At 41.9% G+C, this 67,374-nt stretch overlaps 2 protein-coding genes and 1 pseudogene across 2 annotated transcripts; 2 read left to right on the top strand and 1 right to left on the bottom strand.

The window, feature by feature from the left end:
- Positions 1 to 7,868: 7,868 nt before the first annotated feature.
- LOC147004148 (PRAME family member 20-like) lies at positions 7,869 to 12,529 on the top strand. Its single transcript, XM_085838361.1, is given in 3 exon segments — positions 7,869 to 8,161; positions 8,545 to 9,114; positions 11,959 to 12,529. Coding segments are annotated over 3 exon segments (1,434 nt in total).
- Positions 12,530 to 20,891: 8,362 nt separating this feature from the next.
- LOC147004147 (preferentially expressed antigen in melanoma-like protein 7) lies at positions 20,892 to 46,666 on the bottom strand. The gene is made up of 3 exons (XM_085838498.1): positions 46,617 to 46,666; positions 21,740 to 22,330; positions 20,892 to 21,459 (listed from the first exon to the last, which is right to left on the bottom strand). Exons 1-3 carry the CDS (start codon positions 46,664 to 46,666, stop codon positions 20,892 to 20,894), a joined length of 1,209 nt encoding a protein of 402 aa, XP_085694624.1.
- A 1,098-nt stretch (positions 46,667 to 47,764) lies between these two features.
- LOC110288384 (PRAME family member 12-like) lies at positions 47,765 to 50,586 on the top strand (annotated as a pseudogene).
- The last annotated feature ends 16,788 nt before the right edge of the window (positions 50,587 to 67,374 follow it).

Raw genomic sequence — 67,374 nt, 5'->3', positions numbered from 1 at the left:
TCTGAGTTCGAGGCCAGCCTGGTCTACAGAGTGAGTTCCAGGACAGCCAGGGCTACACAGAGAAACCCTGTCTCGAAAAACCAAAAAAAAAAAAAAAAAAAAAAAAAAAAGATGGGAAGGGACCAGGGCTGGAGAGATGGCGGGATCAGTGGTTAAGAGAGGTTGCTGGTCTCTGAAGAGCCAGAGTTTGGATCTTGCCACTCACATTAGGTGATGACTCTGGTAACAGTAGTTCCAGATAATCCAATGTCTTCTTATGGCCTCTATAGGTAGTACCCTGCAGACTTGTGCAACACACACACACAAACACACATACACGCATGCTCGCGCATGCACATACATAAAAGCAAAATAACCCCTTTTATTTGGGGACCAGAATATGAAGGTCTCTGAAAGGAGGAACATTGTCTACTGAGACAGAGTGCTTCCTTGAGCTTTGAGCACTCCTCCTGCCCCTTCCAGACTCCCTCTTGCTGGGTATAGGAACAAACAGAGATAGTCTTTTATTTTATTTAATATGTAACTTCCTGTCTTAGCTTTTAAACTCTTCTAATTATCCCTCTCTTAAATGGAAAGGTTTTTGTTCCATCATTGTCCTGGATATACTTGTTTTTTTTTGTTTTTTTTTTTTTTTGGTTTTTTGAGACAGGGTTTCTCTGTGTAGCTCTGGCTGTCCTGGCACTCTCTTTGTAGACCAGGCTGGCCTTGAACTCAGAAATCTGCCTGCCTCTGCCTCCCAAGTGCTGGGATGAAAAGCGTGTGCCACCACGCCCGGCTGGTCTACTTGTTTTTATTAAGTGATTTAAACCTTTTGGCATTTTTGACCAACTTTCCCAAGATTAGTTTTCATCTAATCCTTTTGACCTTGAACCAAGAGTCTCAGAACTTTTCAAGAGAATTATAAGAGTAACATTAAGCTAAATAGCCTTATTACATATGATGGAAATAATGTTAAAAGCTAGCTGTAGTGGCACACATCTACAGTCCTAACACTTCTGAGGTATAGGCAAGAGGATAAGAAGTTTATATTCACCCCAGTTACTCAGAGAGTCCTAGGACAGTCTGGGCTACCTGAGACAATGACACTCATTCCCTGGTCACAGAGTATGTGCCCAGCATGCCTGACACCTGGTTTTATCCTCAAAACTAAACAGCAGCCCTTACCATCTAATCCCAGCATTTAGGGCACTGTTTCTTAACCTGTGGAGGGTGACTCTTTGTGAAACCATGTCAGATATACTGCACATCAGTTATTTACATTACAGTTCATAACAGTAGCAAAAATACAGTTATAAAGTAACAACAAAATAGTTTTATATTTGAAGGTCTCCACTATATGTGGAACTGTCTAAAAAGGCTGCAGCATTAGGATTGAGGAGGTGAAAGTGGACGTGGGGGAATAGATAGATCAGGAATTCAAGATCATCTTGGTCAGCTAGCAAGTTTGAAGGTGGATTGGACTACAGGATATGATGATGCCTTTGTGTGGGTGGGTGAGTGGGGTCATGAAAAGAAAATCATGAATGGGTAGGTGCATCTTGACAATTTCTGCTCTTGGACCAGGTGAGATAACATTTCATTTGTGTTTGTTGATATGATTAAGTATAGAAACAGATTTCTTTTGTTTGTGGTTTTGTTTTGTTTTGCTCTGTTTTTCAAGGAGTCTCTTTCTGTAGCCCTGGCTGTCCTAGAACAGGCTCTTGTAGATTAGGCTGGCCTGGAACTCACAGAGGTCCAATTGCCCTGCCTCTGGAATGCTGGGATTAAAGGCCTACCCCTGACAACTAGAGTGAAATCTCAGGAACCCATGTAACCTTGGAAGGTTCAAGATGCGGTTTGATGTCTATTCTCATGCAGTGACAAGCTTAACATTCCTACCTGACAATCAGACATCACACACAACACAGGGAATGTATAGTTTAGATGGTTGTGTTTTGAGACAGTCCTGTACCATATAGGCAGGCTTGGAACTTTCTAGGTAAACAAGGCTGGCTTTGAACTTACAGAGCAACCTGCCTCTGGGTTGCTGGAATTGGGATGCCTATGCCACTACACCGCTCTGGACAATTAAAAAAAAAAAAGAAAGTTAGAAACTGCAATAGCTAAATCAGATGTTAAAGATAACTACTCTATTTGCACTTTCAGGCTTAGAAACTATAGTCCTACCCTTTGGGATAAAAGAAAAATAGCAATAGCTGTTCTGTTCAAGGTGCCAGCCAAAATGTCAGCAAAGCTGAATGGTGAGGCTGGAAGAAAAGCAAGCACTTTACAGACCCACCAATAGACATTCTCCACCCAGTAGCAGCTGCTGATATCCAACAGCAAATTCAAGTCTGCATATAACAAAGTCCTGTCTGAAACAAATCAAAATGCCACAGGGTGACACGGGCTACAAGGTGGGTTTCAGTGGAGGGAAGATATAAAGACATGATTATATTCATAGACCTGTTTCTCTGGAATATTTTTAACCTTTTGATGTCAAAAATAGTAGTGAAAGGTTTAGGGTATTGTTATTTAGATTGTGTGTGTGTGTGTGTGTGTGTGTGTGTGTGTATGTGTGTGAGTGTTTTGCCTGTGTGCATGTGTGTGTGTGCACTGTGTGTGTGTGTGTCTGCAGAAGAGTCAGTTCCCTTGGAACCAGAGTTATGGAAGGTTGTAAGCAGCCATGTGAGTGGTAGGAACTGAACCTGGGTCCTCTAGGAAGAGCAGTAAGTGCTATTGACCACTCAGGCTTTTCTCAGCCTCTATTTCTATTTAAGGGAATTTTGTTTATTTGTTTTTGGTGTTTTTTTTTCTTTTACCATGTGAGTCCAACTACTGTTAATCAGGCTTGACATAAAGTGTCTTTACCTGCTGAGCCATCTTCTTGGCTCTTGTGTTAGAGACAGGGTCTCATGTAACCCATGCTGGCTTTTCACTATGTAGCTCAGACTGTCCTCAAACTTCTACTCCTCTAGCTTTTACATCCCAAGTGTTGGGACTACAGGCTAGTACATTCAAGTCTGGTGTTGTCTGGTATTGGTTTGGTTTGGTTTGGTTTCATTTTCAGTCTAGATAAAGACTAAATCCTTTGCTATGTCTGTTCCCTAAGGCCTAAGGTGGTGCTCACTAACTGGGAAGTCTCAGTGTTTGTGACATGAATTTCCAAAACTTTTGAAATCACTTGATTTTTACAATTGAATTTCACTGTTTCCCTTTTAATTACTTTATACAAGGAAAACAGGATCGCTGGGTAGAGATTCCAATGTCTAACCAGCTAGTAGCAGGTTGCATTCAGGAGTTGCAGCTGTGAGGGGAGGCCTGAGTAGTAAAGTAGTTAAAGCCTCAGCAGTGCCAGTGAAGACACTGTCTAGGAACTTGGAGTCACTTGCGGGCTGGCTTGGATAGAAAGCTCTCTGTCCCATCTGGTAAGTCGCTTACCTCCATTGAGACCCTTCTGCTCCCTTCTCCCCAGATGAGGCTCTTGGTGGTGCCACCCAGAGTCCTGCTCCACTGAGGTTGAAGGGTTAGGTCACTTCTTGAGCCCAGGAATTCTAGGCTAGTCTGAGCACTATCACTAGGCTGGAAGTGGTGCTGGAGGATCTCAGCACCGTCTACAGCCAATTTCTGGTAGCCAAGTGTGTATGCACTTGATATGTTATAATGTTGATTCAGACTCTTAGGTGAACCGAATGTTTTCCTGATTTTGTGGCAAACTTGTTATATATCCCAGGCTGGCCTGAAACTCACAATGGGTGATTTCCTGCACTCTGTATCACATGAATGCCTGCAGCCTCTGAAGCCAGAAGAGTCTTAGAAGTGGAGCTGTGAGCCATCAAGTGCCTGCTGAGAATGCAATCCCAGCTCTCTGAGCAGCCAGCTTACTTAGACACTGAGTTATTCCTCCCATCCCCCAACCCCTGTTATTTTGAGACATGGTCTCATTATGTAACCCTAGGCTGGCCTTAAATTCAAAGGTATCAGCCTGCCTCTGCCTTTCAAGCACTGCTGTGGTTAGATCATTTGCAAACATGCTCAGCTTTGCCTAATCATTTTAATTTCTGCTTTTTGCTTATTTTACTAATTACATTTTTGCTTGCTTTTTTTTTTTTTTTTTTTTTTTTTGGTTTTTCAAGACAGGGTTTCTCTATATAGCCCTGGCTGTCCTGGAAATCACTCTGTAGACCAGGCTGGCCTCAAACTCAGAAATTCGCATGCCTCTGCCTCCCAAGTACTGGGATTAAAGGCATGCGCCATCATGCCCTGCTGCTTGTTTGTTAAGAGCTTGTTTGTCTCTGCCTAGTCCTTGTTGTCCTAGAACTCAATAGGAAGACCAGGCTAGCATCAATGAGTTTATCATGCTATTGCCTCTGGAATGCTGAGATTAAAGACATGCACCCCCATACCTGGCTATTTTATATTACATTTAAAGCAAGACTTTGGTGGCACAGACTTGTAAACTTGGAAAACCAAGGCAGGAAGAATATGCGTTAGAGGCCAGGATAAAGTACACAGGGAGACCCTATTTGAAAGAAAAAAAAAAAGTGGGAATATGCTGTGGAGTGCTCTCCTGGGATATGTGTGGAATGCTCCCCCCCAAGAGCCATTGACCTCTTCATCAGAGTAGATGTGGTTACTTGATCATACGTATTGACCTTCCATTATGGGAGGAACATTCGACCTTCACCTGAGGTGTTGTCCCATGCCAGCTGTATGCAATTCTGTCTTAACTGCTCCAGGTCTCAGTAGGCTGAGCATATTGGAGGGGAAGGTTAGCTGAAGAATGGATTCCATCTTTGCAGCTATGGGAATGTCATGTTGGAGTGTTGGGTGGGACTGTGTGGTGACTATTTGGGGGTCACTTAGGCTCCTGTATGTAACCTTACCCATGAACCTGTATAAAAATCTGATAACATCATTGGCTGGTCAAGTTGAACTTGGGTGAGAAGCTCCCATGTTACTATTGGTGGTTTAGCTGTGGTGACAACTTATTAGTTCACATCTACCCAGGGATTGTTCATAGAACTGGGTTGACTTTTGCCTTGTTCACATTACAAAATTGTTCCATCACTGAGCCACATTCTCAGCCTACTTTGCTTATTTATTTCAAAATATTCATGCACTGCTCACAGATGCCAGAAGAGGGCCCTGCATCCATTGGACCTAGGGTTACAAATGACTGAGCTATCTATGAAAGTGTTGGGCATCAACTTCGGGTCCTCTGTAGCAGCAAACATGCTTCATCCTAGTGTGACAAAGTGGGGCAGTGTTTGGTTCTTGTTTGGTAAATACCTGGTGATGAAATGACATCTCCTAATTAATTATACTTATTTTGAAGAAAGAAACACTAGAAAGGAAGTGGGTAATGACTTTGCAAGTTTGTAGAACAAAGCTGTTTAGGGTTGGGGAGCTATAGTTATAGAGTTGAAAGTTCAACGAGGACAGAAACCAGGTCACTGAGAGACTTATAACCTGGAACTCTGTTTTCTGAGATTGGGGTGGGGTGGGGGTGTCTCACTCTGTAGCCCCACATGGGAATCACTATGGAGCCTGGGTTAGTCTCAAACTCAGGAACATCCTCCTGCCTCGGCCTCATGATGATACATGTAAGCAGCAGACGTGAAAAGGTACACTTTTCATTAAAACCTACAGAAAGCTTCCAGATGTGATATTGAACCCTTGATACCAGCCCTTAGGTGGCAGAAGTGGGAGCATCTCTGAGTCTGAGGCCAGCCTAGTCTACATAAAGAATTCCAGGCCAGAGCTGCATTAAGAGAGACTGTCTAAAAAATAAATAAAATAAAAATTTACAAAAAATCTGAGGCAAACAATGTTTTTTAAAACAAATATTTATTTTATATATGTGAGTGTACTGTTGCTGTCCTCAGACACACGAGAAGAGGGTATCAGAATCCATTACAGATGGTTGTGAGTCGCAATGAGGTTACTGGGAATTGAACTCAGGACCTCTGGAAGAACAGTCAGTGCTTTTGTTGTTGTTGTTGTTGTTGTATCACCACAAGTAGATTATTCAAAGCTTGGGAGTGAAGTCTAGCTGCTTCTAGAGACCATTAGCTTTATGGGTTTCAGAAAGGCCTCAACCTGAAAAAGAGACCTATCCATCCTTGTCTCCAGAGAAAGATTTCACTGCCACAGCTCCACTTCCAGTAGTTTGATGACTAGAGAGCAGGTCACAGCCAGCCTCCTGCTGGGAAGGCCACAGTCAGCCAGACAGTGCTCTTAACTGCTGAGCTATCTCTCCAGCCCATGAGACAAACATTATTAAAGTTCTCTCTATTTGGAGCTGAGAATGCAGTACTGCACAAATTATATGATCCTAAATTTTAAACTTCATATTTTACAGAATTGGATTGTTGTTGTTATTACTGAGATGGGGGTCTCTCTATTAAGTTCAAGGCCAGCCTGGACTACAAAGAGAAACCCTGTGTGTTGGGGGGGGGGCAGTGAGAATGGGGGCTTTCTGGCTGGAAACCAGGCATGTTGCTCCAAACCTTTAATCTTTGCACTGGTTAGGCTAGCAGATCTGAGTTCAAGGCTAGCCTGGTCTATCTACATGTCTACAAAGTGAGTTTTCATTCTGACTACGTAGTAATAAGACTCAGCCTAATAAAGTACATGCATACATACATAAGGCTGGGAAACATATATAACTATCTATAGATATGCACACAGGTAAAATGCCCATACACATAAAAATAAGTGTTTAAAACACCTTAATTTTTATGGGTGTGGGAACAAATGCATTTAATCCCAGCACTCAGAGAAAGAGACAGGTGGATCTTTGACTTTGAGTCCAGCCTTCAGAGTGAGTTCCAGGACAGCCAGGATTACACAATGAAACAAAAACAAGACAAAACAAGCCCACCTTAATTAAAACAAATAAACCTCTTGGTACTTGTGTCTTATAGTTTTGTGTTCTGGGTTTGAGAATACTGCTTTGTTGGCATCTGCTTCTACATCATTGCCAACTAACCACTAGATACCTGTGCAAGGCACCAAAAGTCTTCATGCTCAGTATGCCTGAAACTGGGTGTGGATTTAAATATTTTGCTACTACTTAGCACAAATGAGGAAGCCTTTTGTTTCTGCAAGAAGTATTAGAGCCTCCATATCAGATAAATTCGAAAAAATATTTAATTTGTATACACTGTTTGGAGAGACATCAAGTTAGGGCAAAGTTAGGATATCTTATTGAAGTTTCATGTAGCCCAGGCTGATGTCCACTTTGCAAAGTAGTTGAAGCTGGGCTTGATCCCTTGATTCTCCTATCTTTCTTTTGAGACAGGGTTTCTCTGTAGTTCTAGCGGTCAGGGAATTGAGAGACAGTTAGTTTACCTTCATATATCCATGTGCACCATGTGTGTGTCTGAGAAGGTGCATCTGATTTCCTGGAACTGGAGATACAGTTGTTACCTAATATGTGAAGGCTGAGACTCAAATCCAAGTCTTCTACAAGCACAACAAGCACTCTTAATTGCTGAACCATCACACTAGCTCTAGACCTCTTGTCTTTCAAGTGGTGGGAGTACAGGTCTGTGCCACTACTTCCAACAATACAGCATTTTGAGTAGTGAGAAAAACTACCCCAGGGGGTTTAAGTCAGCTTCCAAGATCATCTGGAGTCCCTTCCCACTGGGAATGGGTGATAATGAAGTAGGAAGTGGCCAGTGCTGCTTGGGAGAAGATAGCTACTGCAACCAACAGTGAGCACTGTGACTTTGTGCTCAGTGGAACCTGGCATGGAATGAGCAGGGACTGTGGCCCTGTGAATGGTGAGAAGGCTTGTCTAAGCATTAACATATAAATAGATGTTCCTTTTTTTTTTTTCAAAGCTTCTCCAGGATCTTTATCCCTCAAGAATCATCAAGATGAGTAGCAAGCCCTTACTCACACTCCAAAAGCTGGCAGCACAGAACCTTCTGAGGAATGAGGCTCTGGCTATCAGTGCTTTGCAGTACTTACCTGAACTATCCTTACCACAACTGTTGAAGCAAGCCTACGATGGTAATCATCTTAAGGTCCTGAGGGCAATAGTATCTTCCTGGCCTTTCCCTCGCCTCCCTCTTGGAGCTCTGAAGAAGAGAACACCCTACTTGGAGACTCAATTACAAGTTGTCTTAGAGGAGGTTGATAAGCTGCTTATCCAGGAGGTTCACACCAGGCAAGGAAGACTTAGGTAGACTCAGAGGGTAGCCCAGAGAATCTAGAGCAGAGATGAAGGGGAGTCAGGTGTGGAAGGGTACAAGGATGTGGTGGAGGATTCTTATGCCAGCAGCTTGGAGAACCACAAAGGTTTTGGCCATTGCTGTGCCATCTTGGAAAGGGCTGTGGAGTATGCAGGACTTATTTTGGATACAGCAGTAGCTGAAGGACTGCCCCTGCTTTCCATGGGTATTAGAAGTGGAACAGAGACATAGAGAAGAAGACCATGGAAAAGAGTGAGACACAGAATGGAAGGCCAGCTTCAGTCCTATAATAAAGACACACTTTAGATATTGTCCCCTTGCCTAGCTACTGAGACTTGTTTTTCTGTTTTACCCACAGGGAGTACAAACTAGAAGTGCTGGATTTTCGGTCTGTGGGACAAAACTATTTGAATGTGTGGCCTGGGACCATGGATGACTGGTTACCCAAAACCACTCAAACAGATCCTTGCTGTTCTAAGACAGTAATGACACAGCCCTTGAAAGTAGTAGTGGACTTGCATCTCAACAATAGGGGCCAGAGTAGGCTGTTCTCCTACCTCCTTCAGTGGAGTGATAGGAGGAAAGGATTGTTACAGCTGTACTGTAATGAGCTTCAGATCTGGTCACCATCCCAACAAAACTACAGGAAGCTCTCACAAAAGGTGAACCTGGACTATGTAGAAACACTGGGCCTGCATTCCTCCTGCAGTCCATCCTTCTTGCTTAACTTTGCTCCTTACTTGCACCAAATGAGGAACTTGCGTAAACTTGCTCTCTCCAACATCCGTGAAGAACGCATTATCTCTCCGGAGAAGAGGAGGTGTATCATCACCAGGTTCACCTTGCAGATCCTTAAGCTGGAGAGCCTCCAGAAGCTGCATCTAGATGCTGTCTGATTCCTTGAGGGACACCTGGACCAGATGCTTGGGTAAACACATGCTCTGCAGAGCAAAGCAAAGCAAAGCCTTATTCCTTTACATTAGTGGGTCCTTGGGTCCTTGCTGCCACTGTAGGTTGGCAGTGCTGAGTCATTAGCATATCAGGGTGTCATTTTCATCTCTGCTCTGGCCTGGAGAGAAGTCTCACATAATCACTAATGGAAAGATGCAGCCCTAGCCTGGGGTTGGTGGTCTTCAAAGAGGTGCATGCTAAGAAGCCCTTAGAATTCAATGAGAAGCCGGGCATGGTGGCGCACGACTTTAATAGTCCCAGCACTGGGGAGGCAGAGGCAGGTGGATTTCTGAGTTCGAGGCCAGCCTGGTCTACAGAGTGAGTTCCAGGACAGCCAGGGCTATACAGAGAAACCCTGTCTCAAAAAACAAAACAAAAAAAAAGAACTCAATGAGATCTAGTGAGTGGCTTCTGCTGTCTTCCTTAGCTAGCGTGTTTCAACTAAGAGGGAAAGAGACAAGTGAAAAGGACATTGTTACAACTAACTGTGTTAGGTCCCTAGCTGTGCTCTATTCAGCAGGCATGTGAATGGACACATCAGCTTGCCTACAATTTCTCATATAGAAAATACTGGAATTTTTCTTTAAATGTAATGGTGGTTTTTTTTTTTTTAATGTTATCCTATAGAAATAAGTGAAAAATTCCAAAAGTTTTAACAGGCACTTCCCTTGGAGCCAAGCTGAAGTATGAATCATTTTGCCTCTCTTGATTCTGACTGGTCTACATATTTTCATTTTCTCATAACTAGATTTATATGATGAAATTATTCAATCAAAACCTGTATCTGAATAGTGCAGGCTTATTCATGATGGTCGAATTTAAAGTCTTTGAGCACAAATTAAAGTTTGCCCTTTTTGAAGGAATAGGAAAAATTTGCTATACAGATGTTTTGATATTTTATGTGTATGTGTGTGAGTCTGAGTATAGGTTTGTATATCACTTGCCTATGGAGATCAGAAGAAGGCATCATCGATTTGATCCCCAGGTACAGTTTCAGGTGAGCCACCATGTGGGTAGTGGGAATTGAATCCACATTCTTTCCAAGAATGGCAAATGTTCTTACCTACTAGCACCTAACTTTGTTTTATATTGGTTTTGTTTGTTTGTTTGTTGTTTGAAATAGGGTTTCTCAAGCCCTAGTTGTCCTATAGACCAGGCTGCTGTCAATTTCACAGAGATGCACTTACCTTTGTCCCCACTCCCTGTGCTGGGATTAAAAGCAGGTGCGACCTTCATCACTATATTCTAAGCCATTTATTTTGTGTGTTTCAGGGGAGTGGGGAGGGAAGCCTATAGGTCTTGTGGAGGCCAAAGGACAACTTGCAAGAGTCAGTTCTCTTCCTACTACCATGTAGATCCCAGGGATGAATCATAGACTGTCAGCCCCTTTGGGGAGAGGTACCTTTATCTGCTAAGCAGTCTCACCTTAGAATGGGCTGGGTTTGTTGTTGTTTGTTTGTTTTTTGTTCTGTTTAATTTATTATTATTATTATTATTTTGGGTGTGTGTGTGTGTGTGTGTGTGTGTGTGTGTGTATGTAACAAGGTTTCTTCACGTAGCCCTGAATGTCCTGGAAGTCATTCTGTGGACCTCTGTAGATGTTCTGGCCTCTAATTAGGAGTTCTGCTTGCCTCTGCCTCCTGAGTATTGTGATCAAATGTGTGCAGCTATGCCAGTGCCTGGCAAATACAGAAGATGCTCACAGTCATCTATTGCATGGAACACAGGGCCCCCGATGGAGGATCTAGAGAAAGTTCCCAAGGAGCTGAAGGGGTCTGCAACCCTATAGGTGGAACAACAATATGAACTAATCAATACCCCCAGAGGTCGTGTCTCTAGCTGCATATGTAGCAGAAGATGGCCTAATAGGCCATCATTGGGAAGAGAAGCCTCTTGGTCTTGCAAACTGTATATGCCCCAGTTCAGGGGAATGCCAGGGCCAAGAAGTGGGAGTGGGTAGGTAGGGGAGCAGGGCAGGGGGAGGGTATAGGGAACTTTCGGGATAGCATTTAAAATGTAAATAACAAAAATATCTAATAAAAATTAAAAATTAAAAAAAAACAAAACAAAAACAAAAAGGTGTGCATCACCACCACCAAGCAGGAATGGGCTCTTTTAAAAATGACTTCTTACTATGTGGCCCTGAATGGCCTTGACAACCTTACCATCTTATTTCTTTTGTCTCGGCTTCCTGGTGTCAACATTACAGTTGTGAGTTGCAATACTCAGCTTTTTTTTTTTTTTTTTTTTTCCTTTTCAAGATAGGGTCTCACTTTGTTGCTCTGGCTATCTTAAAACTTACTGTGTAGACTAGGCTGGCCTCAAACTCACCGATATCCACTTGTCTCTATATTCCAAGTGCTGGGATCAATGATGTGCACTGCTATAACCAGTTACCTTACCCAGTTTTGATGACTTTTAGCCTGGCTAGGGGATGTGTAGTTGGGAATGTGAAGTGGTGAGGTTAGGGAGTTGCAAAGGCATAAAACACAGGACAAAGACAGGTTGTTCTGAGGGTGTGGTTGTCCAGTGGGTAATGCAAGGCTTGTGCCAGATCTTTGTTGGGTTAGTCCTTTCTGTGTGTGCCCTGCTCCTCTTACCATCACTTGGTTCTTGCTTGACAGTGAGGGAAGTATGTGCAGTTAAGGATGGTGGCAGACGTTAGTACAGATTTTAGCATGTAGACTCTCATGTAGCATCATGGTTACTGATCTGTCACACAGTTATAATTTTGGCCCACATGGTCCTCCTGTATCATTCCTGGTCTTCCTCCTGTACTAGCCATCAACTCCAAGAACTGTCTGCTTTTTTTCCTCATTAGGTCCATGAAGACCTCCTTGAATGAACTGGCAGTGACTCACTGTAATCTACCAGTATCAGAATGGAGCCATCTTTCTGAGTTCCCATGTGTCAGTCAGTTGCAACAACTGAATTTGGAAAATGTCAGATTGACTGGTTTAAGTCCTGAACCTCTCCAAGTTCTGTTAATAAAAGCTGGACCCACCCTGGTGGGCTTGGACTTGGAGGATTGTCACCTTGAAGATGGCCAGCTCTATGCCATCCTACCTGCCCTGAGCAAGTGCTTCAAGCTCACCAAGTTCAGCTTCTACGGGAACCAAATCTCTATGCTTGCCATGAAGGACCTACTACACCACACTGCCAGCTTGATAAATCTAAGGCTGGAGCTATACCCTGTTCCTCAGGACAGTTATGACTACCATGGTACTCCCCTCATGCAAAGGATGCAACAACATTGTGATGAGCTTATGAATCTACTGAAAACCATTAGGAATCCAGGCAGAGTCTTCTTCGGTACTGACCGCTGTGATCAGTGCTGCAATAGATATGTCTCTAACAAAACCATTATGTGTAATTGTCAGAGATCTTACTAGCTGTATGCAAATATCAAAAACCTTGGTGGACACTGGAAGATGAAAGGCAAGGTACAGGTGTCTAGTAAGGAGACACACAACGTTCAGTTTTAGATTGCTTGCTGACATGTTGACAAGAATATTGGTTTATATTTATAAAGTTAAGAATGTTCTGTGAACAGCCACTTGAAATAAAATAAGCTGAAGTTTCTCTCATATTCTCACCCTCTTTTTTGGGGGGGTTGGGTGGGGGACTCTGTTACATCTCAACTGTGTGGCTGGTTGTGGCAGATACATGAACCTAAAGATTGCAGTAAACTCTGGTCTGATGGGAGTGTATTGAAGATGGAATCCAAGATACTCAGGACATGAAGGACAATTGGCACATTGAAGGAATTAAGAGGAAAAGGTACTGGGGCTTTTAAAACAATTTTAAAATTTTTCTAAAGATTTATTTTGGAGTGTCAGTGTCTTGCCTGCTTGTTTGTATGTAATGCCATGCATATCCCTTGTCCTTGTGAGGCTGGAAGAGGGGATCAGATTCCATGGAATTGGAGTTACATGGAGTTATGTGCTCTCATGTGGGTGCTGGGTACCCTATCTAACTCCTCTGCCAAAGCAGCAAGTGCTCTTAACCACTGAGTAATTTCTCTAGTCCCATTAAAAAAAAAAAAAAAAAAGATTCATTTTGTATGTGGGGCATGTTTGTGAGAGCTTGCAGGTAGAGCTCTGATTTCTAGGCAAGCAGGGGCTACAGATTGAGATTCATATATAAAATCTGTGTATGTGACATGAATGCAGGTGCTAAAAGAGGCCAGAAAGCATGTGTGGGGTGGTGGTGGTTGGGAGAATGGTCGGTAGGATGGGGCATGCCTATGCATATGAGTATCAATGCCCTTGAAGCCCAGAAGATGATAATGTACTTTGAAAGTAGTGCTGGACTTAACAAGCAGTTTTGAGACACCCATAGGAACTCTGGGAGCCAAATGCTGGTCCTCTACAAGAGCAACAAGTGTGTGAACTGCTGAACTACCTATGCTGTCACTCCCCTTTTACCTTTAGTTTCTATTCTCCAGGAAGGAGCCTTTATTCACTTTTTTATGTGTGTGGGTGTTTGGTGCCCAACATGAGTGTGGAGATCAGGGAAAACCTTGCATGAGGAGGTTCTTTTCCTACCTTGTGTGTCACGGGGATTGAAACAAGTCATTAGTCTAGACAGCAAGTACGTTTTCCTGCTGTGCCATCTCCTGACCCACAAATTCTTTAAAAATAATGCTTGTATTTTTAAAATTTGTCCTTTGTGATTTCCATGCATGGAAGGTAACATTCTTTGACCATCATCACTACCACCCACTTCCTCCCAACATTTTCGACCCCTTCCCCAACACATTTCCCATCTTCCCAACTTCACTCCCTTAAAAAAAAAAATACACAGCCCTGGGAAGATAGAGAGTTCAGAGGTTAAGAACACTTGCTGTACTTGTGAAGTACTCAGGTTCTGTTACCAATGTGAACCTGATGATTCATAATGTCTAGTTCCATGGGACTCAGCATCCTTTTCCAGATTCCATGGGTTCTAGGCACACATATGAATCTCATGTTTTGTGCAGACATAAAACACTAATGCACAGTGAATCCAATTATTGTTACCTGTAATAAAATTTGTATGGGGCCATCCACTGGATCTTGGCCAAGCAGATGTTCAAAGAAAAGTGAGTCTCCTTTACTCTGTAACCGTCATGCCAATAGTTCTACCACTAAGGGTAGGACTTACAGACACCTCTCTTATCTGTATGGAATTTCACTAGCTTTATCTCCTGTAACTGCTCATAAGTACAGCACCCATGGGACTGCATTTCACAGCACTCTATCCTACCTCCTATGTCTGATGATTATCTGCTGTGATGTTCCTTAAAGGCAGGAGTATGCTAAAGTTATGCCACTTAGGAATAAGTGATTGGATCAGTTGAGTCTCATATTAACTGAAGCCCACTGCAAAGAGAAACTTCTGATCAATGTTCAGAGCAGCAATATTCATGGCAACCAACAGATTGGGGAACAATCTTTACCAATACTACATCAAATAGAAGGCTAATATCCAATATATACAAAGAACTCAAGAAGTTAAGACTCCAGAGAATCAAATAACCCTATTAAAAATGTAGTACATAGCTAAACAAAGAATTCTCAACTGAGGAATATCGAATGGCTGAGAAGCACCTAAAGAAATGTTCAACATCCGTAGTCATCAGGGAAATGAAAATAAAATAACCTTGAGATTCCACCACACACCAATAAGAATGGTTAAAATAAAAAAACCCAGGTGAAAGGAGATGCTGGCAAGGATGTGGAGAAAGAGGAACACTCCTCCAATGCTGGTGGGATTGAAAGCTGGTACAACCACTCTGGAAATCAGTTTGGTGGTTCCTCAAAAAATTGGGCATAGTACTACCAGAGGATCCAGTAATACCACTCCAAAAGATGTTCCAATTTGTAATAAGGACACATGCTCCACTATATTCATAGCAGCCATATTTATAATAGCCAGAAGCTGGAACGAACCCAGATGTCCCTCAACAGAGGAATGGATACAGAAAATGTGGTACATTTACACAATGGAGTACTACTCAGCTATTAAAGACAATGAATTCATGAAGTTATTAGGCAAATAGATGGAACTAGAAAATATCATCCTTAGTGAGGTAACCCAATCACAAAAGAACACACATTATATGCACTCACTGATAAGTGGATATTAGCTCAACTGCTCCAAATACTCAAGATACAATTCACTGACCACATGAAGCTCAAGAAGAAGGAAGACTAAAATGTGGGTCCTTCTGTCCTTCTTAGAAGGAGAACAAAATATTTACAGGAGCAAATATCGAAATAAAGTATAGAATAGATACTGAAGGAAAGGCCTTCAAGAGACTTTCCCACCTGGGGATTCATCCCATATACAGACACCAAACCCATACACTATTGTGGATGCCAAGAAGTGCATGCTGAAAGAAGCCTGATATGGCTGTCTCCTGAAATGTCTTGCCAGAGCCTTACAAATACAGAGGCAAATGCTTGAAGCCAACCATTGGACTGAGTGTGGGCTCCCCAATAGAGAAATTAGAGAAAGGACTGAAGGAGTTGAAGGGTTTTGCAACCCCAAAGGGAGAACAACAATATCAACCAACCAGATGCCCCCAGAGCTCCCAGGGAGTAAGCCATCAACCAAGGAGTACACATGGATTCAGCTGCATATGTAGCAGAGGATGGCCTTGTCATGCATCAATGGGAGGAGAGGTCCTTGGTCCTATGAAGGCTCCATAGATGCCCCTGTATAGGTGAATCGAGGGCAGGCATGTGGGAGTGGGTGGGTGGGTGGAGGAACACCCTCATAGAAACAGGGGGAGAATGGCATAGGGGGTTTCTTGGGGGAGGGACCAGGAAAGGGGATAACATTTTAAATGTAAATAAAGAAAATATCCAGTAAAAAAAATCAGGCTGGAGAGATGGTTCAGAGGTTAAGAGCACTGACTGTTCTTCCAAAGGTCCTGAGTTAAATTTCCAGCAACCACATGGTGGCTCACAACCATCCATAATGAGATCTGACACCCTCTTCTGGTGCATCTGAAGACAGATACAGTGTTCTTAGATATAATAATAAATAAATATTTTTTTTAACAAATTTAAGCTGGGCGTGGTGGCACATGCCTTTAATCCTAGCCCTTGGGATGCAGAGGCAGGAGGATTTCTGAGTTTGAGGCCAGCCTGGTCTACAAAGTGAGTTCCAGGACAGCCAGGGCTATACAGAGAAACCGTGTCTAAAAAAAAACAAAAAACAAACAAACAAAAATTTTAAAAAAGAGCATACATTCAAGTGATATCGCTGAACATACATAGCAACATGTGATAAGACCAGGAACAAATCATCAAGGCGGATCAAGGCAACCTAATAGGAGGAAAAGGCAGAAGATTCAGAAACACCCAAGTCTCAGTATTAGGTGTCCCACAAAAGTTGCAAGCTAAATAACCACATCATGTATGTAGAGGACATAGCTCAGATCCATGTAGGCTCCATGAATGCCACTTCAGTCTCTGTGAGCCCCTATGTGCTCTTCTTAGTTGATTCTGTAGACCATGTTCTCCTCTGTGTCTCCTACAATCCTTCCTACCCATCTTCCATGGGGTACGCAGAGCTCTTTCTAGTGTTTGAATGTGTTTTACATTTGCTCCCATCAGCTGCCAGAGGAAATATCTGTGATGGTAATTGGTCTAGGCACAAATCCTAGTCTCTGAGCCACTTAGATTCTGGTTCCTGGTCATTCATGTACTGTTGGTCATGGGCTCCCTCTCATGGTTTGGGCACCAAGTTACACCAGTCATTGATTGGCCACTTCCACATGCTCTGGACCACCATTGTCCCAGCACATCTTGCAGGTACAAAAAGGTATGGGTCAAAGGTTTTGTGGATGTTCCTCTGTTCCATTCATACCACTGGGAGCCTTAGCAGGTTATTGAAGATTGCTCATTTAGTCTCCATATCATCCATTACTAGAAGTCCTGCTAGGGTCACCAGCAGGATCCAGGAAGTTTCCACTGCTCTAGGTTTCCACACTATTAAATACCCCCTATTCTAGTCCCATCACTACTCTCTCCCTCATCACCTGATCCCCCATGTTCCCATGTCCACTTGCCCCCAACCCACCCAAAAAGGCTATTCTATTTTCCCTTTCCAGGGCGATCTGTGCCTCTTGGCAGAGCCCTCCTTATTACTTAGCTCCTGTGAAAATGTGCATTGTAGTGTGTGTATCCTTAACAGCTAATATACACTTATAAGCAAGTACATACCCGTTTTATCTTTCTGAGTCTGGGTTGCCTCATTCTGGAGGATTGTTTTCTAGTTCTATCCATTTGTCTGCAAAATTCATGATGTCATATTTTCTCTTTCTTTCTTACTTCCATTCATTCTTTTCTTCTATTTCTATTCCATTCATTCATTTATTTAAGACAGAGGGTTTTTGGTTTTTTTTGTTTTGTTTTGTTTTTTTGTCTGTATTTAGATAGCATTGGCTGCTCTGGAACTCATTCTGGAGACCAGGCTGGCCTAGAAATTGCTTTCAAAGTGCTGGAACTCATATCTCTAGCTTCATATGTAGTAGAAGATGGCCTAGTAGGCTATCATTGTGAGGAGAGGCCTTTGGTCTTGCAAAGATCATATTCCCCAGTACAGGGGAATGCCAGGACCAAGAAGCAGGAGTGGGTGGGTTGGGGAGCAGGGTCGGAGGAGGGTATAGGGGCCTTTCAGGATAGCTTTTGAAATGTAAATAAAGAAAATACCTAATAATAAAAAAAAGGGTTTCTCTGTGTAGCCCTGGCTGTCCTGGCACTCACTTTGTAGACCAGGCTGGCCTCGAACTCAGCCAGTGCTACACAGAGAAACCCTGTCTCGAAAAACCAAAAATAAATAAATAAATAAATAAATAAATAAATAAATAAATAAAGGGAAGAACCACCACCACACAACTGATATTTGTTTTTTTTTAAGATTTATATATTTATTATATATAAGTACACTGTAGCTTTCTTTAGACACTTTCTTCTTGCTCCAGTCCTGCTCGCTCTGGCCTAACGATTATTTATTATATACATATAATAGTGCACTGTAGCTGTCTTCAGACACCCCAGAAGAGGGCATTAGATCTCATTAGAAAGAGATTGTGAGCTAACATGTGGTTGCTGTGATTTGAACTCAGGACCTTCAGAAGAGCAGTCAGTGCTCCTAACTGCTGAGACACGTAATTCAGAGATCCATCTGCCTCTGCCTCCCCAGTTAAAGATTAAAGGGATACATCATTGTGCCTGCATAAACTCCTTTTTTTAAAAAAAATCTATTTAATTATCATCCATGATAGTGAAATTCTGAAGGAATTTTTCATAGGCCCCTGTGATCCTGCTGCCTCAGCCTTCATAGTAGCTGAGATTACAGGCTTTTGCCAACAGGACTTGTTCTTCCTTGGTCTAATGCTGGTATCATGTCCTTGACTCAAGTCATTACTTTGATTTTATTTTTACTTTAAGACATGGTCTTAATCTGTAGTCCAGGCTGGTTTTAAATTCTAGATTCTCCTGCCTCTACCTCCGATGTGCTGGGATTGTGGGCATGTGTCACTATGCTTGGCTTGCTACAGCTCAACTTGGATGTTTTTTTTTTGTTTGTTTGTTTGTTTGTTTGTTTGTTTGTTTTTTGGTTTTTGGTTTTTCGAGACAGGGTTTCTCTGTGTAGCCCTGGCTGTCCTGACACTCACTTTGTAGACCAGGCTGGCCTCGAACTCATAAATCCGCCTGCCTCTACCTCCCGAGTGCTGGGATTACAGGCGTGTGCCACCATGCCCGGCTGCCCTTTTCTTTTAAGTAGTTTTATATCATATGGTGTCTTTCAGGCTTGAAGTGGCTCCATTTCATAAGTGCAGGTTACATCATTTGTGTTCAAAAGCTATGATTGAGTAATTGGTCTTATCTGTGAGTAAACTTATCTTCAGTGATACTTGCAATGCTGCCACCCATGAGCTGAGCAAATTGAATCAGGAATATATGCATTGTTGGGCCTTGTGCAGAGATGATTTTAAATATTTATGTGCAAGTTTTTTGTATCATTGTTTTCTTTATTACATTTGTGCATAAAAACTACTCTGAAACTGGAGTAAAGTCTGCAGCATTAAACTGAAGTCTGCCTCATACTTTAAGGCCTTCAAATTGCAGGTCTTGAAGATTGATCGATATAGGTCAACATATATATGGAGACTAGTGGCCATAGTCTACCCAAAGAAGTAAGCTCTAGGTTCAGTGAGAGACCCTGTTTCAAAAAAGCTTAGGTGGAGAAAAAATGTAGACCTCTGAAGTCCACATAGCCATTGAAACATGCACACTGCCCACACTCAAACAATTCCTCAAGCAGAGAAAATTTTATTAAATGATGCTAAGCAGCCAGGCATGGTGGCACACACCTTTAATAATCCCAGCACTCGGGAGGCAGAGCCAGGTGGATTTCTGAGTTCGAAGCCAGCCTGGTCTACAGAGTGAGTTCCAGGACAGCCAGAGCTATCCAAAGAAACCCTGTCTTAAAACACCAAAAAAAAAAAAAAAAAAAGAGATGCTAAGCATTTAAGCATTGTAGTGAATAGCTGCATTCCCATAATGTTGAGGCAGAAAGATCATAAGTTTAAGACTAGCTTGAGGCCAGATAGCCTTCTCAATTCTCCATTTAAAAAATACTAAGGATTTTTATAACACATATTTACTAAACACATAGGGCTACATGCCAAAGGAAGTGCTAGCCTGCTTAGGAAAGAGTCTCCATCATAGCACAGATGCCTTCTCTGAACCAAGGTTCCAGGCATGAGCATCATGTGTTTTATAACTACTGAGACATCTTTCAGGACAACTTTAGTTCACGAGTTTTACTTTTGATCACATTATACTTGGGGAGGGGGTGCTTCTGAGTTTCTCATGTTTTATGGAAATCATCATTCACCTACAGTGCTGGGACTACTACTATATATTTTTAATTTCATTTTGTGGATACCCGCACTTTACATAGCATACCCACTGTTGAAGGCTCATGGAGGTGAAAGGTCAACTTTGAGAGTCAGTGCTCCCTGCTTCCATCAAGTGGGTCTCATGCATGGATCAAAGTCAGACTGGTAAGCTTGGCTACAGTTATGCTTTGCATGCTGAGCAATCTTGGCTGCACGAATTTTAAAATAAACATAACAATGAGAAAAAATAACAAAAGGTGTGGTATTTTTATTATTATTATTATTTATTGCTACATGATTATTCAGACACAAAGAAACACAATGGCTAGGTTCAGGAATCATGAACAAAATAGAGTTCCCCACTGGACATTTATAATGCAATCCTACAGGGGAGGACAGGGACTTGTCTATCTCCTAGAGATCTTAATATGTAGGTGGCTGACAGAGCTTGGGAGCCCTAATGAATAGCGTCCTACAGTGAGGTTGCCTCCAAGCTGAGCATGGTGGCAAATTTCAGTGACTTCAGCAATCATGGAGAAGAAAAAATCATGAGTTCAAGTTCAGCGTGGGCTAATATGACACTGTTAAGTAGAAAGAAAGACTGGAAGAATATCCTTTAGAGAGAGAACACACCGTTCCCATCTATTCCTGGACAAATCCACATTTTGAAATGCACAACTGTATGATTCCATTAGACATTTCTCCTCACACATCCACTCTCTAGATGTCACAGTCAGCCCCTTTGTCTCCAATACATTGATAAATGTCAGAAGACGTGTTCAGGAACCCCTTGATCGTAGACTTGTCCTTAGACTTTCATTTCTCAGTTACCAAAAGCATCCTTCTCCTATTTACTGGCAACAATGGCAAAGTCTGGTCTCCAGACCGTATGTACAGCGCTGTGAACATATAAGGCATAACTGAGAGGCAAAACAGATAGAGTGGGGCTGCCTAACAGTGCAAAGTATGTTCATGAGCTCAGAAGAAAGCTGGACAAATCTCTCTGCTCTAAGAACAAAACTGGTTTCATAGCACTCCAGAGGAGCAGGATAAAGCTCCATGATCAGCTGGTTTAGGGTGGATGTGTGATGCAGAAGGTTCCTTAGGACAGACATGGAGATGTCATTGTCACAGAAGTTGACCTCGATGAGCTGAGAGCACTTATTCAGGGCAGGGATAAAAGCGCTGACCTGAGAGTCTGTCATCCTACAATGTTCTAATTCCAGGGTCTTCAGAGTGTTTGCAACATTTTCTAGGAAAATTCCGAGAGGCACAAGACTCAGATCATGCAAAATGACACCTGCCAAATGCAGATGTTTGAGATGATGGAGACTCTGACACTGGGCAAAGGACTCCATGTCTGACTGTGAGTACTTGCAGAGAGCAATTGACAGGAACTCCAGTGGAGTCTTCAGACACCTAAGGAGAGACTAGAGGGTTAGTTTGGTATAGAGTGACAAGGCTAACCTACAGTAGGAGAGACCACGTGTCCTGAGTCAGTGTCACCACAGGATGGCAGTGAGCATCCAGTGCAACCTGTTGGGGTCAGCCAACTCAAGTCCCACCATTCTAGGCTGTGACCAGTCACCATCATGATAAGACTTGGTCATTACTGTTAAATCTACCCTGACCCCTAGTCTATATGGGAAACAGAAAATGTTTACTGTGGAATCAGAAAGAACTCTTCCTCCTTCCTTACCCGAGCAATTCATTCATGTGGCCAGTGAGAAAGTAGAGGCCAGTCAGGTCGAGATGCTGGACACTGTTGAGTTTGGAGAACTGAGAAATGAACTTGGTGATGCTCTTCTCCTGTATGTCTGTTGATGTACATAGAAAAGTAAAGAGTTTCTTGTGGACTAGTGTTAGATGGAGTTTACGAAGATTTTTCATCTGACCAAGGCAAGGTGCAAAGCATGCCAGTGTGGACAGAGTCCAGCCTGTATTCAATTCCAACTCCTCAATGCAATATGGTTGGAAAATCTGCAAGATCTTCCTGACAGTGTGCATAGGCAATCCCCTAATCTGCATCTTCACACAGCACAGATTCAGGGGACCTCTTCTCTCCTGTGCCCACTGCAAGAAGTAAGTTTGATGTTCCTCTAGATCAAACTGAAGGTGAAGGTCAGTGACCACCTTTAAACGTTGCCTCAGTGCATATCTATGAGGGCGTGTTGCTTTCTGCTTTTGACACACTGTCTCTGCTGAGCCATCTCCATCCTCTGGTCCAGCTGAAACATCCCAGAAGGAATGGTGCACATTTCTTAGGTCCAGCACTTGAAGCTTCCGCTTTCTGTGGGTAAAACAGATAGAAATATAGGAAGATACAAAAGACCAAAAACATTAGCCAGCTTTTTCTAGGCATCTTTCTTGTAAGCTGTTCACTGTTCTGCTCTGTCTCCTACAGATTTAAGTTTACAGTGCTGGGTCTCCACATAGCAACTCAAGCCATCTGGGCAAGGGCTCTCTGCCTTAACTGCATCTGGAGATCTGCCCTGCTTCCTCCATTTATTACTCTGAACTTCCAATGATCCTATTTCTATTACTCGGTAGAGACACAGGGCCATGTAGCTACATGGGCTCTAAGCTGTACTTCATACTTAGTGGACATTTGTTACCAGGATTCAACAACTGTCCAGGACACTGCAGCTCTTCAAGATGATACCAACATAAACCTCTGTTCTACCATTGACTCCCTTTATTATTGCTTTGGGCCCTGTAGCTAAGGCATTTGATTCTCTTAGAAGGTTGCCCTCATAATCTAAGTGGTCCTCAATGCCTGTCTATTCTCCTGGTTCTCTCTATAGTTATAAATATTAATAGCTACTTCTAGTAGTTTGGGAAGGTTCTCTCTCTCACATCCCTCAAACGTTTGTAGCTTCTTCATAATATCTAGAGCTGGTTATTGATTTCCCGTTTTTCTATGCCTCTTGGTCAACTGGAGAATAAGTTTGTTAGGCTTCCACCAGTCTTCATAAGAACACCCAGGGCCACTCATTTGGTTTTTTCATAACCTGATTGGTCTTTGTCATATTTTTAGGGCACCTGACAGCAGCCTGGAAACTTCCCAATAGTGTCTGGTAGAAGGCCTTCAGGGACTCTTTAACTGCATCTTTACTAGTTGGGGCAGGTCAACAGGAAGGCACCCTCAATGATGGCAGGGCTAATACTTGGACTATGGTCCTCACCAATTTCCTGGCTTCCTCTGAGATCTTTTCCCTTTCCCGGTAAGTAAACAAGGTCTGGAAGAATTTTGACACTCATTCAAAGTGCAATGGTAGATATAAAATACAGCTTCGAAGAAAAAGAACAATCCCTGGGATTTTCATGGAATTTTAGGTTTTCCAGTTATATAGGTCACTTGTAATGAAAGGAGATAGATGCAGAAATGCTTATTTTCTCTTTTGGGTGTCACATGTACTTGCCAGAAGGGAGGGATGAAAGGCAAATCTCTAGCAGATGGGGTTGGCAAAATACTGGAGTGAGATTGGGGGATCAGAAAGAAATTCTGAGAAGAAGGTTTGGTGTGCTAACACTGGGTTCCTGAAAGGTAGACTGTGGGGAAGGAGTGGGTAGCATAGGATTGTAAACCCTGGGGCCTGGGCAGCTGATGGCATGATGGCAGAGGTGACCTGGGAGGCACTGCAGACTAAGCCTGGGGAGGTAGAGCATAGGGTGGTACTAACATTTCTTCCTCTGACTGGAGAATGACTCCTGCCTTAGGCATCAGAGCCAAGAGGGACAGAGTAGATTCTTTCATAGGTGCAGAAAGATATGTTTTGAACCAATTAGGAGGCTCTGCCACTAAAAGGGTCCAGGCCATAATGTATGGGACCTGGTCAAGGCATATCAGTTGCCACAAACGATGATTTAAAATATATATATATTAATTAATTAATTAATTAATTATTTTTTTGGTTTTTAGAGACAAGAGTTTCTCTGCATAGCCTTGGCTGTCCTGGAACTCACTCTGTAGACCAAGCTGACCTCCAACTCAGAAATCTGCCTGCCTCTTCCTCCCAAGTGCTGGGATTAAAGGCGTGCGCCACCACTGCCAGGCTACAAATGATGATTTTTAACCTTGGATAACCCATACAAGTTAAAAGAGTGTTTAGAAGGCCATTTAACATTAAAGAAAGGCCATTCAATTTGGTAAAAACGTGCAGAGTTTCCCTGGGAAGACTGCATCTCATGAAATATTGACCTTCTTCCACAAATCCTTGAAATGTTGTAAAATAAGGTCCAGGGGCATACAGAAAAAATTTCCATTATCTCAAATATAAAATGAGTCATAGACCAACACAGAAAAGGGTCACAGTGTGCTTTTCTCTCCACTGTAGCTCACCCTGAGTCAGAGCAGGCTGGGAAAGGTTAAATTCTGCCAATCAGGAGAGACTGGAAGAGGACAGCATAGAGAGTCTTCCCCTCTAGGTCTTCAGAGCCCTTCCTTCTCTGCATCTGTATAGAATTCTTTGGCTTTTTAAGAGCAGCAGGATTCCACTGAGGGCAAGGATCACTAACAGATACCACATACACACCTGATTTCAGGTCACTTGGCACCACAACTGTGTTCTGCCCTTGTTATGACAATGATTCCATTATGGCAGAACTGATACAGTTATGAAAAGAAGAGAAAAGCAAAGGAGTGGGGGATGGAAAGGAAGGAAGAAGACATCCAGATAGAAAAATAAAAAAGGACAGGAAAATAAATAAACAAAGGAAAATGAAAAAGAAAGAAAGAAACAAAGAAAAGAAAACAAGGAAAGCATTACTGTCTGAGCAATGTCTCTAGAAATTGGTCCTTATTTTCCACTTTTTTCTTCTTTGCATAAAGACATAAGTGAACATATTCTACTCCATATCCTCTGCTGAGGCAGGAGGATTACTGAGACTTACACGTGAGTGAAGTCAACATAATGTATTCCAGATAGGACTTTGATACAGTGTTTGATCTTACTTGGAAAAATATCAAAAATAATAATTTAAGTAAGATAATATATTCCAGAGTTCAGTGTTTGTGGAAACATGCCATGGATGTGTCTGGGACTTTGACCATAATGTCAGAGTTTATACTTACCCACATCTGATCCACCCAGTTTATAAATGTGAAAGCACAAATAGACTTGCATGTGTAGCTGATCAGTCATCCAAACAGGTGGCAGCTTTGGTTCGAGAGGTGGGGCTTCACAGGGAAGGTGTGAGTGGAATAGAGAATATAAGGATCAGAATGGCCAGAAAAGACACTCTGAGCTTTGGAGCCTGCAGTGACTATATGTCCTTGCTGGGACTGGAGCACCTGATTGCAGTGTCCAAATCAGATAAGTCATTCTGGTCACTCGCTCCAGCCAATCCAGCTTGCTCTTGTAGGCCCCACTTGCTCAATCCTGATTTGCTCTGGCCCAAAGATGTATTTATTATTATAGATAAGTACAATGTTACTGTCTTCAGACATACCAGAAGAGGGCATTAGATCTCACTATGAGTGGTCATGTGGTTGCTGGGATTTGAACTCAGGACCTTTGGAAGAGCAGTCAGTGCTCTTACTGCTCAGACATCTCTCCATCCCCCATTTATTTTCAAGCAGCAAATCTCACTTAGCCTGGGATAATCAGAACTCCATATGTAGCTAAGTGTCATGAAACATTGAGTGTTCAGCCTCTATACCCTGAGACCTGCGCCTGCAGTGCCTTGCCAGTTTATAGATGGCTGAGGATGCAACTTGATGGAAAGGAGAGATTTTTGAGGAGAGTTTCCCACAAAAGTTCAGGGTTCAGGTTTGTATCTCCATTTACCTGCTTCCTAGGGGCATAGGATTCAGGGAATCAGTGGTTGTGATTGGGCAGAATAACAGGGAAGATAAGTTCAAATGGGTGCTGTGCATCTCCAGGAGGCCCTACAGGGAACTGTAGCCTCGAGAAAGGCACATATTGAGTAATGAGAAATACAAGGTTTCCAACACTGCAGGAGAAATAACTGGGGCCCCTTATAATATTTTTTTTGTAATAATGTGGTAAAGAGGTTGTGTTTTTTTCTGAAAAAAAAATTCTGCCTTTAAATGTTTCCATAGCATCTGACTACCTGAAGATCATAATGTGCTTCAATTCCTCTCCCAACCCATCCTCCCAAGTCTGCAGCTGGTAAGAAGAAGCCTGGTGAAAGATGAAGCCTTAGTCACCTTTGCTCTGGAGGCCCTGCCCATGAAGCTCTTTCCACCACTGTTCAAGGATGCTTTCCCTGGCAAACAACATAACATCCTGAGGGTGATAATGGGAGCATGGCCCTTCCTCCAGTATCCCTGGTAGAGACTCCCTACTTGGAGACCTTGAGGTTGTGCTGGATGGCCAAGGAAGGAAACGATGTGCTTCAGGAGATCTGTCAGAAGCTGGAGTTTGGGCCTTCTCTGTTTATAATCACCTAGTGCTTCTTGAGGTACCTCAGCAAGGCTCCATCCAGGAATTGGAAAGAAACACTGAGACCTCGGAACCCTTGCATTGGTAGGCAGAAGACAAACCTTCAGAAACACCTTCTCTTGGAAGTTAGAGTGGCACTGGGGAGGTAGGAAGGGACCCAGTTATAAACTCGTATGCCTCAGCTGTAATTCCGTTTTGAATACTGGTTTTGGCTTTCTATTTTTCTTTTTGCTGCTGATTTTGTTACACGCACTCATGTCAGGACAAAGATGAAATATGCAAACTTTAAAATATTCATTTTTCTCTAAGATCCAGCTCAGTAAATGATTACCCCAGTTTCCCTGCAATTTTAAACTATAAGATCAAAGCTAATAATTTGTTATAAAAGTTATATATTGAAAAGAAATAATGAAAACACAATTGGGAAATGTTTAAAAAAAACTATGCAGGTCTAGTTCTGCTGTTTCAACCCTGTTCCCTATATTCAATCACATGCTGCCAGCACAGCCCCAGGCAAGGCCTGTGGACCTTAAGCAAACTGCCCAAAACCAGCTCAGCAGCATCAGCCTGGTGGTCTGTTCTTCTGATGCATCTGCAGCTCTTACATTCAGCTCTGTTCTGTCTCAGTTAGACTCTTATTCACCTATCGCTGTTTTTGTTTTTTGTTTGTTTGTTTTTGTTGTTTGGGTTTTTTTAGATTTGTTCTTTAAAAGATAAAACTTCTGTAAAACCTAAAAATGTTTTAAAATTTGCTGAAACTGTAACAAATCCCCAATTATATTTATTTAGAGTAATACCCTCCATTGGTGTTACTTCAGCTCCCGAAAAATGCCGGAGGAGCATTAACAAATGATTGAAACTACTGTGCAGAATTTTACCACAAAAAGTGTTTAAAGGCTGGTGGAAAATGGGAGGAAAATTCTAAACCATTTTGACTTCTTGGGAACAAAAACTTACTGCTTCCATTTCTGGCTCGGGTTCTTCCTTTCTGGGCTCCACACTCTGATTATGTTGTCCTTTCTTTGCTCTTAGCTCTTGAGTGACCTTCAGCGTTTCATTACTGGTCAAGGAGATACTGGATTCTGCCACTTTTCTCACCTTTTGAGACCAAGGTTTTGTGAATGGGTTGGTATCCTCCTCCCTCCATTGGAAGTTCTGCCTGACTACAAGAAGTTGTTTCTTCAAGAACCATAACCCTGGGGCTGAAGAGTTAGCTCAGTAGTGAAGAGCACTGGCTATTCTTCCAGAGATCCTGGGTTCAATTCCTAGCAACTACATGGTAGTTACAACCATCTGTAATGGGATCCAGTGCCCTTTTCTGGTGTGCCGGAAGACAGCTACAGTGTAGTCTCATAAATAAAATAAATAAATATTTTTAAAAAAAGAACCATATCCCCCATTGCTAGAAGTCTCAGTTATGGTCACCATGTAAGACTCCCAGTATTTTTGTTGATGTTGTTGTAGTTGTTGTTTTGTTTTGTTTTGTTTTACAAGACAGGGTTTCTCTGTATAGCCCTGGCTGTGCTGGAACTCACTTTGTAGACCAGGTTGGCCATGAACTCAGAAATCAGCCTGCCTCTGCCTCCTGGGTGCTGGAATTAAAGACCTGTCCCACCATGCCCGGCTAAGACTCCCAGTAGTATGCCCTGTCTCTGAGCTCCCTCCCACTAATTTCTGTTTTCTCCTCATACTTGATCTCCACCCGACTCCTTTCCCCACACCTCCCACCCAGTTCTTTCACTCCCTCTACTTCAGATGTCTATTTTTTCCCTTCTGTTTGAAATTCAAGCATCCTCCCTTGGGGTTGCCTTGTAACTTTGCTTCTTTGGGTCTGTGGATTGTAGTATGGTTATCCTGAATTTTATGGCTAATATCCACTTATAAGTGAGTACACATCCTATGTGTCTTTCTGTGTCTGGGTTATCTAACGCAGGAAGAAGCTCTCTTGTTAGGTTATATAGGCCCTTGTCAGTTCCACCACATGGCACAGTCATCTGGAGAGGTGAAACATGGGGAGTTTGACTGTACTTATCTCATGCTGCTGCTAGGGTAGATGCTGGGCTATGAGGACTTGCTGAGACTGCTCTGGGGTGACAAAGCTCAGTCTTAGGTCTGGGGGTCCCTTGGTCTATGATGCCACTGCTGTGCAGTGGGGTCCTCACCATCTTGGACCTTGAGGCACCACTAGAAGTTGGAGAAGAGCAGAGTTGAAGAAAAGCAGAGAATGGATTCGGGGGAGGGGGTGGTAGTGGGGGAATCGGCAGGGGACTGTTTAGTCTGGGTATTGGGGGAAGGAAAGAGGGACTCCCAGCTTGTCCTATCTAGGAGATGATTGTCCTTAGTTTGAGGGCAACAGGCTTGGTGGCAGTTGTGTGTAGTGCAGAGAGATCTTCTATGGGAGATTAGGCATGGCTCTGTAGGCAAAGGCCTTCTCCATGGCTCCCCATGGTGGATCTCAATGAAAAGAGACAGCCAAAGTTCTAAACAGTTTCTTGTCATGGTGGAAAGTGCTTATGTAAAACCATATCTCTCTTCTCAGTATGGGCCTGAGATTAAATACCTTTTGCAGGGAGGAATATCTTTGAAGGGAAGCTTTTTGGCTACTCCCTCCAGGCCTTATTAGGTACCTCATTAGCATGCAGAACTCTGTCTTGAACCAAGGTGACCATAGGTCTTGTCTCTTTTATGTAAGAAACATTGCACATATTCAGAGTCAGGAGTCTGGCAGGGAGATGGGAATCACCTAAGCCTCAGGTGTCTGCCCACTGAGTCTCCAAGTCTCCCCCTGCTTTACCTTACCAAACTTACTGACGTGATTTTATGTCCCACATTTTCTAGTGAATCTGTATTTTTAATTCAGCATAACTCTCTTTATTTAAGAATGTAGTAGGCTGCCATTTTATATTCTTATCACAAGATAGCACAATAGACTTTAGATTGGATTATTCTGTTTTGGTTTGTTTTTTTTTGAGACAGGGTTTCTCTGTGTAGCTCTGGCTGTCCTGGAACTCACTTTGTAGACCAGGCCTCTTCCTCCCAAGTGCTGGGATTAAAGGCGTACGCCACCACAGCCCGGCTTAGATTGGATTATTCTGAAAATCTTCTATTCTGAAAATTAGATTTTTTTTCAATCCCCCTTTTATTGCTTGCCATGCTAGGGTTAAATTTTTCAGTAATTTCCTTATCCAGGCCTGTTTTTTTTTGTTTGTTTGTTTTTTGTTTTTTCCGGATATCCTTAAAAAGGATATATAAAATTGTAATTGTTACTGGAAAAAAAAAACCAAGTATTTGTATATTAGGTGAAACAAAATCACATGAGGTCCAGATGCATCATGTAAGTGTATTTCTACGTTTTTTTTTTTTTTTTTTTTTTTTGGTTTTCTGAGACAGGGATTCTCTGTGTAGCACTGGCTGTCTTGGAACTCAATCTGTAGACTAGGCTGGCCTCGAACTAAGAAATCCAATTGCCTCTGCTTCCCAAGTGCTGGGATTAAAGGCATATGCCACCAGTGCCCGGCATTATTTCCATTTTATAACACAGAAAATATTTTTCTTTTTTTAATCTCTCTAATTCTCTCCTTCCTTTGGAGACTTCCATTCATTATTTTTAAACTGAATATTTCTTTCTCTTTTACTGTTTTAAACTTATACATTATTACTTCTAAAGTTTGGGGCTGCTCAGATATACTGCAGCTCCAGGAAAATGTTGAATTTGCCCTTCTGTGCATCTGCAGGCTCCTCAGGCCATCATGTGCCTATGGTAGCTGACATCACCCCTTAGGCTCAGTCTAGAAGGATGCTGTTGCCTGGTTTTGGGTTGGAGCCATTATTTACCCTTTGATGAGAGCCCAGCCTCACACCTGGGCATACCTAGTGGGAGCTGAGCCTACCCACCCAGCTCTGGATCACACTGCTGCTGCATTTAGCTTTGGCTTGTGCAGAGTTTCTTCTTCTGCTTGCTACCTGCTGCTCAGATGACTAGGCTTCCTCACAAAGGGATTTAGCCTCCCTTTGGCTAGGCTAGGAAACTGCTTAGGGAGGTGTTTGCTTGTACCTGAATACCTGAATCCTTTGTTTTAAGCTTGGGTTTTTAGCTAAATTTTGATTACATGCTTAATACATTGGGCACCATTTGTAACCCTGGGCTTTTCTATCTGTATCCCAGTTCCAGAGTAATGACTGGAAGGCTTCTCAGGTGAGGAATACTGAATGGCTGAGAAGCACCAGAATAACTGTTCAACATCCTTAATCATCAGGGACATGCAAATTAAAATAACCTTGAGATTCACACCTCACTCCAGTCAGAATGGCTAAGATCAAAAATCAGGTGACAGCAGATGCTGGCAAGGATGTGGAGAAAGAGGAACACTCTTCCATTGCTGGTGGGATTGCAAGCTTGTACAACAACACTGGAAATCAGTCTGGTGGTTACTCAGAAAATTGGACATAGTCCTATTGGAAGATCCAGCAGTACCTCTCCTGGGCATATAATTTTATATATATATATATATATATATATATATATATATATATATATATATACCCAGAAGATGTTCCAACTGGTAATAAGGACACATGCTCCACTATATTCATAGCAGCCTTATTTATAATAGCCAGAAGCTGAAAAGAACCCAGATGTCCCTCAACAGAGGAATGGATACAGAAAATGTGGTACATTTACACAATGGAATTCTACTCAGCTATTAAAAACAATGAATGAATGAAATTCTTGGGCAAATGGATGTATCTGGAGGATATCTTCCTGAGTAAGGTAACCCAATCATAAAAGAAGTCACTTGATATGCACTCACTGATAAGTGGATATTAGCCCAGAAACTTAGAATACCCACGATACAATTTGCAAAACAAAACAAAAAAAAATCAAGAAGAAGGAAGACCAAATTGTGGATACTTCATTTCTCCTTAGAATAGGGAACAAAACACCCCTGGAAGGAGCTACAGAGACAGTTTGGAGCTAAGAGGAAAGGATGGACCATCCAGAGACTAACCCACCTGGGGATCCATCCCATAATCAGCCACCAAACACAGACACTATTGCATATGCCAGCAACATTTTGCTCAGAGGGCCCGAATATAGCTATCTGGTGTGAGGTTACGCCAGTGCCTGGCAAATACAGAAGTGGAATCTCACAGTCATCTATATAGGGGGACACAGGACTCCCAATGGAGGAGCTAGAGAAAGTATCCAATGAGCTGAAGGGGTCTGCAACCCTATAGGTGGGACAACAATATGTACTAACCACTACCCCTAGAGATTGTGTCTCTATCTCCATATATAGCAGAAGATGGCCTAGTCCACCTTATTGGGAATAGAGCCCCCTTTTTCTGGCAAACATTATATGCTCCAGTACAGGGGAATGCCAGGGCCAAGAAGTAGGAGTGGGTGGGTAGGGGAGCAGGGTGATGGAGGGAATAGGGAAATTTTGGGATAGCATTTGAAATGTAAATAAAGAAAATATGTAATAAAAAAGAGAAAAAAAATGTAATTATCAAAACTCACTTGATGTTTCCCCAAACACAGTATTTCACTAGTTTTTTAAATATCTTCTACCACCATGATTCTTTGAAAAATACCTATATTTTATGTATTTATATTTTAATATTTATATTTGAATTAGAAGATAGCCTCATCACTGCCACCTTGTCTCTAGTCCCTACAACCCATGTCATTTCACACCATCCTACCCATACTAATCTCAATTTCATTACCTCTTTATTAGTACATGGATATGTGTTTGGATAGATATATAATAAAAAATTATGCTTATGGCCTTTTGCTAGGCTTGCTTTCTGATTAGCTCCTAACTTACTTAACCTATTTAAACTATTTATTCTGTTTGCCACATGGCTGGTTACCTCTTCTCAGTTTCATAAGTCCTATTTCTTTCAAGTTTTGGTGGTGAATCTCTTGCCTCTGAATATCTCTCAGAGTTCCAATCCCTCTACCGGAACTCCCTCCTTCTATATCCTGCCTTTTGCTAATAGGCCATTTACTCTTTCTTAAAAGGTGATGCTTCATCATAGCACACAAGAAAATATTCCTATATGCTATGCTAGAAGTGTAGCTTTGTGTGTTATTTGTAGTGACGGTGTGTTGTAGTTTCCCCCTTTTCAATACTGGCTTGAACTCCCTCCTTCTATATCCTGCTTTTTGCTAATAGGCCATTTACTCTTTCTTAAAAGGTGATGCTTCATCATAGCACACAAGAAAATATTCCTATACGCTATGCTAGATAGCTAGCTTTGTGTGTTATTTGTAGTGACGGTGTGTTGTAGTTTCCCCCTTTTCAATACTGGCTTGACCCAGTTTGGAGGTCAATCAACGGGGTCTGTAAGAGAGAGAGAGAGAATGGAGACAAGAGAAGCTATCTGTTCAAGGATCAAGTATCTAGTCTTCAGTCTCAAGTCTACTGTATTGAAAGGCAAGTATGGGTATATAAGCACAAGCTGGGGAGTGCAGCTGGAGCCACTTAACCACAGGTCCAGGATGTATAGGAGAAAAACAAGATGTTATCAGAGTGTGTTCAGCAGTGGTGGTCTTCTTGCAAAACATCAGGCTAGGAAAACATGTCTCTTGTCAGGGTGGTTAAGTACCGCCTGTAAGTAAATAGCCCAAGATGGCTGCAGAGATGATAGCTGCTTTCTGCTAAGAGTCAGCTCCCAACACTGACTAATCTGATGGCAAGGAACAGAAAAGAGAAGAGGCCACTGCCCCCCAAGTGCTGGGATTAAAGGCATGTGCCACCACTGCCTGCCTTGACAAATGTATTCATAACAAAATAAGACAGAATCATTCATATTACTTTAAAATCTTCATTTCTAGCCTGGCGTGGTGGCGCACGCCTTTAATCCCAGCACTCGGGAGGCAGAGGCAGGCGGATTTCTGAGTTCGAGGCCAGCCTGGTCTACAAAGTGAGTTTCAGGACAGCCAGGGCTATACAGAGAAACCCTGTCTCGAAAAACCAAAAAAAAAAAAAAAAAAAAAATCTTCATTTCTGCAACTGGTTATGTGGCCTTAGCTGGTATTTATAACTATCTCCCTTTACTCCCCATTCTGTATTTCCTTCACCCTGCACAAGCACCTCAGCAGGTCTTGGCTCTTTTCCTGGAGAATTGACACATACCTTCATTCCTTCTGGGTCTGTGTCCTTTGTCATTCTGCTTGTATTAGGCTGTTGTAGTTTCCAATTAACTTTAATCACAGGATACGATAGTCCTAAGAGATGCCCTAAGGAATCTCCTGCACTCCACACATAATCCTCCATTGGGGAGAGACAATCCAATTTTCCCATGGTAATATGGATCTATCACCACTCCTAACACTGTTATTCCTTTCTCAGCCTGTTGCTTTAAGGCCATTAGAAGCCCAAAATGTCCAGGTGGACATCTGAGCTTCCAGTTCAATGGAATATTTGTTGTGACTCCTAGTAGGAACACCCCTCCCCCCAACTACAACTTCTAGGCCAGTAGAACCTAGAGTTGTGGGGATAAGAAGCATTTTTTTTTCCTAGAGGATCACTGGAAGTGATAGTGTGTGGAACTATTCCATTTTCTTCCCCTTAATTCCTGGACCCATGGAACCTGGCTATAGGAGAAACTGTACCATATATCAGATGCTGATTCAAAGCATATACTGCCTTCTGAAGAACTCTGGCCCAGCCCTCCAGGCTGTTCCCACCAAATTGGTGCTGTAAGTGTGTCTTCAAAAGGCCATTTCATCTTTCTATCAGACCACCTGCTTCAGGATGATGGGAAACATGGTTAAGACCAGTGGATTCCATGTTCATGGGGCCACAGTCCTACTTCTCTGACTGTAAAATGAGTTCCTTGGTCAGACGCAATACTGTGCAAAATACTATGATACATAGATTCTGTGATTGCATGGATGGTAGTTTTGGCAGAAGCGTTACATGCAGGAAAGGCAAATCCATAACCATAATAAGTATCTATTCCAGCAAGAACAAAACTTTGTCCTTCCCATGGAAGAAGTGGTCCAATGTAGTCAACCTGCCACCAGATTTCTAACTGGTCACCTGGAGGAATGGTGCAATATCTGGGGCTCAGTATTGGTTTCTGCTGTTGGCATATCTGTCATTCAGAAACAGCAGTAGCCAGGTCATCTTTGGTGAGTGGAGGTCTGTGTTGTTGAGCCCAAGTACAACCTCCATCTCAGTCATCACTGCCACTTTGTTCATGTGCCCATTGAGCAATGACAGTGATGCCTGGGGAAAGAGGCTGACTATCCACAGAATGGGTCAACCTATCCACTTGATTGAGCAATGACAGTGATGCCTGGGGAAAGAGGCTGACTATCCACAGAATGGGTCAACCTGTTACTTGATTATTGACCTCCTCCTCATCGGAAGTCACCTTTTCGCGATCATTTACATTGGACACAAATATCTTCACACCCTATTCCCATTTGGTGTGATCTATCTGCAAACTTCTTCCCCAAATATCTTTCTCACCAATTTTCCAATCATGACCTTTCCAAATCCCTAACTATACAGCCAATCCTTTGGCTACAGCCCCTGAATCAGTAAAAAATCATACATTTGGCCATTTCTTCTTCCAAACAAACTGTAATACTATGTGTACTGCTGGAAGTTCGGCCCACTGTAAAGATTTTCCTTCACCTGTGTCTTTCAGGGTTGTCCTGGAAAGCAGTTGTAATGCTGCAGTTGTCCACTTCTGGGTGGTGACTGAATAACGTGCAGAGACATTAGAGAATCAAGTCCTAGTCTTGTCTTCTTCAGTCAGCTGATCATAGGGAACAGCCCACGAGGCTATAGGTACACTGTAACAGGAGTAGAAACCATAGGCATTTGAGCAACTACTTCCTGTAATATACTTGTGCCTTCAGGACTTGTTTGGCCCAAACTTCCATTTGATAATAGACTGCTGCCATGCATGTCCTACTCTATAACTTGGAGGGTCTGATAGCACCCAGCTCATGATGACCTTTTTCAGGAATACAAGAATGTAAAATACTCTGAAGAACTTCTAACTGAGAAGTAAATTTAAATTGAGAAGAACCTGAGTGGGTGAGGAAATACTGCCAAGTGCTCTTCTACACAACTTCAGAACCTCATCTCCTCATCTCCTTTATTAATATGGCCAATTTTATCAGCTGAATATATATATATACATATATATGTATATATATAGATATAGTATTAAAGATTTGATTATTTATTTCATATGTAAATACACTGTTGCTGTCTTCAGACGAGGACTTGGGATCCCATTACTGATGGTGGTGAGCTACAATTTGATTGCTAGGAATTGAACTCATGAGTTCTGGAAAAGGATCCAGTGCTATTAACTCCTGAGCCAACTCTCTTGCCACTTGTTGTGTTTATTTTAAGATACTCTATTTCCCATGGCAATTCTTCTGCCTTGGTTTGTGAAGGGCTTGGATTCCCCATTCCATTACAGGCATGCGTCAAATTTGCACTCACTTTTTTTTTTTTTTTTTTTTTTTTGCTTTTTTGGAGACAGGGTTTCTCTTTATAGCCCTGGCTATCCTGGAACTCACTTTGTAGACCAGGCTGGCCTTGAACTCATAAATCCGCCTGCCTCTGCCTCCTGAGTGCTGGGATTAAATGCATGTACCACCTTGCCCTGCTACATTTTTTTTTTAGAGGGGGGATGGACCTTGACTCTGTAGCACTGAGATATATCCCAACTCCACTTCTTTCCTTTTTTTCATTTTTTAGATCAATTTTATTTCAATTTTCAAATTAATGTAAGACAACTATATCAATAAACAATTAAAACAGAGATAATGAACTCTCTATACACATGTTAAATGGATATTGTATTCTAAATATTGGCATAAGGTCTTCACATACATTAACTCTTTTTACCCTCCCTGCTCTCTAAGTTAGATGCTGTTTTTCTTCCTTTTGTATAGCTATGTAATCTTTCCTTCTTTCTTTCTTTCTTTCTTTCTTTCTTTCTTTCTTTCTTTCTTTCTTTCTTTCCTTCTTTCTTTCTTTCTCTCTCTCTCTCTCTCTCTCTCTCTCTCTCTCTCTCTCTCTCTCTCTCTTTCTTTCTTTCTTCCATCCTTTCTCTTTCTCTCTCTCTTTCTCTCTGTTTCTTTCTTTCTTTCTTTTTTCCTTTTTGTAAGACTCAGTTCTTTGGTTTACATTTGGCTTTGAATTCTATAAACTCCTGCCTTTCATGGAGAGGTGAGAACTTACATGTATGCGCTACTAAGCCTGGCTGGCTAACATTCCATAATCCTATGTTAAACCAATCTTTCATACGTGGAGGGTTATTAACTCCCAACCAAATCTTGTTTCTTCATGATCATTTCTATAACTGGTTAGAGAAAGATAGGGATGAACTGTTACAAAGAGCTTAATGGTGACATTGTGCCCTTAGTAGGGCAGTTGGTAAGGATATGGGATTTCATTTATCTGTTCTTCCAACTATATACAAAGCACACATGTGAATATGTGTGCTCTACATGTAACCTTTGCTTGGCAGATGCATTTCACACTAAATACATTGTTTTAAAATCTTCTTTGTGAAGCTTCAAGATAGATTCTTGGGCCTCAGGCTTTCTAGACTTGCATGTTTGCACAAGGACACACTCCATTCCTGTTGCCAAATTATTCTGCAATGTTACCATCACCCAGAAGCATTTTTGGACATAAAACATGGCAGAAACAAATTCCTCAAAACCTGGTGGAAAAGGTTGTAGTACTTTATTTATTCCTAAAAGGCAAAGAGCAATTAAATGTTACCAAGGGCCTGCATTTGTTCGTTCAAACAAACACTTTTGCACTAACTTTTTCAGTCTGGCAGGCATATCCTTAGCTCCCTGCGGAACCCAAGAAAGATGCAACTTGATGTTCCTTGCTTTGAGTCCTCTGGAGCTGCGCTGCACAGTGCAGTGCAGGCTTTGTTGTCTAAGCAGTGCATGTCCTTGTCTGTGTGGGGTCCACACAGATTTGGTTCTTGACTGGAAGTTTCTCTGCTGGGCCCTCGGGAGGTGAGAATTTTGCAGTGCCAGACCAGAGTTTATAAGCTAAATTCAGTCAATTACAACTAAGGTGTTCCACATATTTTTTCATGCACTTCTTTTATAATTTGTATGCACACACCCACTCTCTATGGCCTGGTTTCATAGTTATGCAGGGCTTCAGGAGGGTCCACCACTGACTAGGGCCTTGGGTGTGAAGTTTCCTTTATCACTCACAACCATTAATTCTACCACCTGGTATCTGCAACCAGGTGAAGCAAAGCTGCTGCAGACCCCGAGCTGGTAATTTCCCTAACTTCTGGAAAAATGCCCTAAGAGGCTAAGTGCTCTTTACACCTTCATTTGAAAGGGTCACATCGCCGGGCGTGGTGGCGCACGCCTTTAATCCCAGCACTTGGGAGGCAGAGGCAGGCGTATTTCTGAGTTCGAGGCCAGCCTGGTCTACAAAGTGAGTGCCAGGACAGCCAGGGCTACACAGAGAAACCCTGTCTCGAAAAACCAAAAAAAAAAAAAAAAAAAAAAAAAAAAAAAGAAAGGGTCACATCTTGAAAGAAGATTTGTACTCAGCTTCTGGGCTGGCCCCATCTGAAACACTGTATAGCTCCTAAGGATTCTAAGACTGCATCTCTTTGTCTGCCTGTAGGGACAAAATTGAGAGGTTGAAGCTGTTGTTTGGTGGCAGAAAAACATAGACAACAGTTTTGCCCATGCCCCATTTGGTTGCATTGAGAACACTTCCTGTTTGAATAAATGTAGTTAGCATCCCAGCAACTTTGTATGTGTCCAAGGCATAAGCCCCCTCTACAAACAATGCACCTGCAGCCTCAGAATGTCCATGAAGCCAAGCTTATAACAGGCTATACATACTTCCATCTCTCTCGAAGAGTTTACATCTATCTATCCCCAGTAATTATTAATTATAGGCAATTTCTGTTCAAGTGTCTGAGTAAGCATATCTAGGCATGAATCACTTTAGGACCAATTAAGTCTGAACGGGCATGGGTACTTGAAGTTGAATTATTTTCATTATTTTGGAAATCTATGTGAGCCCATAGGTTCAGTTCATTCAATAAAAGTTCACAAACCTGGACATATCTGTCCCAGGCCTGTATTACCTATAAACCTTGCATAGCCACTCAGCTTTCATTCCTGAATCATCCAGGACAGTCTTCCTCTCTTTAAAGGACCTATCCAGAACACCCATATTTCACTGTCTTGGGCCATTCACAGTGCTTCAGGAAGAGCATCCTGGCTCAAATATTTCTTTTAAGAAAAGGAGCCAGGCATGGTGGTGAACATTTTGAATCTCAGCATTCCAGAGGCTGTAGAAGAGAGGGACAAATGCCAAGCCTGTGAAGGAGAGCCCCAGAGCATCAGGTCCAGAGAATCATGACAGGCATGGATGTGAAGTAGATAAACTAAGGTGAGAAAGGAGATTTAGATCAATTCTAAAGACAATAGCCTCATCTCTTCAGCCTGCTGTGAGACACCCCCACTGAAGTGGAAACTTAAGGTTCTTTGGAAGATCAGATGTGTGGGATATTGTTTTGCTGGTGCAAACACAAGAAAGCAGGCACACGTAAAAGGCTAAGGAAGACTGGTGAAGGAATATTTAGCTGAAGCAGGCAGAGGTGAAAAGTGCTTCTGCTAAAGGAAGCAGGGGAAAAATGCATAATGAAGGTTTCTTTGCTAATGCCATCCTTATGTTGCTCTGCCTTACATTGCCTACTTGTGCACCGTTTATTTGGAGTCCACAGAGAGTTTAATTTTTTTCTTTTTTTTTTTTTGTAATTTATCAGTCAGACTTATTTATGTCTATTAGATTTATTCTTTATTTACATTTCAAATTTTATCTCCCTTCCTAATTTCCCCTTTGAAACCTCCCCTTATACCATTCCCACTCCCTCTGCTCACTAACCCACCCACTCTGCTTCCCTGTCCTGGCATTCCCTACACTGGGGCCCTTCAGAAGTCCAAGGAACTCTCCTCTCATTGATGTGCCACAATACCTGCTTGTGAAAGGAACACCAGGAAGCTTAAGTTTCAGCTCATGATTCCGTGATGAATAGCCTGTGCGCAACTCAACAGGACCTTTGTAGTAAAAATTATTTGGGATTTTTTACACCATTTTTGGTCATTCAAATCCCAAATAAGTGACATAGAACTTTTCTATTTCTAAGAAGCCTTAAAAGCACTGGAGCTGGGCAGATATCAACTCTCTATGCTATTTTGACTATATCCCTGTAAATATTCCAAAGAGATAACATGGCTTGTCTGCTCTGCTCCTACTTTAACAGGCCAACCCTCATGTCCTCATGATGCATTTACCCCATGGTGTCTTCTTTTCTCCATTTCTCCTCATTTTCTCTCCTCAGACCCCAAGCCTAGGAACCAAAGTCACACACATCATTGTTCTTTCCCGCTATTTGCTGTTGGGATCTTTATTCAGCCTATAGTTTTGTATTAAGGAGAAAGGTTATATAGCATCATTTGTCTTACATGAGGATTTCCTCAATCTGAAGGGCAACCAGAGCTTTATGCATCACAATACACAGCAACAGAACAAACCTCAATACAGGACCTCAGAGAAATAAAGAAATTCCAAATTCCTAGCCTTTCCTCGGTCTCTATTCATCTGGATGATCCTTGGCTAGAACAACTAAGGAAGTTTATGAAATGGCATCATTAGTCACTAAGGACAATTGTTGGTGGTGACCTGTGTCTGTATATTAGGAGTAGGTTGTATATCAGTAAAGTTTCAGCAGCCATTGCCAAGGTATAAAGGCACTGGGAAACCTAAGAAACAGATAGAAATAATTTTGTTTGTTAGTTGTTTTGTTTTGTAGACAGAGTTTTAACCTAGGCTATTTCGAACTGAGTAGATCAAAACAGACAAAAAAAAAATTAACAGGGAAAATCTGGCCTCTGCTTTCCTGTTGCTGGAAATAAAGGGACATTCAGGATTGTCAGGTCTAAATTCATCTACAAATTAGCATTAAATGCAGTTGAGTTTCTTCTACCTGTGAAGTGGAGACTTACCTGTTACTTGGAAAGCAATTTGGATGGTGTTTTGCTGGCACAACACATGAATGATTGTTTAGTTGAAATGAACTCTGTAGTGGCTATTACTGGTTGTCAACTTGACTATTTGGAATGAACTACAATCCAAAATTGGAAAGCTCATCAGTGACCCTAACCTGGAGGCTGGGAGTAGAAGTTTCTGATCTGGATCTTGGTATGGAGATCTGGAAGCATCATGGCTATGGATTCCAGAAGATAAGGACAGGGAGATCTAAGAGTTCAAGGCCATCTGGGATTAAAGGTGTGGTGGCACATACCTTTAATCTGGGCTACACCTTCTGCTTGAGTCCATATAAGGACGTTGGAAGAAGGGAGACTCTCTCTTTTGCTGGCTTGCCATGTGGGACTGAGCAACTGCTAGATCCTTGGACTTCCATTCACAGCTACTACTGGAACATTGTTGTGAATTGGACTGCAGACTGTAAGTCATCAATAAGTTCCTTTACTATATAGAGACTAGCTATAAATTCTGTGACTCTAGAAAATCCTGACTAATACAGACTCCTAAAGGAATTTTGCGTGAAACAGTCACAGGAGACAGGATATTCTGCTAAAGCAAGCATGAGAAAACACAAGTAATGAAACATTTTGTGCTAATGGCATGCATGTTTTGGCATGCTTTACATTGCATAGTTGAGCTGCATATGTCCAGATTCCATAGAGAGAAATGCATGGAAAAAATTCTTGTCCTGTATAGCAGTTTCTTGCCACTCCTGAGGATTTGGGCTCTTTGACAGTGATGTTAACTTAGACAGGGGATGTGGTGAAGCAATACCTATGAAGGACACATGATGTTTGGAAAGAGTCTAAAAAGGATTCCCCAGACAGTAATGGAGGCTGTACTTGGCTTGTTTATAGTTCTATCTCTGCAATGCTTGTGAGTCTCAAGTATTTGCTAATTATTCCTGCCCTGATGAGGCACAACAATGAAATTCTCCATGAATTCTGCTTGGTCCGTCTTGCTGATTCCAGCCCAGGCCAAGGTCTGGCTCTTTCTGCTAGGTAGTTCCACCACTGCTGTTTGGTGTTTGCTAACCAGACTGTAAAGGACTGGACTGTTGGTATATCCATGAAGTGTTTGTGAGAGGATGTATCTGCTGCTTCTGACCATTGAAAACAAATTTGTTCTAAAAAACGTTTCTAAACAAGCCCACCTCCCCTTTTATTCTTTCTTTCCCATTACCTCTTGGGGTGGTAGCCTATATTGGAGGTCAGAGGTTTTTGTTTGTTTGTTTGTTTCAGGAGAACAAGACTTTATTCATGTTTTGAGGCTAAGTGAGATGTCAGTGGTTAAGGGCACTGGTTTTTATCCCATACCACCTTGTTTCACCCACATGGCAGCTTATGTCCAGTTCCAGGGTATTTTCATCTGGATTCAGAAAGCTTGGATACATACTACACTTGCATAAAAGAATGTCTATTACAGTAGTAGATAGGTATCTGTGAATGGTGCTCACAGGGTGAGAGGTTAAAGTTTTTACGAACCATATTAAAAATCAGTATTTGTAAAAGAAGTTCATTTGATATGGTCTAAGCACACCAAATTACACACACACACACACACACACACACACACATCACACAACATAAACATGTGCACAGAGAGAGAAGAGTCAGAGTGTGACAGGAGAGAGAGAGAGAGAGAGAAAGAGAAAGAGAGAGAGAGAGAGAGAGAGAGAGAGAGAGAGAGAGAGAGAGAGAATCCAGCATGTCTACATCACTAAATGCTGTTGTAGATAGAACAGAAATCAGAGCTCTGTAGAGAGAGAATCAGGGTTACTGATTCTCACGAATCATTTCCAATTGGCTGCATCTTTAGAATTGCTGCCTAGCAAAAATAGATACATACCATCCTCCTGCCTCATCCATCTGAGTAGATAACATGCTGAGAGGACAGAGCTTCCAATTCACCTACATATTCCAGAAGAGAATGTGCATTAGTGACAATATGGTTGCCACACATTTTCAGAGGATCTTTGAGGAGGAGTTTTTGTGTGCATGTCTAGTATCAGGAACAGAGTGAAGGCAATGTGGTACACACTCAGAACCATGCACATCACCTGTGAAGAAAACTCATCCAGGTGTGTTGGTTCATAACATCTAACCTCCTGGGTAGAATATTGAGGCTGGAGGATTGTTGCTAATAGGAGTTTCAGATAACCACATCTAATGTGAAAAGAGTTCCTGAGAAATAAATTTAAAAGGCAGTATGTAAAGAGCCACTAAATTAAGGAACAGTTAAAACTCAGTGAAGCAGACTGAGTGGTTTAGTTCATGGGTTCTCAGCTCTCAAGCCAGTGTCAGTTTTTTGGCTTTACCAAAAGGAAGTATATGTTTTTTCCGTTTTCTTCAAGGCAGGGTTTCTCTGTGTAACCTTGGCTGTCCTGCAACTCACTCTGTAGACCACGCTGACCTCGAAATAGGCCTCTCTCTGCCCCCTAAGTGCTGGGATTAAAGGAGTGCACTACCACTGTCAGGCTGAACTATTTAGACCTAGGTAATGAAAAATATCTTATGCAGACTGGTGTCAAACACATTGAGACCTCCTTGCTTCTTCCTATGATGGGTTTGGGTTAAAGTGTGACATATAAACACTTTCCTCTTGTTGTTGTTGTTGTTTTTTTTTTTTCAATTTAATAGTTTAATAGTTTGTTTGAGTTAGGGTGTCCTTGTGAATCTGAGACTATCCTTGAACTCCCCTGAGGTGGCATGCAGGACTTAAACTCAGAAAGATTAGACTGTGCCTCACAAGATTTGGTATGAAAGGCCTATAACACAACAATATCTGCAAAACACATCAAGCTGTTTGTATTATTTTAGGCATATGTTTTCCTTGCTCATATGTTAGTATGGACTACCCTAAGAAAGTAGAAGAGAGAGACAGATCTCCTATAACTGGAGTTGTAGATAGTTATGAGCTCATATTTGGAAGCTAGGAATGGAATGCTGATCCTGTGGAAGAGCAACTCTTTGGTTTTTCGAGACAGGGTTTCTCTGTGTAGCCCTGGCTGATCCTGGAATTCACTATGTAGACCAGGCTGGCCTGGAACTCAGAAATCCACCTGCCTCTGCCTCCCGAGTGTCCTGGATTAAAGGCGTGTGCCACCACACCTGGCATGCAATTCTTCTTGAAAAGTCTGAGCCATTTATAAAGACCCTAAACAGTTTTGAACTCATTTCCTGCAATGATTTCATCAAAGGCAAAACTGGTCTAGAAGTCAAATCATATAAAGATAGATGAGAAAGAGAGAGAGACAGAGAGACAGACACAGAGAGACAGAGACAAAGACAGACAGAGACATAGAATGACAAAGAGAGAAACAGATATACTTAAAACTCACTTGGTGAATGTTTCTTCATTTATGGGTCCTCCATTGCCTACCTGGAGATCTAATCATACTGGACATATTCTATCTCCTACAACCACACTCAAATCTGTTACTGAGATGTAACTCTCAGCTCAGGCTACATAATAGTTCCAGAGAGGCCAGGTAATGGTGGTGCACACCTTTAATCCCAGCACTTGGGAGGCAGAGGCAGAGGCAGGCAGATTTCTGAGTTCAAGTTCACCCAGGACTAAAGAGTGAGTTCCAGGACAGCCAGGACTATACAAGGAAACCCTGTCTCTGCCCCCTTTTAAAAAAAAAACAAAACAAAACAGAAAAACAAAACCAAAAAGACTGAACCAAACCAAACCAAAAAAAAAAAAAAAAAAAAAAGAAATTCTAGAGAGACAAAATCTACTGGCTCAAAGTTTGAGAAGTACCCTGGATGGGTTTTGGACATAGACCTCAGGTTTATACATTCCCTGATGAAGATCTGATTCACTCAACTAGGTAAAAATAAGATTAAGTGGGTGGAGAGTTCGTTCATCCTATCAGGAAGCCGCTTTGTCCTGAGTGGTGTGGCAAAAACAGGGGAGCTTTGAGGGGGAAGGGTATATAAGGACTCAAATGGCTCCACAAGACACTCTGAGCCTTGGAGTGTGGTGCGACTGCATGAACTTGCTGAGATTGGAGCTTCTGATAGACTGTCCATAGCAGATAAGTCATTCATGGCCATCAGGACACCCCATCCAAAAGTGTCCATTTCATCTTGATTGTGTGTGTGTGTGTTTCCTGTGCTTGCTTGCTTTTCTTGTGTGGTTATTTTGAATCAGCCAACCTCATTTAGCCCAGGATAGCCAGAAGTCCATATGTAGCCAAGAGTCATGAAAGACTGAATGTTCAGCCTCTACCTCCTGAGATCTGAAGCTACCCTGCCCTGCTTGTATATTGGCAAAGGAGGCAATATTCAAGGACTCTGGCTCACTGTGCAAACACCATACATCCTCACCTACTATAATCTACCTTAGAAAAATTTTAATTCAAAATGAATATAGATTTATAAAATGACTAGGAAGAAAATTCTATAGGGAAGAACACTTGGGTATGAGTTCAACTAAAGCATGAAACTGACAATCTGACTCATGCATTTTCTGGTTTAATTGATTGACTGATTGAATTTTACTTTCTAACTCTAGCTCACTGTCCCCTACCTCAAACCTTCCCCACTTCCATAGCCTTCTGCTCTGAGTAGGTGAACCCTTTCTGGGTATCTCCCCACCCTACCACATGAAGTCTGTGAGATTAGGTGCTTGTCCGAAGAATATATCACACATAGAGGCAACTGCTTTTCAGAGAGACCGCTTATTTATTTGTATGGGCCTATATGAAACCAAGATGCATTAAAGCTACATATGTGTGGGGAACCCTATGTCCTGTCTCTGTGTGTGATGGTACTTCAGTCTCAAGGACCCTAAGGGTCTATGTTACTTGAAAGTTATGGTCTTCCTGTTATGTCTATCCCCTTCGATGCCTGTACACCTACTCCCTATTCTTCCCAAACTTCCATTCACTTTTGTCTGTGGGTCTCTGATTCAGCTGCTGGATGGAGCCTCTCAGAATAGGAATTCTAGACTCAGGTCTGCAATCATAACAGAGTATCATTTATGATTTTAAGAATTGGTGCTTGTCCATGGGAATGGTCTTGTTCTGGGATCATTATTATTTGGCTATTCCTTCAGTCTCTGTTCCATCCTCCATCCTGGCATTTCTTGTACACAGGATGAATTTTGGGTCAAAGTTTTGGAGTTGGGTGATTGTCCCTGTTGCTCCACTGGGTTTTCTGCCTGGCTAAAGTAGATGGCCTCTTCAGGTTCCATTTCCCTCATGCTGAGTGTAACAGTTAAGGTCACCCTATTGATTATTCGGCAACTGCCTTATCTCAGTTTTCTGACTGATCCTGGAGAGAGCCACAACTAATCATCCCTGTCATCTGCAGATTTCCATTCATACCCATGGCCATCTTGCATCTTTCCTGCCTCTGCCCACACCTGATCCTGACCCCAAGCATTATCCTCCCCATCCTCTCCTGCACCATTTCCTCCTTACATTAGCCTCTTATGATTATTGTATCTTCCTTCTATGTGATATTCAAGCATCCTAACATGTTCCTTCCTTGTTGATAGCTTCTTTGTATCTGTGGAGTATAGCATGGGTACCCTGTATATTGAGGCTAATATCCACTTATTAGAGAGTGTATACCATGCATGTACTTTTTGTACTGAGTTATCTTACTCATCATGGTATCCTGTTATTGTATTCATTTGCCTGCACAATTTATGCTGTCTTTGATTTTAATAAATGCATACTAATCCATTGTGTAGATGTAACCTTTGTCTTTATCAGTCGTCATCTGTGGTCATTCCCAGTTTGGTGCTATTAACAGAAAGCTTCTATAAACATAGTTGAACAAGTGTCTTTGTGCCATGACAATCTTTGAGGTCACCAGAGAATGTAGGTCCCATCAGGATAGCACTCTGCTCAGGGCAGCTTAACTTGACCTACAGGACTCATCAAGTGGAAAAGTTGAGTGGCTTATCTCAACTTCAGGATCCACAAGTCTGTTAAAGGTGGGAGGAGAGGTGGCAAGACAATTGTGGGTCCCCTGAGATAGCAGGCTACTCAAGGTGGCTTGACATTCCAGAAAAAACTAGTTGATCAGGGAATAATGGAAAGGGAATGGATACTTACCTGTATAGTTTCTGATCCACAGGTCTGCTGAAGGTGGCAGGAGATTGCATATCCAGAGGGAATACAGGGTACTTTGGGCAGATTAGAAATCCTGAGATGACACTATGAGGAGGGAAGATGGAAGGGAAGGGAAGATTACCAGAAGGGTTCAGATTGCCCAGGTCTGATGAAGGTGGGAGTAAATGTGATGGGAAGAAGGAAGGAATGCTTCAATAGCAGGCTGTTCAGGACCTCATTGCATTCAATCTTTTAAAGGACAGGTTAGAGTTCAGCATGGCTCCTGCTTCTAAAGCTTATGGAAGTAAAATTTGTATCTGTTTTATATGATATATTGTTGTTACATTGATTGTAGTAAAAGCTTGATTGTTTCCCACAAAAGTGTCGCAATCAGCTGGGCTGTGGTGATGCATGTCTTTAATCCCAGCACTTGGGAGGCAGAGGCAGGCGGATTTTTGAATTCAAATCCAGCCTGGTCTACAAAGTGAGTTCCAGGACAGCCAGAGATATACAGAGAAACCCTGTCTCCAAAACCAAAAACCAAAACAAAAGTGTCAGGATCAAGTGTTTGTCTCCTGTTACAGAGTAGAGTAGGACTCACAAGGAATTTTGGATCGAAATGGGCAGAATATCATGGAAGATCTGTTGAAATGGGTCCTTATATATTACCAGGAGGACCTTGAAGGAATGGTGGCAATGAGAAAGACAGATATTGAGTTATCTGAATAACAAGGTTTCCAATGTCATCAGACCAGTGATTGGACCTCTGCCTGGTTTATTTATTTGGGATGAGGTGGGGGTAAGTGGCTTTCTAAAAGTGATTGAGATGAAATATTTTGTTTCTTTGGATATTTCCTTAGCATCTGCCTACTGCCTCAGCTCTACAGATCCCTATGAACTAGTAAAAACAAAACATATTTGTGGACAGGTGATATAAACAGGAGAATCCAGAATCTTTAACTGGAAACCACTCAAACCATTCCCAGCTCTGCCAATATTAATATACATGTGCCCCTGCTTCCAAACAGACTGTTCTGTTCACAGGGCTTCCTTATGACCACTGTAATTCACTCATTTCCCATCTACTCAGCCCCAACCTGTGCTCAAATTACCTCTGACCCATGGAAAGTAAGAGGCAGATGAAAGCTACGATGAGCTTCAAAGACCCACCAACACTCCAGCAGCTGGCAAGAAGAAGTCTGTTGAAAAATGAAGCCTTGACCATCTCTGCTCTGCCAAACCTGCCTGTGCAACTCTTCCCACCACTCTTCAAGGATGCATTCACCAGCAAACAACTTAAGATCCTGAGTCTGATGGTGGCAGCATGGCCCTTCCCACTCCTTCCTGTGGGAGCTCTGAGTGGGATTCGTCACCGGGAGACCCTGAAAGCTGTACTAGATGGCCTTGATTTGCTGATGTCACAAAAGGATCGACCTAGGTTTGTGAGTCTAAGGTAGCATGGAGGAATGTGTGTGGATGAGAGGAAGTGAATACAGGATTAACAATGGGTCCAAGGTGAATCAGAGGCTTTTTTTCAAAGATATATTTATTTATTATATAGATAAGTACACTGTAGCTGTCTTCAGACACACCAGAAGAAGGCATCAGTTCTCATTACATATGGTTGTGAGCCACTACGTGGTTGCTGGAATTTGAACTCTGGAGTTCTGGAAGAACCATCTCTGTAGCCCAAATCAGAGGCTTCTGTTGTACAGGTCAGTATCTTCTAGAATGGAAACAAAGAGGCAGGAATCTGGTGTATGAAGGACAGCTGAAAACAGAAATAGTGTACATGCAGAGTATGTCCCTGCCTCTTCCCCAGCCACTGAAAATGGAAACTTTGTTAAATGAATTGATTTAAGGGAAGTTGAATTATGGGCCATGCAGTTTACACATTGTGTCTCCTGTCCTATGAATGTCCTTCTCCTTTACCCACAGCAGGTGGAACCTACAAGTGCTTGATTTGGGAAATGCCCACCAGGACTTCTGGGATGGATGGGCTGGATTACTTCATGAAGTCTGCTCTCAAAATATCTTTGGCAAGAACCAACCAGTGGGAAATCATCCCATCCTAGGGGGGAAAGAGACCATGACTATAAAAATGAATCGTTCCCTCAAGTGTTGCTGTCATTCTGAATACCTAAACTATTTGCATTGGTGGGCCGAGCAGAGAAAAGATGCAATACAGGTGATCTGTGAGAAGCTGGAGTTTACGGGCATTCACTGTCACCAACTGAGGTTCTTGAAGTTTTCTTATGTAGCCTCAATCCAGGAATTGGCAATAAAGCCCACACACTGGGATATATATAAACTTGAATTGCTAGCCCGTGGCCTGGGCCAGATGAAAAACCTCCAGAAACTCATTTTCATGAACATCAGGAAACCTCCTGACCTTAGGGACCTAGAGGAAGCCCGTATTGTTACAGAGATCTTTTCCGAGTTCTCCAAACTGCATAAGGTCCAGCATCTCCATTTGCATAAGGTCTACTTCCTGAATGAACGCCTGGACCTAATGCTCAGGTAAGAAAGCACAGAGAGCTTTATCCAGGGGTGAGGAAGTTATTTTGTCGTTGTTCTGCTTTATATTAAATATGAGTTCATATAGTTGCTTACATTTATAGAGGTGTGAGCTTAGCATATTTGATATAGTACTTTATGATGCTATTGCATCCTGACTTCTCACCTTAGTAAAACCAGACATCACGTAGGTGTCCATGATTTTGAAAAGGATTCTTGAGAATCCCTGATGATGAGAAAATTGATCTATAGAATATATGAGATGTTATACCATTGGCCTGTCATATCAATTCTTTCCTCGGAACTATATGAACCTTTTGCATATGCCTCTTACTTTCCATGGGTCAGAGGTAATTTGAGCACAGGTTGGGGCTGAGTAGATGGGAAATGAGTGAATTACAGTGGTCATAAGGAAGCCCTGTGAACAGAACAGTCTGTTTGGAAGCAGGGGCACATGTAGATTAATATTGGCAGAGCTGGGAATGGTTTGAGTGGTTTCCAGTTAAAGATTCTGGATTCTCCTGTTTATATCACCTGTCCACAAATATGTTTTGTTTTTACTAGTTCATAGGGATCTGTAGAGCTGAGGCAGTAGCAGACAGTGATGACATATTTCCTACGTAGAAGAACATGGTAGCTCTCCATCAGGGAGCAATTTGGCCTTGATTTTAATAAAGGTCTGAGAATGACCTTTGGCTAAGGAAACTCTGCTACTTTGAAATAACAGCCCTTTCTCTGCCACTATTGAAATTGAGTGAGGTAAAGCCCTCTCTCTCTCTCTCTCTCTCTCTCTCTCTCTCTCTCTCTCTCTCTCTCTCTCTCTCACTAGGTGCTTTGAGCGTCCATTAGAGACCCTTGCTATCACTCATTGCAGGCTTTCAGAATCAGACATGAGGTATCTGTCCCAGTGTCCAACATCCATCAGCTCAAATACCTGGACATGAGTTACACCACCTTCAAGCCTATAAGTCATCGATTTCTAGGAAGCCTACTAGAAAGACTGACAGCTACTCTGCACACATTAAAATTGGAGTGCTTTAACCTCACGGACTTCCAAATCTGTGACCTTCTGCCTGGGCTGAGCCAGTGTTCCCAGCTCACTGAAGTCGATTTTGTGGAGAACTTCTTTTCCATGGTCAGCCTGAAGATGCTGCTGCAGCACACTGCCAACCTCACACAGCTGACCCTGGAGAAGTACCCTGCCCCTGTTGAAGTCTATGATGACCGTCTTTGTGTTATTCCAGACTGATTTGTACAACTTTGTTCTGAGCTTATGAACACACTCAAGTGTGTAAGGCAGCCAAAGCAGGTCTATTTTGTGAGTATGAAATCTTTACCTAATTATGAATACCTCATTTATAATTTGGAGGGCATGATATCTTCTGAGCAATTGAGAGGTCATTGCTGGGATTTGATTAATGGAGGGCAGGTCTCAAGAGACTCATTAGAGTTATAGAACATATGTATTTAAGCATTTTTGGATGTGCTTTGGAAAGATCATTATTTCATTTTCTTTGAATGTCAGTCAAATTCTTCTGATTTGAGGTAGTTGTGTTGAGATGGAAAATCATGAGCTTATTTTCAGCCTAATGTCTACAGTACAGACACACCCTTGAACAGCAGCTGTATCTGAAAATTGTAGGGCTGCATTCCAGCACTTTCCGAGTATGAGGAACCGTAGAAGTTGGGAAGTGGATAAAAGAGATAGGACATTATAAAGATCATAATGGACTTGAAAATGAGGGCTCGGGGGCTGGTGAGATGGCTCAGTGGGTAAGAGCACCCAACTGCTCTTCCGAAGGTCCAGAGTTCAAATCCCAGCAACCACATGGTGGCTCACAACCATTCGTAACGAGATCTGGCGCCCTCTTCTGGAGTGTCTGAAGACAGCTACAATGTAATTACATATAATAAATAAAAATTTAAAAAAAAAAAAAAAAGAAAATGAGGGCTCTGTTTCAATCTCCCTGTGGATGGCATCCACCCCTTTCTTTCTTTCTTTCTTTCTTTCTTTCTTTCTTTCTTTCTTTCTTTCTTTCTTTCTTTCTTTCTTTCTTTCTTTCTTTCTTCTTTTGTTGTTGTTGTTGTTGTTGTTGTTGTTGTTGTTGTTTTTCGAGACAGGGTTTCTCTGTATAGCCCTGGCTGTCCTGGAACTCACTTTGTAGACCAGGCTGTCCTCGAACTCAGAAATCCACCTGTCTCTGCCTCCCAAGTGCTGGGACTAAAGGTGTGTGCCACCTTGCCCGACATGGATGGCATCCACCTTTTGGCTCTCCCCTTTCTGTTCTACAGTATATGGACATATTTTTATGGAGTATAAATCTGACTAAACTTGGAGTACTTTTGTATTAGACTGTTATCACTATTAAGCTGTATCTCTTTCTTGGGGAGGTCCAGCAGCCTGCTATTATCTTCTACCACCACTGTTACCATTATAATTTCTCATAGGTTCTAATAAAACTGTTTTGAATAAGAAATTGTTTTTTTTATTGAGTATGTTTTCTGACAACATCATACTTGTGTATTGTGCTTACCCTGACCCAATAATCTTGTGTCCCCTTGTTTTTGCCTCTTCTGCCTCCTAGATCTTTCAGAGTAAACAGTGACACAACATGTTCTTTCCTTGGTGAGGCTTTATAATCTTATCCTTCATGAGACCCTCTACAAAATGCTATATGGAATCTTTTGGAGATATGGCTCAGAGGTAGATAATGCTTGCTGCTCTTCCTGAGGAGCAGTGTTTGATTTCCTGTGCCTACAACCATCTGTATCTCCAATTCCAGGTGTCTGACCTTTTCTCCAAGTCTGTAGAAACACTTGAGTAACCTGCATACACTGAAACAGAAGAACTCACATACCTAATTAGAAACAAATAAAAATAAATATTTAAAAATGAAAGTGAAATCATGAAAACAGACAATAAGTCCCTCCATACATTGGTGAACGCATTGGGATTACCTGAGCAAACTACAAACGTGTAAAGTAGTTCCACTGGTGATGCACATGTATGATCTTTAGAGTAGAGGAAAAGCCTGGGGAATTATGTTTGTTTGCGGTTGATTGTACCTTTAATTCTGCATAGTTATAAATCTGATTTGTTCTACTACAACCTGTCCACCTGTACAACTGGTTCTGCATATCTACTAGGAACTGATCATGACAAAGTTTAAATTAGAGAGTAACTTAGCTGCCTTCAGTCAGTAAGTGTTCCAGAGGTAACACTTTTCTCATGGATTTATTCTCCTTAGCCACAATCCCGTAGCCACTTTCTTTCTCAAATGTTGCTACAGTAGATTTGGACTGTTAAAATCTTGAGCACCTTTATGGGTATATTTGTTTTCACAGAATCTTGTATTTTGGTGGCTGAAATTTTATTTTTTCCATTTTTTTATTAGGTATTTTCATCATTTACATTTCCAATGCTATCCCAAAAGTCCCCCATACCCCCCCCACTCCCCTACCCACCCTCTCCCCGTTTTTGGCCCTGGCGTTCCCCTGTACTGAGGCATATAAAGTTTGCAAGTCCAATGGGCTTCTCTTTCAAGTGATGGCCTATTAGGCCATCTTTTGATATGTATGCAGCTAGAGGTAAGAGCTCCGGGGTACTGGTTAGTTCATATTGTTGTTCCACCTATAGGGTTGCAGTTGCCTTTAGTTCCTTGGGTGCTTTCTCTAGCTCCTCTATTGGGGGCCCTGAGATCCATTCAATAGCTGACTGGGCATCCACTTCTGTGGCAGCAGTACATTTTTTTTCTTTTCTAATATAAGATTCATTTATTTTATGTATATGAGTACACTGTAGCTGTACAGATGGTTGTGGTCATCATGTGGTTGCTGGGAAGTGAACTCAGGACCTCTGCTTGATCTGGCCCCACTTGCTCCAATGATTTATTTACTATTATATGTAAGTACGCTGTATCTGTGTTCAGACACACCAGAAGGGGGCATCACATCTCATTATGGATGGTTGTGAACCACCATGTATTTGCAGGGACTTGATCTCAAGGCCTTGGTAGAGCAGTCAGTGCTCTTATCCACTGAGCCATCTCTGTAGTCCCTGCAGCAGTACATTTCTGACTCTGAAATCTACTTATAAGTGAATTTACCATGGCTGTTATATTTGGACATGGTTATCCTGATCAGAATTTCATTTTTTTTTGGTTTTTCATAATTGAATAATATTCCACCATATGAATAATATTTGATCTGTAGTTCACCACATTTTCTTTATCCATTCTCCAGTTGAGGGACATATAGTCTTTTTCCAGTTTTTGCCGGTTTTGAATTAAGTTTTATACACATAGGTGAACAAGGTTTTTGTGATATGGTGGTGCATCTTTTGGGTATATGCCAAGGAGTGATATGGCTGGATCTTGTGGTAGAACTATATTCCTAGATTTCTGAGCAACTACCAAATTGTTTTCTATATGATTGTACAAATTTTCACTTCAAACAGCAAAGGAGAAATGTGTTCTTTGCTTCATTTACATGCTGGCCAGCATGTGCTTTCACTTGAATTTTGATTGGAGCCAATGTGATGGGTGTAAAATGGAACCAAAAAGTTGTTTTGATTTGTATTTTTCTGATGTCTAAGGACTTTGTACATTTCTTTAATTGCTTCACCACCTTTTGAGATTCATTTGTTAAGCATTTGCTGTTTAACTTTGTGCCCTATTTTGAAATTAGGTTATTTGTGTTGTTAGTGTCTAACTTCTTGATTTCTTTACAAATTTTAGATGTTACCACTCTGTCAACATCTAAACTCATCTGTGTGGTTGGTGAAGATACTTTCTCAATGTGTAGATTGCCATTTTGTCTCATTGATGAAATCCTTTGCTTTACAGAAGCTTGGCAGTCTTATCAAGTCCCATTATCAGTCATTGATCTTACAACCTGATCTATTGGTGTTCTCCTCAGGAAATTGTCCCTTGTACCACTATATTCATGGGTATTTCTCACTTTCACTTCTATGACATTTATTTAATGTGTATGGTCTTTAGCTGTGTTTGAATTGAGATGGGGATTGCATTATATCTGTAGATTGTTTTTTCCATGGTGGCCATTTTTCACTAAGTGAATTGTAGTTATCCATGAGCAGGAGAGATCATTCCATCATCTGATATCTTCTTCAATTATTTCTTCAGAGACTTGCAGTCCTTTTTCATACACATCTTTAACTTTCTTTTATTTTTATTTTTTAATGTCTGCTTTTTTTTTTTTAGGTATTTTCTTTATTTACATTTCAAATGTTATCCGATTTCCTGGTTTCCCCTCAGAAAGTCACCAATCTTCTCCACCCTTCTCCCTGCTCCCCAGCCCACACACTCCTGCTTCCTGGCCCAGGCATTCCCCTATACTGGGGAATAGAACCTTTACAGGACCAAGGATCTCTCTTCCCATTGATGACCAGCTTGGTCATCCTCTGCTGCATATGCTTATATGTCCAACCATATGTTCCTTTTAATTGCTGATTTAGTCCCTGGGAGCTCTAGAGTTACAGGTTAGTTCATATTGTTGTTCCTCCTATGGGGCTGCAAACCCCTTCAGCTCCTTGGGTAATTTCTCTAGCTCCTTCATTGGAGACCTTGTGCTCCATCTAAGGGATGACTGTGTGTTAGTCAGGCACTGGCAGAGCCTCTCAGTAGACAGCTTCTCTTCCTTCCTTGTCCTTCCTCTTAGCAACATTTTCTTTGTCCCCCATATGTTTGGGAATTTTGTGCATTCATTTTTATTGAATTCTAGAAACTCTTTCTTTATTCCTGTCTTGACCAAATTTCACTGAGTAGAGAGATGTTCGGTTTCTGTCAATTTGTATCTTTCTGTTTTTTTGTTTGTTTGTTTGTTTGTTTGTTTTGTTTTGTTTTGTTTTTCCTTTTCCTGTTGTTGAAATCCAGCATTGACCCATGGTAGTTTGATGACAAGCAGGGCTTTGCTTTTTTTTTTTTTTTCAATTTTCTGGTAGTTGTTGAATTTTGCTTTGTGACTAAGTCTCTGGTTAATTTTGGAGAAAGTTCTTGAGTGCTGAGAAACATGTATATTCTTTGGTGTTTCAGTGAAATGTTGTATAGTATTTGTTATGACTATTTGGTTTACAACATCTGTTAGCTCCTGTATTTTTTTTAACGTCTTTTATCCTCCTGATGTAATTGTCATCTTGGAGGCTCACTGCCTCACTCTGCTAACTTAGTTCTAGTCCTAGATGCTTCTAGCCTCTGTACAATCTCATTTAGATCCAGAATGTTTTCAGCCATTGAGATTTTCTGCTGAATAAGCTTAACCTTTCTTATACTTTCTGAACTGTGTCTGACTGGTTCAATTCATCTTTTCTTCTTCAAACTCTGCCTGAGCTGATTAATTCAATCTGAGCTCTCCGGGATTTTGAGTTCATTTTTTTTCATACTAACTTTAAAAATATGTTTTAAACTTATTATCCTTCCCATTTCTCGTTCATTTTGTTTTCCCATGTGTGTAGCTTGGTCACTCTCTGCAACTTTTCTCTGTAGAATTGCTTCAACATTAGAACTTTCTCTCTCTGTCTGTACTGCCTCTCAAGTAGCTTCTCTTTCCTCTTTATGTTCATGAGGTTTGGGCATCTTTCTTTGATTTGTCACTTTGTCTACCACTCAATTTGACATCACTTTCAAAATGGGTGCTTCATTCTACAACGAACTAACTTTACCTTAATTTATTTTTTGGTATTAAAGGTGTTTAACTAGGGTGCATCCATATCCTATCCAAGAGATAAAAGGTGTGTGTTAAGTGCTTGGTCACACCACATCCAGATTTTTTTTTCTGTAAATAATGCAGCATCAGGTTTCACTGTGTGATCAGCTATTGTGAAATATTTCTTTGTTTAGTTTTGGGATGAATCACATGTTTGGCAGTGAGAGTGAGACAACTCCTGTAGAGAAAAGGAATTGTTTGAACTCTAAAAAGGAGATAGGAGCAGATTGGATGCAACTCACAGCACATTATTTTATACAACCTAGCTTGGGCAGTTCCATTATACCACAGATATTCAGGAAGGTTTTGGTAGTGGTGGAGCCATGAATATGGTGTGTGTGTGTGTGTGTGTGTGTGTGTGTGTGTGTGTGTGTGTTTGTGTGTGTGTGTGTGAGAGAGAGAGAGAGAGAGAGAGAGAGAGAGAGACAAAGACAGAGAAAGACAGAGAGAGACAGAAAGAGAGAGAAAGGAGAAAGAGAAACTGTCATTGAGAATATTCCAGTGTGAATTGAATCACGGAGATGCATCCTTCCCCTCTGGAATGCTACGGAGACATGAGTTATATTGTAGTTGGGAGAACTGTACAACTTTGTTCTAACCTCATACATAATTTGAGGGTTCTGAGGCAGCCTGAGTTAGTTCCAGTGTAGGGAGTAGAGGATATTCACTGTTGTCTGAGTCACACTCAATTACATGACCAATTGGGATCAATACAAATAAAGCTATGTTATCCTATAGGTTTCCCTTGCTCATTCATCAGTAACATGTGGTTTTTTTTTTTTTTTGTATTGCTCTTCAAAAGTTTGTATCTATACAACTGTGAAACTAATGTGTTTGATGTCATTTTTCTTTCTATGAATTGAATTTTGGGGATCTATGGAGATTTCTATCCAGTATAACCCGATATTTTCATGGGAACAAAAAGATGATAGACTCAACAGTATCAGAGAAAGAATCAATAGAGCAAAGAAGAGATTGTTGCTGGGTTTTTTTTTACATTTTAATTTACTTTTCAAAATTTTCCTGCTGTATCCCATAAGGGACTTGAGCTCCTCATTCACCAACTTTGTCCCACTGTGTGCTGTACTACCATACCCAGTGTTCACATCACATGCTTATGGGGCCATAGCCTTCATAGATCATCTTGCAATAAAAGGACACTAGTGGATGTCAAATATCTCTCTCCTTTTCTACAGCCTTTGCTCTGTCCAAACCTGATCGTCACTATTTATTTGTGATTTCTGTCTTTGCTTTGGTAACATTTTGCCAAACTGACCTCTGTACTCCTTTTGTAGCCATTACCAGTAGCAATAAAAGCAAATAATTCATACTTTTTAAAAGTCTTGATTGGTATGTTTATGAAAATATAGTCTTGTGGCTCATTGCTTCAATTTCACTTTGTTTATCTTGTATCCATAAAACAGTTCTTTTTAGGGATTATTCAATAGGGATGTCCTAGGCAGATGAGACAGCTGAGATAGGATCACTTGAGTTAGATTCCCCTTCAGGTTGACCTCTACTAGATATCAGAATTTGATATTGTCTACATCACATGCATATTCATAGGCTGTATTTCTCAGGTAGAAAGAAATTAAACCACATGAAATTTTCTGCATGTGTCTAAGAGTTTTCCTTCACCTACTCCTTTGTATCCTATCTTCACAGTATCAGTGGAGGCCAGAAAAGGGTACTGCATTATCTCTCATTGGTCTTATAGAATGCTGTATTCAAACTATAGATGCAGTTTGTGATACAGGGGTCATCGAGACAGCAGACATTCTCCTTAACAATCACTCAGCACCACTTCTATTTCCATAGTTTGTTGAGACAATATTTTACTATGCAGTCCTGACTTCTCTGCAATGTGCTTTGATGACCAGGCTGCATATGAATTCATAATAATCTGCTATTCTTTGCTTCTGTTATGATGAGGTTAAGGGCATTGGTCACCATGCCTGACCAGATATTCTTTTCCCTACCATCAAAGTATTTTTATTTGTTACCTATTGCAGGTCAGGTCACATAGAAGAAATGATTCTAAGGAAGTAAAGTCAACTTCATTGGGTATGCCTCTAGTGTCTTTTGCAATCTTTGAAAATCAAACTGGTGGTTCCTCCAAAAATTGGAATTAATTCTGCCTGAAGATCAATCCTGAAATACTCTTCCAGGCAGTGTGCATGGGGGAATAAAAGGAGTGGGAGAAAACCCTCACCTCTCCAGAGTTCTGATACTCTGGGTAGGCAGATGCAGAGGACTGCAGCCTGCTTTCCACGATGTTCCAAGTGGGTGTCTGACTGTGGGAAGCTAGGAACCCAGGCTGCAGGTGGGAGGGGGGGTGAACAAGGGGAATTTCTAGATCTCTGGGCCTCATGGAGGCCAGAGATAACAGGTTCTCAGCCTCTCGCATCACACTCACACACATGATTAAAAAGAGAGAGAAGAAAAAGAGTGTGAGAGAAAAGACAGAGAGGAGAGAGAATCCAGCATGTCTACTTCACTAAATCCTGTAGAGAGACCAAAAACCAGAGACATATATAGAGAGAATCAGGGTTCCTGATTCTAAGGAACCATTTCCAATTGTCTGCATCTTTAGAATTACTGCCTAGCAAAAATAGATACAAGCCATCCTGCTGCCTCAGCCCTCTGAGTAGATAACAAGCTGAGAGGACAGAACATTCAATTCATCTACATATTCCAGAAGAGAATATGCATTTGTGACAATATGGTTGCCACACATTTTCAGAGTATATTTGAGGAGGGTTTGTGTGTATGTCTAGTGTCAGGAGCAGAGTAAAACCAATGTGCTACACACTCAGAGCCATGTATATCACCTGTTAAGAAAACTCAGCCAGGTGTTGGCTCACAACAGTTAGCCTCCTGGGTAGAATGTTGAAGCTGGAGGATTGTTGCTAATTGGAGTTTCAGATCACTACGGCTAGAGTGAAAGGCTCTTCCTCAAAAATAAATTTAAAAAGCAGTATATAAAGATTTACTAACTAAGGAACAAATAAAACACAGTAAATCAGACTGTTTTAGTTAATGGGCTCTTGACTATCAGGCCTGTCTCGGTTTTTTAGCTTTACCCAAAGGAACAATTTCAGTCTAGATAATGAAAAATATCTTATACAGACTGGTGTCAAACACATTGAGATCTCCCAGCTTCTTCCTGTTGTGTGATAGGGTTAAATTGTTTGATGTAAACATTGGGTTCTCTGCTTTTTTTTTTTTTTTTTTTTTTTTTTTTAGACAAGGTTTCTCTGAGTAGCCCTGGCTGTCCTGGAACTTGGAACTCACTCTGTAGACCAGGCTGGCCTTAAACTCTGAAATCTGCCTGGCTCTGCCTCCCAAGTGCTAGGATTAAATGTATGCACCACCACTGCCTGGTTCTGCTTTCATTTTTTGAAATTTGTTTGTTTGCTTTGAATTATGGTGTTCTTTTGTAGGTGAGACTTTCCTTGAACTCCCTAGTGATGGCATGCAGGCCTTGAACTCAGAGAGATTAGACTGTGCCTCACAAGATCTGGTATTAAAGGCCTATAACACAATAACACATCAAGCTCTTTTGGTATTTTGGGGGGAATATATGTTTTCCGTGCTTACATGTTAGCATGCACTACCCTAAGAAGATAGAGGAGAATGACAGAGTTCCTATAATTGAAGTTGTAGATTGTTATGAGCTTACATATGGAAGCTAGGAATAGAACGCTCTTCCTGTGGAAGAGTAGCTCTTCTTGAAAGTCCTGAGCCATTCATAAAGGCCCCAAACATATTTGAACTCATCTACTGCAATTATTTCATCAAAGGCAAATCTCGGGCAGAAATAAATTCAAATAAATATAGATGAGTGAGAGAGAGAGAGAGAGAGACAGCACAAACTAGAGAGACAAAAAGAGAGGTAGTGACAGAGAACGGCAAAGAAAGAGATATATTTAATGTTTTAACACTGACTTGGCAAATGGTTCTTCATTTATGGGTCCTCACTTGCCTGCCTAGAGATCTAATCATACTGGACACACCCTATCTCCTACCAAAATAGTCAATCCTGTTACTGAGACCTACCTCTCAGCTCAGGCTATATAATAGTTCCAGAGAGACCTGAGAAATAGGCTACAAATAATATGGAAGAATAAAAAATCCCAGGGCTCAAAGTTTGAGAAGTATCCTGGATCGGCTTAGGATCATAGACCTCAGTTTTATACATTCCCTCATGAAGATCTGATTCACTCAACTAGGTCACAATAAGATTAAGTGGTTGGAGAGTTCATAATCCTATCAGATGGCAGCTTTGGCCTGAGAGGTGTGGCTAAACATCAGAGGTGTGAGGGAAAAGGAGTATATAAGGACTCAAATGGCTCAATAAGACACTCTGAGCCTTGGAGTGTGGTGTGACTGCATTGACTTGCTGAGATTGGAGTTTCTGAGAGCAGTGTCCAAAGCAGTTAAGTTATTTATGCCTATCAGGACACTCCATCCGATAGTGCCCCATCCAACATTTGATCTTAATGTTCTTTGTGTTTTTATTTCCTGTGCCTGCTTGCTCTTCTAGTGTGGTTATTTTGAAGCAGCCAACCTCATTTAGCCCAGGGTAGCAAGAAGTCCATATGCAGCCAAGTGTCATGAAACACTGAATGCTCAGCTTCTACCTTCTGAGATCTGAGCTATCCTGCCCTGCTTGTTTATTGGTTAAGGAGGCAATATTCAAGGACTCTGGCACACTCGGCAAACAACCACCATATATCCTCACCTACTCCAATCTACCTTACAAAAATTTTAATTCAAAGTGATATAGGTTTATAAATGACAAGGAAGAAACTTCTATACGGAAGAAAACTTTGGTATGATTTCAAGCAAAGCATCCAATTGACAATCTGAAGCATTCATTCTCTTGTTTAATTGATTGATTGACTGATTTTTATTTTTTAACTCCAGCTCACTAAGCCCTCCCTCCACACTTCCCCCACTCCTCTAGCCTTCTGGTCTGATTCAGTGGGCCCTTCATGGATCTTTTCCCACCCTGGTACATTATTTCTGCGACATTAGCTGCTTCCTCGCCTCCTGTGGTTCCACAAGGAAGATCAACTATTAGAATATATCACACATACAGGCAATTGCTTTTGGGAGAGTCTGCTTAAGCATGTGTGTGGGCCTATGTGAAACCAAGCTGCATTAAAACTACATATTGGTGTGTAACCCTAGGTCCTGTCTCTGTGTGTTCTTTTGAGTGTAGTTCAGTTTCTAAGAGCCCCAAGGGTCTATGTTACTTGAAAGTTTCAGTCTTCCTGTAGAGTTCCTATTCCCTTCCATGCCTGCAGACCTACCCACTATTCTATAGGAGTCCTCAAGCTCCATTCACTTTTTGTCTATGGGTCTCTGAGTCAGCTTCGGAATGGAGCCTCTCAGAATAGGAATTCTAGCTTCATGTTAACAGAGTATCATTAATTTTAGGAAATGGTGTTTGTCCATGAGGATGATCTCATGTTGGAGCCATTATTATTTGACTGTTCCTTTAGTCTTGGATTCATATGCCTCTTATGATTATTATACCTTCCTTCTATGTAATATTCAAGCCTTCTCACCTCTCCTTCCTTCTAGTTAGGTTCATTGGGTTGCAGAGTATAGCATGGGTATCCTGTATATTGAGGCTAATATCCACTTATTAGTGAGTATGTACCATGCATGTCCTTTTTGGACTGGTCATCTTACTAAGCATGATATTCTCCCACTCCATACATTTGCCAGCACAATTTATGCTGTCTTTGATTTTAATAATATTCCATTGTGTAGATATATCTCATTTTCTTTATCGGTCTTCATCTGTGACCATCTCTGGTTGTTTCCAGTTTGGGGCTATTAACAGAAAGCTTCTATGAACATAGTCGAACAAGTGTCTTAGTGCCATGGAGGAACATCTTTGAGGTCACCAGAGAATGTAGGTTCCTTTGGGCTAGCATTCTGTTCAGGTCAGCTTAACTTTCCCCAAAGGACTCATCAAGTGGAGAAAATGAGTGGCTTATCTGTATAGTTCAGGATCTACAAGTCTCTTTAAGGTGGGACTAGAGGTGGCTAGATAATTCGGGGTCCTCTGAGATAGCAGGCTGCTCAAGGTAGCTTGACTTTCCTCCAGAAGACTCGGTGAGCAGAGAAGATGAGAGAGAGAATGGATGCTTATCTGTAGTTTCTGATCTACAGGTCTGCTGAATGTGGCAGGAGATTGCATATCAAGAGGGAGTGCATGGTGCTATGGGCAGATTAGAATGCCTGGGAGGACTCAATGAGGAGGGAAGAGGGTGGGAAGGAAGCTTACCAGAAATGTTCAGGTTGCCCAGGTCTGATGAAGGTCAGAGGAAAGTGATGGGAAGAATGAAGGAAACCTTCAATAGCAGGATGTTCAGGGCCTCAGTGCATTCTATCTTGTCCCGTCCAGCAGGTCCAGTTATTCAAGGGTCTTGAGGGGACCTTCTCCTAAGAACCAAATAGGGGGAAGAGAAGGACGGACACCAAGTGCGAGAAACGACACATAAAAAGTCTGAGAAGCATCAAGGTGTCAACTGTATTCAGCAAGGCTCAAGGCTTAAATGCACAAGCAAAAGGGGAAGTACTTTTCAGCAGGAGGGGTGGGGCAGCAGAAATGCACGAGTAAAAGGGGAAGTACAAGTACTTATCAGCAGGAGGCGTGGGGCAGTGGAAATTTTTCTTTTGGCAGTTACACGGGGAAGCAGAACTTGGTGGTATCAGGGTGTGGTCAGGGACATCAGGCGCTGGCTTAGGGCTGGAACATTCTGTGGTTGTTCTTGTAATGGTGCATCGGTGGCCCGCTTTTGACCCCCTTTTCTTCTCGGGAGGAGAGGCCCAATTCAGAGATCAGGACAATTGTGTTGTCTTAATAGCTCCCAACATCTCCCCATTTTAATATTTTTAAAAAGACATATTGTATAATAAATTTGTAGCCACGTTTTTAATGACCGCCTAAATGTCTGTTTGCTCACTGGGTGATTCTCTAAAACCATGAAGGACACAAGGACAAGTCATCTATGAGGCTTGAATTAACGGTTCCAGTCTGTTGGGTATAACCTTGGTTAGCCAAGGGATTTAGGAATGAAGCCAGCTCCATGGTTAGAGGTTTGAGGTCTGATCCCCAGTGTGAAATGTTAGGGGCCATGTACAGGATTGATTCTCAGTCCCACAGATTTTTACCCAGAGTAACCCTGACCTGCTCCCATTCCATTTTTCCTGGGGGAAGGACCCTAGGGCACTCAACCTTCATGCAATCAGACATGCCTCTCAGAGACTGTCTAACAGCTTCCAGACTAATCTCTGTGCAGTACTTAGTCTTACAGCTCTCATTGACAATAGCTTCAAGTTCCAATTTTTCGATGTGTCTAGCATGGGATGACTATTTAATTTCCAATGTGGCCAGAATGTATATTACCATGTCAGAAGCACAGACTATGGCAATCTATAAATGATTCATGGCATGAGACTGATGGCTGAATTTAGGGGGAGGGGAATGATCTTACTTAAGCATTTTATGGAAATTGAGTCTCTCTCCCTGAGATGAGGTTGATGAAGCAGCATCCATGTCTGACTCTTCTCCAGTAACCTGCTTGTTATCACCAAAGTCCAGCCGATGGTAATGAACTGAAACAGATGCGCTTGAAAGAGATGAATCAATTTGAGATTTAACAAATTGTGTCAATTTCTGAAATGCCCAAGGACCGAAGGAAATCAATAATAGGAGTCCCAGTAGGGGCCCCAAAAGGGAGGGCAACAAAGTCGAAAGCCAGGGGGAGGTTGAAAACCAAATTTGATACCATGAATCTTGTTGTTCTCTCTCTCTTTTTCTTTTTTCTAAACTGGCAGTAACCTTGGCAATGCTATCTTTAACTAGTCCAGTTTTATCAACATATATGCAGCATTCTTTCTTAAGTGCAGCACACAAGCTTCCTTGTTGTAGAAAGAACAAATCTAATCCCCTTCTATTTTGAAGGTCAACTTCTGAAAGGGAGACCAAGGAATCAGTAAGATCATCTAGGCCCCTGTTTATATTCTCTATATCTTGGCTAATAGCCTCATTGAGCAGATGGTAATTTTGCACATTCTGTTGAGATGACACAGGGCTGCGATTCCGGTCCCAGTCCCAGCAGCACCCAGGCCAAGAAGGACTGCAAGAGTCACCGCTGAGATAGGCTCTCTTTTGTGGCGGGATGGCAAGGAGGCACCTCGATCCCAAAACTTCAGTAAGTCGTCTGACTCATGAATCCTAAAATTTGGAAAAAGCTGAACCAAGACACAATAATCTCTATTATTTATAAAATCTTGTATAATAATGTACCATGTAAGGCCTGTGGAACATGCCAAAAAGGTATTATTTGGGGCAAGAAGATAAGAAAACCCATTTTTATTTACTCTAAACATGTTATTGCAAATCTCTAGCAAGGGCCACGGCAGAAGCATGCCTGGCCCCAACACACAACTTTCTATCCCAGAGAGTTTTGTCAAGGTAAGCTGAACTGACTCGAAAGGAAGCTGCCTAGCATCTGAAAGCAGGGTAAAATTTCCAAATAAGGCTATGCCCTCATAAAAGGGTGGGGAAGCAGAAAAGCATATCCAACAATCTTCAAATTTTGACGCATTATCTCTTTGTGTCTTATCCAGCAAGGCTAAAGCAGAAGCATTCAATATAGACCACAGTAAATCAGTGGAAGAGCTCACCCCCTCCCCGCAGGGAGAGTGGGCTAAAACAGGGTCATAGCACGCCCTGGGGCAGGAACAGGGGGGCGGGTACCTGGAAGTTGGGGATTGTTTGGGGGCTTAGGGTGATGTAATTGGGGATTAGGTCCTATGGATGCTTTATGATTATTAGGGATGGTTTAAAGAAGCTGAACCTTAAAGGTCAGACCATTATCATAGTTATCTTGATACAATCTTAGGCCCCAGGCGAAAGGGCAAGAACTTTTCCAAGCCTCTAAGTTCTTCCCCTTAGCAGTAAATTTTAGGATCAGTGGATTACACCATCCCTTAGTGGGCACCTCACTCTTGCAAGGATCATCATTGGTGGAATATGTTCCATTATTTTTGAGGGTGATAAGGTCCCACGAAGATTAGGGGCTCCAATAGGCATTGCCAGTGGTCTCACACCCCCAGGAGGTGCAAAAAAATGAATCATCATAGCCGCACTTATGACCAAGATTACAAGCGCGATGTGAGGGACCTGGGCATATGTAAAATCCCTCTGAGTGACTGTTTTTGGAAAAGAGTTGATCTTTGAGGGCTGCACATTGGATGCTGGGCGGCATTTGCGCAAGTCCCTGCACCATTAATCGCTGCTCCAGACTGTTCAGGTGCCTTTTCTAGTGGCCAGAAGAGTTCTGAGACCCTCCAATATGAGGTGGCTGCCAGGGCTAGGTGGCATAGATCTATAATTATGGGATCAAATGTGGGGGCAGAGCCAACTGTTGAGCGAGCAAAGATGGTATCCCCCCCCCCCCGATTTTGGATGATCCAAACATAACTAAAAACCTGATAGGTCTGTGCTTGCCTGGCTTTCGCCGTCATGACCAGTATCATTAATATTGTGAGAGATGTATCCATGGCGATCCTACAAGAGAAAACATGAAACATCTTCTCAGGCACCAACCTGGGTTGTATTAAATGGCTTAATTAGTTTTTCAGGGAGCCATCTGGCTCCCCCTTCCTTGGAATTATAGATGCAAGCTGAGCCTCTTGCCCAGATAATGATGGGGTCTGGCCCATTCCAAATCCCTGTAAAGGGATCTTTCCACAGTGCTTGAGCATACTCTAGACTGGTTTTAGGATGCCAAAGTCGGTTACTGCTGAGTGACCACTTATGTCTAGAGTTAAAAAGTTAAGCACAAAAAGCACATGAGACAGTAGCTGTTTTGAATTTCCTTTGAGGGTGTAGATAATCATTTGGGCCCCGAGCTTAGTCAGGGTATTCTTCATGGTCTGATGGGCCCTTTCAACAATTCCCTGCCCTTGAGGGTTTTAGAGAATTCCAGTAATGTGCTTGATCTGTAATTGTGCACAAAACTGTTTAAACTTAAGACTGCTATATCCAGGAACGTTGTCTGTTTTGATAATTTTGGGCTGTCCCATGACAGAAAAGGCACACAATGAATGATTTATAACATCTTTGGTAGCTTCTCCAGTGCGGGCGGAGGCACACAAAAACCCACTGAAGGTATCAATGGACACATGTACAAACTTAAGCTTCCCAAAAGATGGGATGTGAGTTATATCCATTTGCCAGAGTTCTCCCGGGACAAGGCCCCATGGGTTAACTCCTAAATGTATTTCTGGCAACAGGGTAAGACAATTTTTACACTGTTTAATGATTTGTCTGGCTTGTTCCCTGGTTCTGTTGAATCGTAGTCTGAGTGTCTGTGCATTGAGATGATGTAAAGTATGGGCTGTCTGAGCCTGTGACAATGGGTCAGGCTCGATAGTAAGGCATGTAAGCCGAGTGTCCTGATCTGCAAGATAATTTCCCCAGGACAAGTGTCCAGGAAGTCCCATGTGGGCTCGAATATGCCCCACAAAAAATGGGTAGGCTCGACTTCTTATGAGCATTTGTATTTTAAGAAACATCTGAAAAGTGGCAGTGGTGGGTTGAATACTAGGGACCACCTCTAAAGCTCTCAAAGCCCTTACCACATAATGGCTATCTGAATACAAGTTAAAGGGAGATGAAACCAATGATTCAAACACTTGTAAAGCTCCTTGGAGCTCCACCAGCTGGGCTGAGGTGTAGGTGGTCTCAATGATTTGGTGTTGTCCTTCAACAACGATAGCAGCCCTTCCATTACTGGACCCATCAATGAACACAGTTAAGGCTTTGGATATAGGCTGTAGCTGGGTGACCTTGGGGAAGACAAAAGGGGTAGTTTGCAAAAACTGAACCAACCTATTGGCTGGTAAATGTGTATCAAAGGTTCCCTGAAAGGAGGATAATAATATAGTCCACTCATCAAATTGTGACTGTAACCAAAAAAGCTGCTCAGAAGAATAAGGTAAAATAACAGTATCAGGAGCTTTTCCAAAATGATGGGTAGCCATCTTGATTCCTAGGATAATCACCTGACATATAAGAGAAGGATAAACAGGGAGAACCTTTGAAGGTGTGGCTGGCAAATGGATCCAGAAAAGGGGATTATCATCTTGCCATAATAGGCCAGTGGGTGCAAAGCATGTGGAAAAGACTATCAAAGACAGGGGTTGAAGGGGATTATAATAGCCCATGGTTTGTTGATTAATGGCTGACTCTACCCTATGGAGAGCCTCTAGGGCAGCAGGAGGTAAATTTTGCAGGGAGTTTGGGTCAGAATCTCCCCAGAGTATATCAAAAAGGGGCTTTAGATCTCCGGTAGTTAATTTTAAATAGGGACGTAACCAATTTATATCTCCTAGCAACTTTTGGAAATCATTTAAGGTCCTCAGCTGTTAGGTGCAGATAGTTAATTTCTGGGAATGTACTCTAATGGGTTTTAATTGAAAAAAAACT

Source organism: Mus caroli, unplaced genomic scaffold, assembly GCF_978045245.1.
Source record: "Mus caroli unplaced genomic scaffold, Mus_caroli_1 scaffold_6, whole genome shotgun sequence".
Classification (NCBI taxonomy): Eukaryota; Metazoa; Chordata; class Mammalia; order Rodentia; family Muridae; genus Mus; species Mus caroli.
Note: the sequence above shows the minus strand (reverse complement) of the source record. Positions and strands in the feature narration are given on the sequence as shown.

Excerpts from the sequence above, each read along its gene's own strand:
- LOC147004147 (XM_085838498.1), bottom strand. The coding sequence starts at position 46,666 with ATGCAATCTCCTGCCACCTTCAGCAGACCTGTGGATCAGAAACTATAC. Across the intron at positions 22,331-46,616 it reads GTGGATCAGAAACTATACAG|AAAGCGGAAGCTTCAAGTGC; the intron begins GTAAGTATCCAT and ends TTTTACCCACAG. Across the intron at positions 21,460-21,739 it reads CACATGAATGAATTGCTCGG|GTGTCTGAAGACTCCACTGG; the intron begins GTAAGGAAGGAG and ends GTCTCTCCTTAG.